This window comes from Glandiceps talaboti, chromosome 1 (genome assembly GCF_964340395.1).
Source record: "Glandiceps talaboti chromosome 1, keGlaTala1.1, whole genome shotgun sequence".
NCBI classification, from domain to species: Eukaryota; Metazoa; Hemichordata; class Enteropneusta; family Spengelidae; genus Glandiceps; species Glandiceps talaboti.
Window position 1 is genome coordinate 25,963,079 of NC_135549.1, and position 72,089 is coordinate 26,035,167.

At 36.8% G+C, this 72,089-nt stretch overlaps 1 long non-coding RNA gene across 1 annotated transcript; it reads right to left on the reverse strand.

Annotated features, from left to right (window-relative positions):
• Positions 1-28,364: 28,364 nt before the first annotated feature.
• Positions 28,365-50,440, reverse strand: LOC144441662 (uncharacterized). Its single transcript, XR_013481388.1, has 4 exons — positions 50,018-50,440; positions 42,158-42,337; positions 30,869-31,057; positions 28,365-28,733 (listed from the first exon to the last, which is right to left on the reverse strand). It is a non-coding gene; the product is annotated as an uncharacterized LOC144441662 (long non-coding RNA).
• Between the last annotated feature and the right edge of the window lie 21,649 nt (positions 50,441-72,089).

Genomic DNA, 72,089 nt, shown 5'->3' on the forward strand with positions numbered 1-72,089 from the left:
TACGTAAGAGCCCTTTGCCTTGAATTGGGTCTACCTCTCCAAGAAATCAGTCGAGTAGAAGTCACTGTCAAAGTGTCCTCTGTCACGGTCTATTTTTTTTTTTTTTTTTTTTTTTTTTAGATCTTAGAGCCCTCCAGGTTCTGTGATTTAACAATAGAAAAAAAATACAATTAGTCGTACCATCACGTACAATAGTTTTCTCAGTGTCCACACCTCTATATGCGTGTGTATATATAGGTCAACTAATAAACACTAGTATAAATCTGTTATTGACGCGTACTGACAGAGCGGGGCACAAAGGTGGTACATTTTCCTTTCACTTCTAATCGCCTTGCTCTTTATAGCAGTCTCTCATCGACACGCCAGACAACACCATGTAATAAAGACGATCTGTCTCCAGAAACACATAATTTGTCATTTTTTCAATAAAAACATAAATAAAATACACCTTATAAAAACGATGGGCACATCACGTTTTGGTGTACAAACCATGACGTGTGATTCAGAAATTTATAAAGTCACCATCGTACCTACCGTGGTCAATGCTCGCTATTGAAAAAAATTGACAAAGAGGCTGAACAACTAAGCTGGACATGTAGTCAATAAAAACTAACACGACACGTACTGCCTACCTTACCTCGAATCAAACCCATAAGGTGCGAGATCAATAGTTCAATGTAGAGTAAAAAACTAAATTCTTTTAGTTAGCCCTCAGCCTCCTCAGCCCCACCCCCACCCCCACCCCCTTTTAACTAAGGGAGCGATCAGTTTTTACGGCCGGGGTGGGCCGGTGACTTTTTGTTCATGTTGTACTTAAAAATAGTGACCCCCTGCAATTCATCCACAAAACAATCCACCTCCCCCCTCTGACAAATAAAAAAACACAATGACCCCCCCCCCCCCATCTGTTGACAAGAAACACTCTTTTTGTTCTTGCAAAAGACACTCTATTCTCAAAGCATAATACCGCACACTGCATAGTTAATTTTACATGTTACATGTTCAGTCATTTAAAGTGTATCTGGTAAATTGCTTACCAAAATCCATTGTTTCACATGTATAAAGCTCTGTAGATAGGAACCCTATGAGAAGTATGGTTGTCTGTTCACGGACATACAAAATATTCATGGTTTAGTGACCAAAAGTTCTAGGATATCTCTTAGATTGAGTGAAGTATTATTATTGATTAATTCAGCTAATTATCAAGTACAATATTATACATGGAGTTAATATACTTGTAAACCCATGTCAATAACTGTCACACATAATGATGTCCTTGCATCATATAATGAATTGTTTACATCATATAAAGATATGTTCACATCATGTAGTCAATGTATTTTTTTCTTTAGACTTAACACAACTGCGGCTTTCCATATATGTACACGTTTGCACTCCCCAAGGCACTTGTTTGTCCTGTTCATAATTGTTCAGTTTAATCATGGCACTGACTCAAAACTCCACCCCACCCCCATTCATTAACCACACTGCTAATTTTAACCAAAATATTTTTTAAAGGTTTTGAATAATGAAATGTGATAAATGTCATTGGTTTCAAACTAGAAATTAAAAAATGTCATAAAAATGTTTTCTGTACTACAGCAGTTTCTAAACTAGATTACTAATTCAATTCACTTACTATTGGCTATGTTGTCCAGTACATTGCTGGCAACATGATAGCCTTGAAAATAAATACATTCTAATACCAAGGAAATGTAATATTATGATCTGCTGACAAAATGTTACTCGCAGTATATAGTCACTCAATGTGGATACTAGATATTCCAGGGGAGATGTAAAATCTAATTTTCCTCATAACTTTGCATCGTGTCAGTACTATAGAAGTCCTGGCTACAGTAAGTAGCCCTTTACTAGATCATCATCAAACAAGTCTGTGTTTATAACTTTGTTTATCAGTCATTCACATAATATATATTCTCCGAGAATCCGATTAACATTGTGTTCACCTTTGAATATATTTCTTTCTTGGTAGTTTATGGTGTCAGGCACTTTCAGTCACAGTGTTTGCCACATATTATTTCAAAGTGTCCTAAATTGGTTATGTTTGTGCACAATTCCACATGTTCAGGTCAATGGAGGAACAGATTTTAGAGCCAGTAAATCTTAAGGTATTTCATTTCTTATGTGTTACATGTACAGCTACACATGCAAGTTTTTCTACCACAAGATGACACAATGCAACTCATGTGTCCTATATACTATGCGATGTTTTTTAGTGGTTTTACCCAAGGATGCATTGCGGTATAATGACTACGCATGCACGTTCTATGTACAATGTGCAATCTCCACGCCGAGAGCGCTATCTATGATATCATCATGAGGCAGCCACTCACAAATGAATCTACCCAGCTGTGCGAGCTTAGGGGCTTTGGCCTAGTTATGATATTAAATGTATGGACATTTAAGTACAGGAGCATGGCTCATGATTTTGTTTAGTTGAAAACAAAATTGAAAATTGCTTCAAACCGCACAATTATTTTCAAATTAGTATGTAGTAGTATGTAATGCTATGAATACAAAGCCAGTATGTAGTAGTATGTAGTGTTATGAATACAAAGACAGTATGTAGTAGTAAGTGCTATGAATACAAAGCCGGTATGTAGTAGTATGTAGTGCTACGAATACAAAGCCAGTATGTAGTAGTATGTAGTGCTATGAATACAAAGCCAGTATGTAGTAAGTGATAAATATTTCTTTTGTTTGACACTTTACATTATTTTAATGCCATGCATTTAGTACAGCAAAAATTCTTCCACTTCTCAATTTGGCATTTTTACAGAAATATTTGTATTTAGGGGTACAAACATCCATTAAAAGTAAAATAAATTTTGTAGGATGAGGACTAAAATGGCTCAACCCCCCTCCCCCCCCCCCAGCAAAATAATTTAGCTTTTTATCCTACATTGAATATTGATCTCGCCCCTAACGGTGTCAATATCTAGTAACCATGGGTAACACTACATGGTTACGCTGAAATGAAAGAGTGTGTACGTGCGTATATGCACACCCGTTAGACTAGCTCTATAATTTTTCTACGCCTATCGCATAGAGAGTACATTTAAGTTTTGTCAGGAATCTGTTTTCTCATTATGCAAAGACATTTCTAGTCACTTTATGACCACTCGAGCCTTACACATACATCGATTTTGATTTTACATATCCTGGAAAGGTGAGGTGAATAAAAGTATTAGAGTGTTAACAAAAGAATAACCAAACTGGGTTAATATGTGATGCATGGCAACTGTCTTCTTCAACTTTTAATTATTTATTTATTTGTGTTCACCAAAAAGTCGAACAAAGTTTACATTCCTCTATGTATGTATGTATGTATGTATGTATGTATGTATGTATGTTTGTGTATGTATGTATGTATGTATGTATGTATGTATGTGTGTTTGTGTGTGCGCGCGCGTGCGTGCGTGCGTGCGTGCGTGTGTGTGTGTGTGTGTGTGTGTGTGTGTGTGAGCATGCAGGTAGGTAGGTAGGAAGATGGGTAGGTAGGAGGGTGTGTGTGTAGATGGGTGGGTAGGTAGGTAGTTGGTTGGGTTATAACTTGGGTATGTATGTACCTGTATGTATGTATGTATGTATGTATGTATGTATGTAAACGTATAACTATCTTCATCGTCACAATTCCCCAATTTGATTTGATTTGTTTGGACCAAGTATTTTGAACATTTGTTTCCATGCCATTGAAAAAAGGTCATTTTGATTTTTGTAATTTATTTTTAACTATTGGAATAAATTTTCTCGTGAAATGTCAAAAGGTCACCAACAGGCACATGGGCCGTCACCTCCGGTACCATCACCAACAAGAAAATCACAACGACAACGACGACAAAAACAACAACGTTACTACAACAACAACAACAACAACAACAACAGCAACAACAACAACAGCAACAACAACAAAAACAACGAGTGCATCAACAAAACGTAAACATGTAGTCGCTACTGTCTGGGGCATCATTTTTGCATATCAGTTTATGTTCCCCGACTGTGTGGCGTCATGTCAGTTCACCAATCCATCACATAACGAGACAGAGCTAATAATGGACAGTGTGTGTGTGTGTGTGTGTGTGTGAAATACGAGTGGGAAGTAGTACGAGGTCACGGGGTCACAGTTGTCAACGTCGTAAATAAACAAGATAAGATTCAAACACGACTCGTTATCGAGTGACACGTGAGATGTTGGGATGTTTTCACCAACGTGAACTACTTGATCTTTGCACATGACGCGACTCTATGCTCGCACGTATTCTTACTTTAAACGAGCGATACAAAGCGATGTGGTGTCATTGAAAACAAAAACTCCGATAAAACAAGCTACAGGGACGTACTACTAGTGACACGCCTGGTCAACTACTTGGCTCGTTTTCAAATATCAATAACAGTATAACTCTCAGATTTGGTATTTGTGGTAAATTCTGTTTGTCGACTTTACTATAACGCAGCTATGATCTAGATTTTACACAATGAAATTGAAATTAAAGGAAAATAAACTGATAGGTAGGTCAATGTTTTTTAGAGAGAATCATACGATGTACTTGCCATACAGTGAAGTATATTGTATAAAGGTCAAATACTGACCTTAAACTAGATTTTCAGACCAAAATTCGAGCGAGACTTATCGCGAATTTGAAACAACACATAACAAGATTACTACCTGTACAATTATAGATGATTCACATCATTATGCAAATTAATTAATAATGCAAATTACCAAACGAATACAATTTGTAATGGTGAAGGTGTTCATCAATAGTGAGTGCAAATCTCAAGCTTAAAGGGTGGTGTGTATGTATTTATATGTAATAAAACACATTAATGTCCCCTTTATATTGGATTGTGTGGTCTGGTCGAATAACTAATAAAATAATATTAACAGTGAAATGAGTTGGGCGATGACCGATAAACGACTCTAGGTCTCCTACTTCTCGTACTTCGCCTGAAGAAAAGAATTATGGCAATCAGACGACCGAGTGGACAGATTGAGAAGGCACAACGTGTTTGTCGTTCTCGCATTTTAATTCTCTCATAATCACTTGCTGTCACAAAGAAGCGTATTGTAGTTCTATATCAGTTTTAATCATTTAATATCACTTTTAATTAATTAATTATGCAAATTACCAAACCAATAGTACAATTTGTAATGGTGAAGATGTTCATCAAGTGTGAGTCCAATGAATGTGTTATGTTATGTTATGAATGAACGCAATATGCGCTTTCATTGTCTGCGTTACGGAACCATTTCGAATAGTACATGTAATAACTACTATGCATAATTACAAATGTACCCCAGTCAGAATCTATATTTAAAATATTCTTTCGCTGTGCCACGTGTTGGGAATTCTCTGCTGCAGTCCTTTTCACTACAAACAAGCATTTATCTTTTACGATTGTTCTTTGTTTAGAATTTGTACGATGATAATGATTCTCTTGCAAAGGTCACCCGACGTTCTAGAGGCTATCCCTAGCCCAAGTTCTAATCTCATGATCTCTGTTTTGAGGAGAAATTCGAAGCCACAGATGATCCTGGAGGAGACAGTAATACATATATAACAGTTTAGACTTCAGGTCACAATTTGGCGTGCTGTTTTATTACATTTTTACCAAAAAAAATCAATTTTCTTTGGCAATTTTAGTTTTCTTTTTATCATCACTTTCTCAATGTATCTATTTTTAGATTTTCGTCCATTGTCGTTTACGAGTTTTTTCATGGGTTTCTTGTTTGTCTAATTATGACCCGATGGTCACGTGTTTATATTGCTTGTTGTCAAATAGATGAATCACTGATGCTATTTTTGATGTCCTTATCACAGTTAATATTATATTAGCCTAGGCTATTTATCTACCATATTCCATTATGAGTTATATGTCGTTGATAAGATGGTGTATTTATAGCATGTTGTTTTCGGCGACTAGGTGTGTCAGGGACGTCCAGGGTACCCGTCATTAATCAATGCGTAGTCTATAGTATGATGTACTAAGTGAAGATACCTGGACAGCAAGGTTGTTAAGAGTTATTTTCCAGCACTAAGGTACCACAAAACGAGCGCCGTGCACCAAATAAGTAAAACTGAACGCGGAGTGATACGCTGATGAATGATTTAACGGGTGTTTTTTTTTGTATGTTAGTTTGTTTTGTATTTTCTTTGAGTATGGGTGTGAAAGGGAGGGGGTGTTTGCGACATGTTCAGTCCCAAAAGTCCATATTTACAACATTCTACGACATAAAAAGTTAGAGTGTGTATAATTTAAACTTGAATGATTCGTTAAAAGAAACTAAGGACTGAGATATAATTTATCTTCAATTTATAATTGCATTCATGCGGTTGTTGGGTCACAAAACTTGAGTTACGTCATATTAGGTCAAAAGTCATTTGTAAGTGTTTGTTTGTTTGGAATTTTGTGTAGTTGTTGTTGTTGTTGTTGTCGTTGTTGTTTCCTGGCGTATTATTCAGATCCTTAATGTTAAGGCGGATAATGCTGACAAAATTCACAACCAGATATCGTAGTGATCAAAAAGTGTCTACGTGTTTGTCGGGGTGACGTCGGACTTAAATCATGGTCGAGAAGTCGTATCGAAGCGTCTGTAAACCCCCTCTTTCACCTTACCGTACCGTGTCCCTTGTTCGACCTTGTCTGGTACAAACCTCAAACAGTTCGAGGACAGACAAAAGTTATGTGGGAACGATTTTGAATAAATAAATAAGTAGATCGGTTGTTTGTTGAAATCCAACTTTCAATAAACACATATAAATGTAAACGTGGTTAATTTAGGGTATACACGTCCTTATTCTTCTAAGGTTTCATCCGTACGGTGATACACATTTCTAAAATATATCACCATAGTTACACTGTGTAGCTTGCCTATATTGTAAAATTATTGTGAAAATATTAACGTTTGCTAAAATATCATTTTGAGATTTACTCAACAATGCAGTGTACTCGTTCAAAGTTTACGTATAATCTCAAAGACCTGACTGTTGACGTACTTATCCATACTTGCAACAAAACATTTATCTCGGTGACCACATGTTGACATGTGTATTTGTTTATCAAAAAAACTATGACACGATGCTATAGTTTGTGTTGAATGGAACTTGGTGCATGGTACCGTCCTTATCTTGGCACCATTAATTCAAATAAACCACTTGTCGAGCTTAAGCTCCCGACTTATCACAGAAAGATAAATGTTATGCATTGCACGACAAACTTGTGAGGTCAGAGGTTTATACTGTACAGAGGGCATGCATGGATGCATGGATGGATGGATGGATGCATTGATCAGATGGTACTGACCACACAGCATCCGAGACACGACTTCTAATAAATTTGTAGCACTTCGCGCATGTCAATCACCCATCACCCGTTCGTAGGGCTGAAAACAAACTATGATCAATGATCAAATGTGATTGCATGGGAATGGTGTGTTAGTCATTTCAAGAACGAATTAGTGCTTTTCAGCATAAACTAGCTGAATTTTATCTGAGAGATATTGGAAAAGTTGATATTTCCTTGCATAGTTTTCATTGATAAATCATTCAAAATTTGCAGTCGTCTATAATTGCATTTTGATCGACGATATAGTATTTCAGAAGACGGGTTTATTTGTAGTTGCAAGATTTTCCAAGATGAGAATGATCGCCTTTCCTATGTAAGCATGAATCAAATATTCCGCATACGAGCTAGCTGTGACTTATTATTTCAGAATATCCCAAAAACTCAGGTCAAATTTAACCCTGTAATATTACTTGTACCAATCACTGTGAACGAAACTATAGTATAGCTGATCGGACAATCCTTTTCTCTTTACTTTAAAAAGCGATCAGAGATCGCATCACAGCGCCAAATGCTCTGCCGAGGACTTGCCCAAGGGCTCCAGGTCTCATCACAAGACTACCCGAGTAGGTATTTTGGGCGTCAGTTGTCGTCCATTGTGCGAACATTATTAGTATTATATTATAAGTGTATAGCTCATCCTTTCCACGAGTAGATTATTTTAATCGGGGTAAAAGTCTCCGAGGATAAATCTAGGGCATATTTTTGAGAATAAATACACCACAATACTTTGTGTGGTTCATTAAGGTTTTGGAAAACAGAATTTGCTATGCAAATATCGTTCGCAAAATTTATCTTACGACAGATTTTAATCTTCGCGCTTACAATTTATTGAGCAAAACAACCTTTATGTTGAATACTATACCTCGGATTATTTAGGTGACTTTGTTCAAGAACACATTCTAAGTTTAAATTCAAACCGCTATAATAAAAAAAATCTATATTGGTCTGAGGTTTAAATAACTTTAAAAATCGGAAGTTCCCGAACAGTTCTTTTAAATAGAGGTCAAGATGTTAGTATCAACATTTAATCATTTTAGAATCCAACATGGCCGCCACCGACGACTGTGAAAAAAGAAAAGATTGACGATGTCCTTGAAAATAAGATGATGAAACCCCAAATTTCTTTTATTATTTCAAAAGGACACAGAACAAACTTTCATATGGCAAAGTCTGGAGAGAACTGAAGAACTTAGATTTTAAGTGAACTATGTCCCGGAAGCACATTCTATATAAAAACCAACATTATATTATTATTAATTTAATTATTGTACGTACCTTAACTCGGAATTCTCAATTTACAGCTTTATAACAGAAAGATAAGGAGTTAAACGTGAAAAATGGTTTGATTTCCGTAATTGTCTCCTATTTAATTTTACGATTTTGGCATGGGCGAATAAAATTTACAGTAGCGACGTACATACTCTGTCCCCACTAACCATTCGTGGGTTCGTTATAGAAATTGTTTATCACGTGATTGTTGATTCACAGTGTTTTAAAGAGGTCTGATTGACGTTCTTTAGAAGAGGTTCATGACATTGGTTAGCGTACTAAGATGACATTAAACGGGAAGACGTGCCAATATGCACTCACTCTCTGACAATATATTATTGTATGGATCCCCGCCCAGTCGGAATTCAATCACGTAGATCTGATATATAATGTTAACAATTTTTGAATGCTTTATATGCGATGATACTTCATGTTGTGGCTATACCTTTTCTCGATTCAGCATGCAAATTGCATTAAAAGACAAAAAGACATTGGATGAATGTATATTTATATAATTATAAAGTGTTTCAATACGTTAAAAAAAGTTGCAGTTTCCAGTAAATTTCACCGAAAAAATCCTTGGATATTTATGTAATTAGCTGCTTAAACTCGACTTCAGTTCGCGCCTTTTCACTCATGACTAATCATCGGGATATGTGCTACGCTTGTCGAATTGGACACTTTACAATACAAATACCACACTTCAGTCCAGTACCTCTGTTGGAATGGGGTGGTTCAATTTTTTTTCATTTTTTTTCAAATCCAAATAAAAGTTTATCATATGATATAACGTTGAGTTGATGGCCTCATAATTTTATCGTAACACTTTTGACTTGCGTTGTGTACAAGTCATAACACTTAGCGGAGGCCATATCGGCTGCGTGATCTCAGACAATGCCGAAAATCGTTAAAAAAACAACAACAACAACAACAACAACAACAACAACAACAACAACAACAACAACAACGAATGGTTGTGTTCCCTATTAGGTGAATATGTATATTTTTTCAGTTAGAACTTTCAATATTATCCTCTATCGGTTAGTAAACATACAACTATACACAGTTGTTTTTGGGCGTAAACCATCATGCAGATAGTGCATACACAGAAAATAGATTGTTTCTGGTCAGCGCGCGCATTATAAATACCCTCGCGTCGGTCTTTTTGTGTGTGTTTGTCCAGCCCATACAGTCTGCAGATCCAGGGGGGAAACACAAAAATAACCCTCCCTACTTCAGTGAAGACAACTGCAGAGTCAATCATGAACAAGCAAATGACATCTGCCCCGTGACATACACACTTGCTCTAAAGTACTTAATAAAAAGAGCAGTAACTGCCATAAATAGTAGATTGAGTGACAGTTTGTTGAGAATAAAAAAAAAAAAAATCGCGGCGTCAAAATTCCAATTCTAAATGTTCTTTTTGGCCTGCTGCTCGGCTTGCCATATCGTCGCACCGCTTTAGACAAAATGTCTGACCAGAAACAATGTTTTTTTTTTTTTTTTTTTTTTTTTTGGGGGGGGGGGTGGGGGGGGGGGCTAATGCAGTCTTCTTGAAGTTGGTCATGTTGTGTTTGAATGATATTGAACTATGAAAAAACTGGAGCAGACACGTCATTACTGTGCCCAAGCTATCGTGTCTCTGAAAAACTAGGTCATAATATGAATGTATGCCGTGACATGACCTTCACCAAAAGTTCGACTCACCAGTGTGGCCTTTAACTCAGTCGGACTACGCGACTTTATTTTTTATCACCTGCGAGCTGCGGCTTTAGAGTGCTTTGACAAATAAACAAAGTTAAGAGTAATATATGTGCATGTAGTATCTTCCCGCCAACAGTACAGGGTTACAGATAAGTTAGTATTTTAACAGCTAACAGTCGATATCGGCCGTCGATTTACATCTATCTATAACTGTATCTATCTGTCTATCTATCTATCTATCTATCTATCTGTCCGTCTATCCGTCTATCTATCTATCTATCTATCTATCTGTATGTCTGTCTGTCTGTCTGTCTGTCTGTCTGTCTGTCTGTCTGTCTGTCTGTCTGTCTGTCTGTCTGTCTCTCTGTCTGTCTCTCTATCTATCTATCTATCTATCTATCTATCTATCTATCTATCTATCTATCTATCTATCTATCTATCTATCTATCTATCTATCTATCTATCTATCTATCTATCTATCACATATACCTGTATTCACCTTTTACCTTAAACTGTCGCGTCATGATATAAAAGTGTGTTGACGTGCCGTGAGAGCTTAGGAGATATGCCTAATCGCTCGAGTTACACAATTCATCATGTGTTTTTGGCTTGTCATTGAGCAGCTTTTCTGACGTCGATGTTATGCACTGTGACCCTAGTACACGCCTCTTTGGAATATAAAGTCGTTAATTATTTCTAGCAATAATACATAACTAGGTTAATTCGGCGTGTAAAAAAACATATACATGTATTGTACATTTTAGAAACAACCCCTATAATCTCAATTATTGCGATCACGTGAAATAGCCTGACCAGCGTGTGACACGACATATTGCACATAATGACGGATTGTTCCATCCCCTGCTCTGGATAACCGTCTACTTGTTAGCCGGTAAGATAGGAACAACTTGAGTTGGAGATTACTAGTAGTTTTCGCATTTAGAAATATTAAAGATTACATACGAGCTCGAGTAGTTTTGTGAGTGCCTATCTCTTATTATACGGAGGCCGAAATACACCATAGTCTGCATAGTCCTGACTTGACGTAATAGTGTTGGTACAAGTATTTGGGTCTTAGAGACATCTGATATATATCCTAATTCATCTCTCTCTCTCTCTCTCTCTCTCTCTCTCTCTCTCTCTCTCTCTCTCTCTCTCTCTCTCTCTCTCTCTCTCTCTCTCTCTCTCTCTCTCTCTCCCTCTCTCTCTCTCTCTCTCTCTCTCTCTCTCCTCTCTCTCTCTCTCTCTCTCTCTCTCTCTCTCTCTCTCTCTCTCTCTCTCTCTCTCTCTCTCTCTCTCTCTCTCTCTCTATACTAAGTCTTGCTATCTCTGGCGTAAACTATCAGATTTGATGTCCACACGTAATCGACATATATCTGGACATACAACTTTAGTTATTAAGTCCCTACATGTTTGATTACCATTACGTATTGTGACATACATACAGCAGATAGGGACAAGTTGTTTTAAGTTATTCAAAAGGTGCGAATTATCATGATAGTACTGTTTTATGGTATACACTGTTAGTTCATAGACAGGGGAGAAAGCCAAAACGTCCAGTCATAATTGAATGCACAATTGACCAATAATCGTACCAAGCCTGGCCATGTTCCTCCAAGAACAAATTCCTTTATGAAAAATGGTCTCTTAAAATTGCCTGACGCTACCCATCTTCTGTACACTGGTAGATAAGGGGATAACAATTGAATAAACTTACACAACAATTTTTGTAATAAGAGTGAGTGCCCTTTTTTCGATACCATGGCAACAAGCTTATTAATTGATGCACGACTGACTGATGATTCAGCACCTAATAAATGGTCTGCTGGCGTAACCTCCTCCTCCTTCCGACCTGCTTCTTTTAAAAAACGCTGATACCCCCTTCACACAATGAAAGGAATTTTGTTATGTTAAGTTGTGTAAGAGTAACAGTACGTGACACGGGTATTCATTCACTCCGTTGGGTGCGACTCGCACATTTTGACGCATGTTTATTGGGCTTTGAAAAGAAATGTCTTTCAAAGCAATGGTAGACCTCAATCTTCAGTCTAACCGCACCCCGACGTTTATAAACGAATTCATTGTAATGGCACTAAGGTAAAAAGAATGTACACGAAGCCACAATACTTTACTTGGTACAAAAGAGTCGAGAGTGTAAGCAGGATAGACAGAAGTGGGAGTGCCTGCCGAAGGCTACAAGTCAAGGACGAACTTTTAACGAACGCTACCAAAATATCACGAATATTCGTTTCACCCCTTGGCACAGATGATTCTTATTTCCGCTGTGTGATAAGTTGAAATTAGGGCACTTATATAGTGGCAGACTCGATAAGGGCTGTAGATATAAATACGCTTAGTCAAATCTGTTTGTTTCTATTAATAGCCAGCAATCGTTGGACTGAATTATGTCTGCAGCTTATAGTACGTCTACGAGTGTTTACTCATTTTGATGGGCGTTGATGGTCAGGCGATTTCGAATTCCAGTCCGTACCAGACAATGCTACCTTTTCAGATTCAGAGTCCATTTGCATTTAAGCATTGAGTCGAAAATATGTACTATATAAGGGCACTCAAAGTGCAGCGATTAATGAGTCGGGTACGATGACACCAGAAAGGTAATGTTGGCAGTTTGCCAATTCCAGACAAAGGGCGCCGTCTTGCCACGTCATTGATGTGGCTATTTTCGAGTACAGTTTGAATGATTGATTATTGTGTAGGCATGCAGGTACAACAGCGTGGATCGAGCTAGCGTAATTTATTGAAGCATTCAATTTGAAAACTATCTACACCATTCTTTATCGATGCATCGTAGATTTATTTATCTGAAGCATAACATGAGCTAACGCTACCTAAGAAATAATTGCCTCCTCGTGTACCCCCTATAATTAGCTTTTTTTGCAATAATTCGCACGGTTATTCATTTACTTATCTTTGTATCCAGGCAACGCAACTAGGGTTCTTCATCATCACAGGCGCTGTCATGGTGACCTTTGACAGGGTACATTTTCCCACCCCTTGACTTTTTTCTTTATATTAATTGATACATCGAAATTTTCCCAGATACATTGTAAAAGAAGGATATGGAACCTTGGGGATGAAACTGACGTGATACAATGCGTGCATATCAAATGTCTAAACACTCACCCCCTCTCCCACCCCCCACCCCCAAAAGTATGAACATTTTTAAGTCTACGGCAACTTTGTACTTCTCTGGTATCCATGACGGCAACCTCCAATAATGGGGTCATCCCAACCTAATCCTCGCTGTTGGCGAGTTACGAAAGATGAACTGTGTCCTTTATGGAGATAGGGTGTCTGCGTGCCTTTCAGAAGAGAATGGGTACATTGACTTGCATGGTATTGTTTACACCGCTACCAACTCGTCACTTCATTGCTAGCATACAAATGTTTGCTTCCGCTGTTCTTTGTCAGACGGCGTTCATTAGATTGTCCTCCTTGCGTTGTTAAGATTGAATAGAACGGTTTAGAATCACTACGGCGGAAAGCTGATCACAAAACGCCAAAGTGTTCCACGCAGCTGCACATCAAAAGAGCACGGGTCGGAGGGGAGATTTTATAGGACACAAAAAACTCTTCTAGCAACAAACCAATTTATACCTTGGGAATTCTTCAAATTTGGCTACTGGCCACTTTCACTCACGCCTAGACGTTCCCAACGATTTCCTACCGTCAAGTTATACTTGTTTCCCAGATTCTCAACAATTGCAACATTAAGGGTGATCTTTTGTGGGGAAATTCTGGAGAGGAAATTTACTCTGAGTGAAAAACCTATTAAAAAGATGCGTTCATTTTCTCTTTTCCCTCGAGAGTTGTACATGCCCTTCGTCTAGCGTTTAAATGCAGTCACTTTCTGGGGTCACGTCTGAAACTGAAGGTAGTAGTACACTGAGTTTCGTCGATTGGTCGCTACCCAAAACAATAACAATAGTAGAAGTAGAAGTCACAGTAGTAGTAGTAGTAGCAGTAGTAGTAGTAGTAGTAGTAGTAGTAGTAGTAGTAGTGGTGGTGGTGGTAGTAATAGTAGTTGTAATAGTAGTAGTAGTAGTAGTATTAGTAGTAGTAGTAGTAGTGGTGGTGGTGGTGGTGGTAGTAGTAGTAGTTGTAATAGTAGTAGTAGTAGTAGTAGTAGTAGTAGTAGTAGTAGTAGTAGTAGTAGTAGTTGTTGTTGTTGTTGTTGTTGTTTCTATTAACAACTGTACAAGCAATGGATGAGTAAACATGGATGACGTGTAAGATTTGACCACTTTTTTGTGAAAGTCCGTGTGCACGTAAGGCCAAATAAAAACAATTGTGGGGTTCCGATTACACTCAATTTTAGAATACTAGGTGGGGTAGGTAGATTATTCATTTTATTTTATTATTACATTTTTTCATCTTTAAGAGTCTAGTTCAGGTAGTTATGTTTTCCGTTGTTTTCCATATGGTCTCTGTGTTGTTATTGGTTTCTTCTCATCAGATGTACAGCCATTACAAGTGGAAAGAACGATTTTATATTGTCCTGTTTAGTTGATGTCATTTTCCGCATCCACTATTTCTGGCGAGACGTCACAATTTTCGCGATTTTATTATTTTTCTCTCGAATATGTAAAAAAAAAGTTTAGGGTTGGCGTGAAAAACCAGGTGGGGTCGGGTAACCGCAACCAAACCATTTTTTTATGTTTAGGCCTAACTACGATTTTGCAAGTCACCAATGGTAACGATGTAAAAGTTACTAGTGATAGACTCTGTATGTCATCCAACCTTAAGAAATAGAATAGTAAATATTTTGAATCCTGGAATCCAGAACACCTTTAGACTAGAAATACTTTATTGTGCAACATATGGTGCAGAAGGGTGCTGTTCTTACTTGAAGCGGCGCACATTGAGATTTTCGCCTATCGCCGCGCCTGCTTTTAAAACTTGAGACTTCGGCGCGACTCTATCGGACTACTGTTTTGTTGGGACATTCCTAGGCATACGATATGGGTTATCAGAGCTCTCATATATATATATATATATATATATATATATATATATATATATATATATATATATATATATATATATATATATATATATATATATATATATATATATATATATATATATGTTGAGGGTAGAAGAAAATCAAGTCGAGTTTTTCGTCTCTACAAGCCTGTTTCGTGAGTAAATCACTCGTCAGGAGATGTTGATGTACATCAACATCTCCTGACGAGTGATTTACTCACGAAACAGGCTTGTAGAGACGAAAAACCCGACTTGATTTTCTTCTACCCTCAACATATACTCCGCTCTGCGTGCAGACGTATCGAGCACTGTACTACGGACAAATCTTACCACTGACTTCCTATATATATATATATATATATATATATATATATATATATATATATATATATATATATATATATATATATATATATATATATATATATATATATACATATACATATATATACATATATATATGCCAACAAGGACTCGTAGGCTACCAATTATATATATATATATATATATATATATATATATATATATATATATATATATATATATATGCCAACAAGGACTCGTAGGCTATCAATTCTCCCAGAAGAGACTACAGTCAAGGCTAGCAAGCTTCGTAAAGAGGGCCTCGGCCCTACCCGAATCGATATAGCTAACACATATATTGGCAGTATTGAATCATTCTACGCCTACGGGACATAACTACATGATATACACTAATAAGTGGATGATGGGGGTGATGTAGACACCAGTAAAATATCAAATATGGCATCACTTGGAATTCAAAGGAATAAACACTCACTGTATATGGTATGATAATCTGTCCGGAACAGGAAAAATGAAAATAATATAAACTGTTATGTCTGAAGACTCCCACACTAAGTAATAATATATTATCGGTGTTTTGTATAATAATAATAACACACCTAAATCTAACCTATTACTGAAAATAAATATTATAGTGATATTTCAGTTTCATCGCATGTATTGATGTTGTTCATGCATGTCGACTGTATATACACATTCTTTCCTTTGTGTGATAAATTGATTCACCAGGACCGGGATTGGGGGCTTGAAGAAGAACTGTTTAGATTTGACATAACCGAACAACACCGTGACAACGGCACATTTGGTCATAAAACAAGGCGTTATATGAATGCAGCTTTGACTATTACAGTATGCCTTCGGGGCCTACTTCAACACTGTAACATTCCAGAACAGACATTTCGTCATCTGGTTTAACTTTCGAAATTCTACTCTTTACTGGATAGCTAACACACACAGTGTGTATACGATTACAAATACATAAACTCACGAGAAATTTCGCAGATCTGAAACCCAGAATACCAAAACTTGAACGCACCGAGTCAATGGTAACATAGATTACAACATGATTCATGTTTGAATTTTTTTTTAATTAATGCTATTGTAATTCGAACTTGTATAATATTTGATCTCAGAAAGTTATCTGTGGGATGTTTTGTTTTTACTGCTGGAGGTTGTTATTTGAATAACCTCGTCTTCCAGTACTAGCTCATTTAATATCACACGTGAGCGAGCTTAGCTCGTTCCGCCCCATTCTCGTGACCTCCACCACCACTGCGTTTCATTGATTCATACCAATGAAAAGAAAGCTGCACAAACGGTGGGCACCGAATATTATTAGAACAGCTATTTTGTTTGTCTCTTTCTTTCGCTAAACAAGAATACGTCTCTCATAGAGCGATAATAGAAGAGGTGAAAGGTTCATGAGACAGGGTGCCACAGAAAACCGACATCAAGCTTTTATTATGGCCTTTTGACCTTTTAAATTTTTTTTCTTCTAAAATACTGTTTATTAGTTTCAAGGAAAATCTACAAAACTACGAATCGGTTCCTCGAGAAAACGTAGTATGGTGGGGGAAATGATGTCATTTATAAATAAAGGATAAACGTTTTATTTATAACTACCAGCCTTCCCCGAGCCTCGTCCGTTGTTCGTTCTCTTTGCATTGGTAGTTCTTTGTTCGGACGACCTAAATAAATAAGTAACCCTTGGTAATCGGGTTGACTGTACAATGACAAATTGTGTACATGTGCTCACTACTCTGACGCGTCATTCCATTCAAGAGGTAGATTTATGGACGGGGTTCGCGGTTCTAGAGTTCGATGCCTCTATTTCATTTCCCCTTCGTGGTATATCGACTGACACCGTCGACAGATGCGCAGTATAAAGAATCCCCACGTAGCACGGTAGTTGACGGTGGTAATCACACCAAACATCTCGTAATATCATACCATGAACTTTCGTAAGTTATTGCATCGCGTAGTCGCCCCATTCTGATGTGAAGCGTTCTTTGTACCAGGTTCACGAAGTTCACCAGTGTTTATAAGAGGAGAGGTCGGGCGATAACGATACACCAATCAGTTAGACATCGTAACCAAGTACTGGTCACCGATACGATTACAAGATCTTATCAAATTAACCGTTGACAGAGTTTCTTCCTAGATCCATACCCATTTATATCGTCAAGACTGTCGGGCCCGGTCGTCATCTCTGCTGATCATCTTTTTGGCTCTAGGCCAAGGTGAACCACTTATTGGACAATCTAATTTGCGAGGGAAAACAGGCCTATGATAGACAGCTATTGTCGATACCGGTATACCAACACACCGATATACAAAAGTATTAAACAATCGATCCGTCTTACGCCAAGAGAACAGATATATCCCAGCTGTTGCAGTTCAGACAGAGAAACTAAATATGGAAATGGCGGGAAGTTATCGTGAAAGTGAAACCAGACCATTGGATTTATCAATTAAGAGAAATGAAACATCGACACCACTGTCTGTGACAAACGATACGGAATACGATGGAAAATATACCAATGGCTCCAGGGCCACTTTTGCCAATCCCTGGAGGAGAGATTGGACTGTCTGGAACGCAAAGAAATCTCAGTCTTCACAGATTGAAGAAAGGGGTATGCCCAGAGACAGACACGATGTGAACGCATTACCGATTGAATATGCAAGCCGTAATTTAGATGTCAAGAACGAGTCTTATTCGCCATATTCTTACAACCCTCAGGAACCCTACTTGCCTGCACAAGTTAGGAAACCCAAGGACGATTTATCTTGCGTGACTGAGGATCGAAGTAGCGTGGTCTTTCATAAACCACTGTCAATTCAATCACCCCCAAGTCCAGCTGCGAAACCACAACTCTCGCAAACTCAGTGTGTGAGTTTGCAGGATACTACATCACCACCGGCCAGCACGGCTACTCTTGTGAGCCCACAACAAACTGGTTCTCAATCACCTGAATCAGTCGGTCAAGAAGAACCAAACGGACAATGGCATCAGTTCAAAGTTTCAGCGAACCCAAATGATGCCCCTTCCAATGTTAGGAAAAGAAAACACAAGGCGAAAACCTGGCAAGTACCAGTCGGACACGATGAACGACCGATTCCCGTTTCAGTGACGATGATAGCACCAGACTCTGAGACAGAATCAGACACAAATTCAAAGATACAACATACAATTAATGCGAATACATATGACGCGAATATCGAAGACGATTACAGGTCTGGTCGACCGCAGAAATCAGACCTTGATATCGCCAATTACGTAATGGATGACGCAACTCGTTCTATTTCTGCTTCAAAAACACCTTTGTTTGCTGCCGACAGAGGACCGGAAAGAAACCAAGGACGTCCGATCACCTGTCCAACAGAACAAAAGAATCAACATCAATCGCAAAACGATGACGTTTTACGGGCTCTTCTTACTGACCAAGACAAACAGCATCATCCAAGTCGACGACCGATCTATTATCATACACAGCCTGACTTGAGACCAAATAATGGGCCACACGATATGATGAAGCAACAACCTAGTCTCCAGTTACCGTCAAAACAACGCGACCCTAGCATAAAACTGGAGCAGTTTAACAGTGTTCTTGTGTCCGAGTCTCGTCATCATCATCCTAACTTTAGACGGACTTATCTCGACCAAGATAAGGAACAGCAGCAACAACAACAGCAACAACAACAACAACAACAGCAGCAGCATCAGCAGCAGCATCAGCAACAACAACAACAACAACGTCATCATTATCCTCATCCTCATCATCATCATCATCAACAACAACAACAACAACAACAACAACAACAGCAACAACAACAACAACAACAACAACAACATCATCATCATCAGCATCATCATCATCAACCACAACATCAGCAGCCATTGAGAAGAACGCCTTTACAAACGACTTCCAAAACACTACGTTTAACACCAACTCCTCGACCACGTGCAAGTTATCAAATAACAACGATATCCCCTGACGAAGTAAACGATTATAAAAATATTCTTCAAAGGGACGATGCTACTTTGATACCAGTTTATTTAGATGAAATGCAAGAAAAGACATCGATGCTTGTTTCGAGAGAGGGTTCATGCACCGAACTCAGAGCAGTCGTAATTGGACGGGCGCCCTCTACGGAAGCAGACATAAAGGAAGTTCCTCGCAGTGCTATAATGAACAGCCTTGGAGCCCCTGTTCCGGTAAAGCAGTCAGGTGGCACGTCCAGTATACAAACAATAGTGAGGCCTACAATGGCTACTTCTATTCAGAGACATAACGAGGACGGCCAGCGTGGTAGGAACGTTACCTCATGTTCTACTGACAGACAAAACATACCACGCATCATGCCATTGCCTGTATCAGATGCAAATCTCCACGCGATAAGAGGTCATCGACCTCATCATATCCAGGGACCCCCAATGCAACGGACAAAAGTAAATCCAAGGAAAAGCATTCCAATCAAGAATGACGTAATAAGAAAGTACAATCACATGCAAAACTTAAGATTTCAATCTCCACATACGGCAGGAAACTACCCTGTAGAATTTGATTCCGTAAAGCGAAACAGTGATATTTTGAATCGCGCTCCTGTTTGCGTCGGCCTTGCTACAAACGAACAAGATCTGAAGCGTGTCGGAATGGCTCGCGATCAAGAATACGTATATATAAACGGAGGAGCTAAAATGGAAAAGTTGAACCATTCTGATAGGTCTGGCTTGACTTCGTATCCTAGCAACGCCAAAGAACAGCAATCCGCACTGCAACCTCATATATCACTACACGATACAGTTCACGGTTCTGACATTTCACGAAATATTCTGGAACAACTGAATAATCTCAGCGTGTCGAAGCTTTTAGAAATCCAACGAAGCTGGACAAACAAACCGGAAAGTCATAGCGATAGTCAGCATAGAAAGCCCGTCACGCGTACACCAATTCACAACGATAAGAAACCGGATTGTTTGCCATTTGCAACACCTGTAACCAGTGCCCCGCCAGACAACAACCCGCGGCCATTTTTCACCAAAATGCCAAACCAATTTCATCTGCTTCGGAATACATGCAACTCAACTTTATTGAGGGCCGACGATGTCTGTGTAAAGACTGAATCATCGAATCAGGAAACACTATACCCCTCAAAACTATTACCAAATTCAATCATCTCAGACCAGAAAGAGGTAAGACCTACTATAAATTTACCTCATCTTTCGACAGGAGATGAAAAGGGGGAGAAAGTTAGCCACAGTATGGACATTCCTGAACAATGTACAAATCACAGATCGCTACCACAAAAACAAAACTCGCATCTTGAAGAGACTATAATTGAAATGCATGATAGTACTGATCGACAAAGAGACACTGGTGCCAAAAAAGCAAAAGTTAATCCTGCGCTGAGAGACGCGTTAGATGCAAGGCTTTCTTCTGTAATATCAGCCAACGATAATTTACTTCAGGCTCATGAAGTACCAAGGAAAAGGCCATGGTCAAAGAAAGACTGGGGAAGTGGCGATGAATTCGACGAACCACCTGCCAAGTGCGCCCCCACAAGTCCACGTGAAGAAACAAAACAACATGCTCCCCTTCCCGTTCTTCGTCCCAGACCCCACGATGATATAATTCTGCCAACAGACAGTACGAAACAGGGAACTGTGTGTGTTGCTATGGACGTTGTTCAAGAGGAATCATGTACGCAACAATGTATAAATCCGCAGACCGCTGACATTAGTGTTATGCCAAAGACTGTATCTCCTATACAAGTACAAGGCAGAAGTGAGACGGCGATATCGACCGCTACGACTAAACCACCGTTGCAAAGTGGTAAGTCATCGAAGGACTACTACTACTTGCCAAAGAAGAATAAATTTTGGCGACAAAGTACATATACCGAGACAGCACCTATAGTAACCGCTTCTACCACTGAGAATGTACGCGAAAGGAAAGAATCACAGCTTAGTGGGACGGCTGAGGCAACAAAAACCGAACTTGATCCCAGTAACTCTCCGTTTCCAGTTGTTGAAAAGAAAACGGACCCCGCCATGTCAACATCCGAGAAAAGCCAAACATTCACGGATTGGCTGAAGGAACAACTCTTAACCAACGATAGTGCAAACAAACATGCCAAGTCAAAAGAAATGCATCAGGAAACTGTCGACCAGCAATTGGAATTATTTAAAGGAGAAAAAGAAGAGTGTTCCCCCGGCCCCATAAGGACCGTGACGAAAGCGTTGAACGAGGAAAATAATAACATGGCAGGTATGATTCAAACAATGATTGAAGTCATTATGGAGACTCAACGCAAAAAAGTCGACACGAACGAGGACGCAGATCGGAACAACAACAACAACAACAATAACAACAACAACAACAAAGACAAAACAAAACAACAAACTTCTCCAAGTTCACCAGGTATGAAAGTAATCCAAGGTCAAAATTATCCCCTCGGGTGGAATGACAATATGGAAAGCAGAAACGCAATCACTTACAAACAGTAACTAACATTCCGCGATATTTTGACTTTTGAGTGAGATGTCACCCGAAAGCCATTTTCAAAACATTTCCAAATATTTTCAAAAAAAAATATTTCAGAATATAGCAAACGTTTTTATTGTATCTCGACAACACTTTAGTAAATGATTATACTGAGAATATCATTTCCAGAAAGACCAATGAAAAATTACTATTAAATAGTGAGTCGATATATTATAATAAGCAGAACTATTTTGTATTGTTCATACTGTGGAAATTCCCAAATATATCCATCTGTTCCCAAATGTGATATGTCAACTGCAGTTGCTTTGAAGTCAAACTCAGAAATGAGATATATGATATGACGATATTTGTATTCTCAAGAACTTTACTTTAAAGGGGCACAAGCTGAGTTTATATATTTTGGGGGAAATACCCCCCCCCCCTCCATATTCAAAAGGTGTCCACAGCACTGAAGCACACTTGTACTTAATCAATTGCAATTGGCTGAACTTAATCCAGTGGTATTAAGATATAACTTATAAACAATCCGATGACGTAATTTATCATACACGGGAAAATGTCGAGGAAATTTGGAATCCCAACTATACGAGCAATTGTTCTGATAATGCCAGAAGGCAATCATATACGGTACGCTTTTAACATCGACATTGTACTAGAAGAGTTTAAAGTGTTTTATGTATTTTACTTCTGTAAAAACATAATTATAATCTCAGCATGTGTCCCTTTAATAACATAAAAGTTCAACACGGGTGTCATTATACCATGTGTACACATGTATCGGTTTGTGACAGCTCGTTTCAAATAGGCCTAATATATAAATGTGACATACTTTATATAGCTTAGATGCCACAAACAATAACTTTTTATCGTCTTTTAAAAGAACAAGGCTCAGTACATGACAGTTTTTTTCTGTTTCCTATATTTTGGTACTATAACCATTCTCACATGATAATAACTGTATATGGGTGACATCAGAATTGGTCCTATACAACCATGGCATTTTTTCTCCTGCGACCGATACGATAAATGATGACTTTGGTTTATTTAGTGAACTGTGTCTTTATGTCGAAAACGTTGTCATAAATTCTACACCATTTCTAGTCAGTTTTTTAATACAATATGTACAATTGGTAACAAAGTACTAGTACTATAACTTGTAAAGTTGAACGACAAATTGTAACACGCCACGATGTGGGAAATTTGACGTGATTGTACGACGAATTCTGATCAATGTTTAATCAAGGAATTTTTTGGGCCGACGAACCATTCATTGAAGTGACTGTAAATGGTGAACATTTGCTATAATTTTTGTCCGAAACGTTACGTTTATAATTATGCTAAATGAAGCTTGACTTAAATCTATTTTCTTGACATTTATATTCGAGAGGTCTGGTCGTGGCTAACTTGTATGACTTGAGTCGTCATCAGACAATACGTTCTTAGATTTGAACACAGGTAATATATAATTTATAAACTCAGCGAATGAACCAACGAACAAGTTACTGAAATACACGTTATATCATGGTGTTGTGTTCAGTGTCAGCAACCCGATGAACCAATCAATTACAACATATACCCGTTCATATGTTGCCATAACGGTTTTGTCGACATTGACTGACATGACACATCCGACAACGTAATTATGTATTGCTGGTAAATTGTTTCGAATCCGGGTAGTTCAGTAAACATATCTCATGTCGACGTTGTCAACGTTCTGAAATTCCAAACTGCTATGACAAATGTATCAACAATGCTTCAGTAAGTAAAATGACGTTAAATTAATAACAACTAAAAATACAAAGTAATCATAGAAATCAGAAAATGTATCAGAAGGGGGGATGAGGAAACATCAGAAATTGAAATTATGTAATTTAACATGTTTTAAGTTTAAACATAAAATACTCAATACCCTACATCTCATCAGCATATCGAGATGTTGTACTAAAAAATAGATCGTCTATTCCGAACAACAACAACAACAACAACAACAACAACAACAACAACAACAACAACAAATTCTTTTCTGCAAGAATACACCAATGGTTTGATAGTACTGTACACCGTTTTTGATAACTTATTTTCGATTATTTGTAGAACATATCAAAAACCACAAAGAATGTTATGGTGTTTACACATATGAGAGAACGTTTGTTTTAGATACAATATTTCTGTGAATGTCTGCTCGCAGATCTTTCCTTGCCCATCTTAATTTTAAGAATATCCATACCAGAATATCCACAGTTCGAAATTTCAATTTACCATTTCCTCTCATGATAAGGGTTAATACTTAAAGATCATTTGAATTAATTTTCAAGTGATGCCAGTGTTTGTATTTTATACTTTTTCTTTCTCATGGCCACTTCGCAGTGAAATCCTTCAGACAGATTGTGCCACAGACTTGTTACTTGTCTGTGATTGTGTCAATCAGATTACAAAGGAATGCCTTATTAAATCAAACTTTTGGACTCGAAAAATATTACCCAGTATCGTAAATTGTGAGTGTTTTTGCATTTTTCAGTGAACAAAAACACAAATGAAAATTTGGACATTCCGTTGACCAGTATGGCCAAGTTTATTTAGTCAATTTCCTTGTATCCTACGATAAAAGTATCTTTCACTCGCCATGTACTTTAACTCGACGATAAGTTATTTTTGTGTAGACTTTAAATTTTAGGATCATGATTTAAGTGTGATTACAAAGTTAACGTTGAAAGATGTGGGGTATCACATGGAGTGCGCCACAGACGATGGAGTTGTGTCGCTGAACTTTAATTTGAACTAGAAGACTTTTTTACGGTCATTTGTCATTTATCTGGATTTCCTAAACTATGCCTTAAGATTGTAAATATACTGTAACTGAAGTCCTGTACAGAGACCTGTTTTATACTGTACTGTACTGTACTTTTAGCGAGGAAGTATATAAAAGGTTTTGAAGCAATAGCGTCACTTTTGTTGAAACTTTTGATTTGGTTCGTCACAATGTAAAGATGAAGCCCACATTTTGCTATCTCCCACTGTTGTGAAGGAGTTATTGATCGAAAGAGCGAGTGATTTACAGATGCGGTGTGGAGCAGGTAAATAAGTGTTTAAATTTGTGCGTGCGTGCGTGCGTGCTTGTACGTGTGTGCATACATGTGTGTGTGTGGGGGGGGGGGCGTATTTGCAGGTAGCCCACAGATGCTGTTCGTCGGAAAAGCCAGGCCCCTAAATTTGGTTACACAATGAGACCAACTTGGAAAACTTCATCGCAAAGGCGACGGAAAGAGTGTCATAATACCTTTCTACTTAGTAGCCCTGAAAGGATACAAGTATGGACGATGAGAAAAATATTGGTTTTAGGTTTTGAGTTAGGACAACGAGACAAATGTTGGTACCGTTGTTTAAGTTTTGAGTTAAAGTTTATTGACTCGTGGGAATACCCATTCATTGATTCATGCGCTTGGAAAAAATGAAAACAGCGTTACCACAGAAGACGTACACATGCAAATATTTATCTCAAAGACGTGCATTATCATTTTACGTGACGTGAAAGTTTGGTAATGTAGTGCATGATGGGTAATTCAAGAGGATACATTGTTACGGATTCGGAATGAGATCACTTCCTGATCAAAATGTGAGATCAATCATGACGTTTGATCTGTCCAGTCGTAGAGGGCACAGTTTACAAAATAACGCACAGGAGACACCTGTTGATTTCAACAGATTTTGATGGCTGGGCGAATTTTGGAACATTTCCCAGGACGAGGGTTAGTGATTAGGAAAGGGGACATATGGGTCTGCTAAACAAGACGATTTGAATTGGTTTACTAAATAGTATCATGATATGGATTGTTGTCTCAGATTTCATCCCCACACTAGGAGTAAATAACACTTTCGTCTAATTTTGTTTGAAACTCAGTTTTGCACATTTTAAGTCCGAATTCGGATTAGGGTCGAATTAGGGTCGAATTTCAGGTGAGTACAACAGTTGTCTCACTAGCAGAGCAATAGAACAAGTTAATTCAGAACCAAAGACTAATTCTATTTAATCTTCGTGGCTTCCCAAAATAAGATATTACAAATGTGAGAGTTGGTATTGAATCGTTGGCCTTTTAAAAGACTCGGGCCGAATGTTTTGTCACGTAGCATTTCAATGAAGTCCTATTACATGACAATGACAATGACAATACACAGAAATACCATATGCGAAGTGAAATAAAATGAATTAAATGTGTTTATAAAGCCCACAACGAGCACTAGGTTGTATACTTTACGAAGAGATTTCATTAAAAGATAACGTAATCACATCAAAGTAGAACCAAGTTTAACAATATTAATGACGTGATGATATCACTAAATCAATACATACGGCAATATTTTGTGATCATGATATTTCTTCAATATATATAGTGATATCTATATATATTGTTTCTGTTCTGATTTCACAAATTAATTGTCTCGGAAAAATAAAACTGGACAATTCTATGTTACAGCGCCGCTGTGTGAGTAGTGATGACGCCCCCAATGGTCAAGATGAGATGTCCGACATGAACACGGAATCCCTAGACATTCTTTTTAAAATCCCAAACACTTGTCAGCGACATTTGTCTAAACTGGCACATTCAATCTTCTCGGTCGCCGTATCCAGGAGACCATTTGCCCTATGACCCCAGTCGGGGAAGTGGTTGATGACGCTCGGGAAAGGGAGAAATCTCCGCTGATCAGAGTTAATGATAAATGTAACATTAGTGCGATAATGTAAAGGGGCAAATTGACAATATTCCTTCCATTAAAGCAATCCTTTATACTGCTGCAGTAGACAGGGGCGATATCAAGGAAAGTAAACGCTCTGTCTGTCTTGTCATTGCTGTACGTAGACTACGAACCATGGCTTGTCGGCTCTGCAGGCCATGTTAGTACTATACGTTGACTCCGATGCATGGCTTGTTGTTTCCAGGCCATGTTGTACATTGACTCCGAACCATGGCTTGTCGCTTATCCAGGCCACGTTGTACACCGATTTCGAATCATGACTTGTCCGGGTTAACAGTGTAGCAGAAGGTATATCATCCTGTGATATTCAGTTAAAATTGTTTATATTTTTGCAAAAAAAATAGTAATTTTCAAAGTATTGCACCCTATATTGTTGTCAGAATTCCTTGCAATTCTAATAGTCCAGATAGCGTATTCAATTCTCGATTTTAAGATGGCGAATCTCACCATGCCATTGTCATCATCGCCAAAGGATACAACATGACCATTGATGGTTCGCGTAGACTGTATATAATTATATTTTTTTATATTATTTATCTCACAGCTTACATACCGTACGTACATAAGTCACGTCAGATCTAGATGTATGAATTTGATAGACGTGCATCCTTTGGCCATAATCAACGTATTTTGAGTTTTGCTATCCCCCGTATACGTGCATGAAAACAAATATCCCGTCAAAACTGCGTCAACTAGTCGACATACTGTTATCATTCCTACAGAAAAGTTCCCTTCAGCTAAGGCCTTGTAGAACTGTACCCAAGAAAACTTCAAGAACGATCATTCGAAACGATAGCCAAAATAAGAACATTTCGAGTGTAAAGAAAATCACGTTGTGTCATCTTATTTCGGTAATCATATCAAAACATTATCGCAAATGCCCGGACGAGGGAGAAATCAAGTGCTCGTCCGTCAGTTGCTTTTGCGTCGAATTTTGATTGCAATAAACGTTAGCTAATGATCGAAACGAAACAGCTTGGAAAAGATCGAGACAAGAAAGTTTAGAACATCTTAGCCATATTTAATTTGTTACGCGTTCATACAGTCCAAAACTCACTTGAATTTCGATGCAATATCTGAATAACCAACTTAAACAAAATCAAAAGCATCCTTTCGGAGGAAAAACAGTGTTTAGGTAATATTTCAAGGTCGTGAAATTGCTAGAAACACTCACCAATTAACTCCCTCCGTTGTTTTATCTCTAATAACTTCTATAATGTATGTAGAAGTATTGTAGTTGCCGAATGGAAACAACGGTGTTCGCTTTTCATTCGAACTCCTTTATGGAGACCCCTTAAACAGTCGATACGAAAAGCAATAAGCGACGTGATTTAATTACTAAACTAATTGACAAACATGGACATGTTACAACCAAACACGACTAGACTCCAAACGTATAGTTAGCATAAAAATGTATTTTTAATGTATTGTTGGTTTTGTGCTACAAATATTCATTACTTGGTAAACAAAGTACATATCATATATTTTATGGTATATATCAAAAATATTTCCTGGCAGTCCTCTATTCAGTTTACGAAGACGTGACAACGAAACTTGTACAGTGCACGCTGATGGTGCTGTGAGAACTACGAAGATGATTGTATACAACACCATCGCGTACTTTCAGTTAACATTACAACAAAAGAAAATCTAAAAGAAAATCGACAAATTTCCTGGACGACCGTATTAGAGCTGATAAATTGACCAAAGCAGTCTTGACCACTGCTAGTCACAAACAGTGTTGAAGTCTGCTCCAGACATTTCGAGAACGATTTACTTGTCCATTCCGACGCAATAGATATCCTGTGAATGGGAAAACAAAATATCATTATTTTTAACAACGCTTTCACGATGATGATTTCCTAAAATATGGTTGTTACAAATCTTTGGAAACTAAACATTTTTTGGAATACATTCAATAATAAGCAGGTGAAAATCTGAATTAAATCTTCGCTATTAAATTTATCAATTAGACATGTTCCATTTCGTCGCTCGTTTCACATTTATTTTTAGATCAGCCGATGTGTGGAAATAACGAGCCGTTGGCTAGACACAGTGCCCTAAAAAATTATACATATACAAGCCTTAATTTCTGTCATAAAGATTTGATAACTAAAATCAAATCGAAATGAGATGAAAGTATACTACAAGTCGATCATACTTATTGATACTATGACCATTTTTACTACAAACGAGTTTCGCACTTTTCAGCAACAAAGATGACTCTCGTAGAGTCTACGAATTAGCGAAACATGTCTTCAAATTCATAGGGACATCGAATACGCCATTAGGCTACACTGGCAGGGTTCACGACAGTCTACACCACGGTGACTACCGGGGATGTTGAGACCACGACGGTTGTTGTTGCGTACGTTGCACGCTATACATGGCAAAAGTAGAACCACTGATGTCTTACTTGATACAGTGTGAATTCTATCTATTGCCAAATACAGAGAACAACCCAAGAATAGACGGGCTCTAGTCTGACAGAGTGAAGCAATCGTTCGTTGCCATTTTCAGTGCACGCTAGCAGAAACATCGAGCTCAATATCAGTCAATTTTTGACACCAAAAATGTACATAGAGAACGGCACACGTAATTTATATCGGACAAATTCAACAACTATTGGTGGAGTTGACAGAAGTGTTCGTTCTCCCATCCACAGAAACTTGTCTCGACATTTCCGATATCAACGACATTTTATGTCAGAAAAAAAATACTCCAAAAAAACCAGACATCCAAAAGAGCGGAAAAAAGTAATCATGCACAGAAATGAGAAACAAAATAAACCAAATTAATGTGAGCGAAGAATAATTATAAGAACGAATACTTGCTCAGACACACGTCGGGTGGATTGCTCGCTCCAAAAGAGAAAATGTCCCACCGTTCTGCAACACTGAGAGAAACGTACATGGACGCCAAGATAGACAATAAGTCTATGATGACAGTGTGATAAGACTAGTGATTTACTAGCGATGACGTCCTGATTTTTTTCTAGCCTATTATGATTTCTCTAAACCAAACTCGGAGAAAAAGTGAAACTACCCGGATGTGAGTATATGATCGCGCCCTCCTTGCCACTAGCATACTTTCGCTGACTGAAAAGAACAGCAAAATGTGCTAGTGCCAAAGAGGGAGGGACCTTGAACTTTAGTAAGAGAAAAAGACACTGGTTTTTGTCTGTGTGTTTGCTATAATGTCGACCATTAAGATGAACACAGATAATAGCCAGCTACACACATATCATAATAGCATGGTCAGAGATTACTATTATAATGAATGGGGATAATACATTGCACTTTAAGAAAAAAACGGACACAAGTTCTTTATTGACTCTTATCCATACAATTATTTCTGGCTTTAGAAAAACAACACCGAGCCATAGGAAAATAGAGTCTTCCAGAATATGTCTGACTCGGATCTTCTTTGATAACAGAATAAGGATAGTCAAGACTTCAGTAATGCACGTGCACAGGCAAGCGAAATTATAGTGGCGGATGCAGGCAAGGGATGCAAGCTCTTAGCTTTGTGCATAGCACCATAAAAGCCACTGAGTAGTTGAACTCTCAGACAGTGAATTCTATAGTGCCATATACAATGCGAAGCAGAAGCAAAAAAGGGGGTAAAAGCAGCGGGTGTTTGCGTAGCTTCTAAATCGGCAGGGTTGGGTGTTATCATTGAGCTGGATTTGAGTATAGGTGTTGAGATGAGGTCTGCATTTATTTCCAAGTGCGGTGGTACAAACACGGGAGCTAATCCCAGATAGGACATGAACAATGCTACTACTGATGCAGGAAAGAATATTTCTTTGGACATTTATGTTTCAGAGAGTTAAAAAAAAACCTTAGAGATGTTACAGAGAGTCTAGCAAAAAAAAAGCTATGGGAAAGCGATAAACTTTACATAGGTGACTTCAGTGTGCATAACAAAAGTCTTACCCTCAGAATGAGAATATCGTTGACAAAACAATCATCACTTTAGAAATAGGCTAGTTGGACGAGACATGACACATCTACGTGATTTCTTCGTCAATCATCGCTTGGCAACCAAGGTTCTTCTCCTGGGTAATATATAAAGAATTCTTCTTACTGTCGATAATGCCATCACGTCTGTACTTGATAGATGGTCTGAAAAAAACACAATAAATAAATACTTGTAAACAGAAAAATCTTGGACTGAAAATTTTCATTACCGATCGATTGATGAATCCGCGTCTGGTAATACTCAATAATCACAATCAATTACCCAGCTGTATTTTATTTTTTCATTTTTTTCCCTTGAAATCTGCTCTTTCGTTTCTTAATTCTTTCATTGCATTTATCTTTTCGCCAACAGCGTGGATATAATCTAAAGGGCACTGAACTTCAATATTGAATATTGCCCATTGGCGTGGTACGACATCCCAAATCAGTGGACGCTAATGAGATTGTTGTGTTCGTAGGTAATTAGCGAACATACAGAAGATGTGCCCTAAATTCGTAAGCAATCTAACGATTCAATTAATAACGTGGTTTAAATCAACGTTAACGTTAACCAAAGCTACAAATGTGCTCTGTGGAGTATGAACAGTACAGGTTTTTTTTTTAAAGTTGAGATGTACTACAAGAGTAGTCGGGAACCCTATTCCCATTTCAAGATACAATAGTGTCGTTTACACAGAGAGGTCGTTGGCATTAAAGTAATTTCAAGAGATGTAAAACACAAAATACGTAAAATGACAATTCTCATGTTTGTTTGTTTGTTGTTGGTTTTTTTGGGGGGGTTTATTTTGATAATCTTATAAATTGGATATACCCCCCCCCCCCGTGAGCAATACTTACTTTTAATTTGATACAATATCGCACTAGAGGGGATTAATGCGAAAAAAATATGGTGCAGACTATCGAAACCATACATTACAAGAAACGAAAGACTTTATAGACTGAATAACGAGTGAAATCCCTTATTGCATCCCCCTCTCTATATCTTTATATGCTCCATTTGTGTTTTGTTCTCTTTGTTTGATATGTCCCACTGTCTCCTTACATCGCTTTTCCTACTTAGATGGGAAGATCTAGCCAAAACTACACACTCTATTGATAAACCGAGTACTTGGCAATGTTAATGTGAGGTGTACCGTTGATACCTTTCATTAGCGGATGATAGCTCGACTTCCGTAGGCATAAACATCTCTCAGCGGACAGGGGGTGTCATCGCAGACACCACTCATCTAGAAACTCAGATTTGGATGTTTGACGGGATGTCATCGATTCCCCTTTGACGCGCAAACAGGTTGGAAATGTACCATTGTTTCGTATACCTACATAGCATAAATACAGCTAAAACCGACAGATTGCTTTGTCATACTTGGTTGTGCAGTTGAAAAATCATCCCAACTGGCATCAATCTCCAGTTAAGTAAATTCAAGACGGATAAACGATGAAAGTCAGCCAGAATCAAGCCTACGAGCTTCTCTTTCAATGAGGCGTCCACCCCTTGGGAGTAATTTACTTTATTTCACTTGGGCCAACACTAAAAAATCGATAAAAAACACGTTTACGTTTAGCCCGTCGACCCAAACCAAGTAATTTCCATTGTAATTTCAACTGTCTGCGATTTTTCAATTCCGTTCTTTTCCTACGATAAGCTTCCGAATGAGAACAATTAATCTTTCCTTTCTGACAGTTTTGTTTTTCTATATTTATTCCTGGCAAATACCCAGGGGAGTATTTCCAAGGCCGGCAGACAAAATGATCACGTTACTAACGTTATGTTTTTTCCCCCCACATTTATGATAATATGTTGTTTCTTGAAAGAATATTTCAGTGAATAGTCCTCTAATGAATTTTTAAACAAAACAAACATATAGGTACATATGGAAATGCGTGTACACAAGTAAATTTAGTTCATACCAGGACCACTTTCATATAAATGAAGTTGGTCATCCATACCATCATATTAAATGACTTTAAAACATTAGGAAATGAATGTAATTAAATCGAATCTAGATTGATTAATTTTATGTTATTATTACTGTTAATTAAATATGAAAATATTTCAAGTACGTGTATTGTAGGTTCATATCGTGTGTGTGTGTGTATATATATATAGAGCACTATGTCCGCCATATTTCTAACTCATAAATATTCATCACCCGTAATCAAAATACAGAGGAAAGTAGATCAAGCGAATGACCGGGTAACAGACGCTTCGAAGTCCTACTATACGTCTTGCCTCGAAATAAGAAGACTCCCACAACGCCTTCCCATAAAAACAATTAAAGTTGTCTTTGGGCACCGTGTAATGTCGATATCAGTTGTCGACTGTATCCGTATACATAGCATCACAGGTGAACATATTGCTTTGTAACGCCATTAATGAGTCTCCAGGGAGAAGAAGATTAGTCAAGTTCAAGATCGCCATTGACATTTTCAGTGAAGTAGTTTCCCTGTGATTAAAATCATCTTCTTCTTGTTTTGTTAGTATTCCATAATCTTGTGATAAACGCAGAATGACGACTTTAATAGTTCTCAAGATCTCTAAACGCGTCGCTTCATTAAAAATTCATAAATTTGAGCCATAGGGTAAATATACGACTTTTGGTCGAGCGTTCCATTTTGTCAATGCTTGGGGCGGGACCAAATCTTTCTCTAAAATCACATAACACATAACATATGACACATTCCAACTCTCACTGTGCTTGTATATCTGTATATACTTCTTGGGATTTCATTCTTGTTATTTCTGGCTTTCTTCAGACAATCCGTGTGATCAATATCTCCTCTAACTCTTAACAACTCCTCTGATTTCATCTCCGCCTGTCACTTTTAAGATAAATGTGACTCCTGGGCTTTGGTCGCCATAGCAATAAAAATATGCACGCAACCTTCGACTGGAAGCAGGCAATATTGTTGAGGTTGAGATAAGACGGGTGGCGCGACGTATGACGTATTACGGGTGACCCGCACGAGATTGACTCTCTTAAAGGGTCATTTACAATTGAAATTGCTCAATGGGTGATGTACAATAATCGTTCTTCAATGAAACTAAATGAATGGTTTTAAAATATTCATTTCCTGGGATTTCACTTGCCGGTCCTTCGTCATTCAGGGACCATCTCTGTGCCTGTTCAGCGAAGCAGTACCCTTTAAGCGTCCGGACAAGCCTGCCTAAAGGTTTTGTGACAGTAAAGCATACACAACTTTTGACATGAGCAGTGCAGATTATTGTCGTAATCCAAGTACAAGTTATACAAAATATCATGAACTAAGTTTCCTAAACAGAAATAAATTAATGTCAAAGTACATGTAATTTCTAGTTTTTAAAAATCATTCATACTCCACCAACGAATTCCATAGTCAAGATAGAATCTCACTAGCGATTGAACGATTTATTTGCTGATAACCTCAACCTGTCCAACTCATACTGAGTAGAACTGTTCAAATAGGTGCATTTGGATGTTGAATATTCCTGAGCAGGATGATTTTCTTAAAACTTTTATGAAAGAATGGCGCCATGTTTCTTTATCGACAGGACAGCAGCTGGGTTACCCGATTTTCGTTGTAGTTTCATGACATTTATTTGGCGCGTGTATCTATCATAGGTATGCATGAATGCACTTTGTCTTACTCTCTCAGAGTATCACGACGTCGACGCTATCATCGTGTACGTGTACCTACGTGTACTTCTGCAGGTGAAGTAATTGGTTGACTTCGCCATCTTTTATTGATGTGAAATTGTTAAAAATTACCACAATCGCAATCCTTGTTTAAGTTGACGTGGTTTTTTTTTGGTAAGAATTATTACCTTTCGAGGCACGACACGAGTCGCAATACTTTTCTTAATAGTTTCGAAAACCGGAAACGGTGATGTAGTAAATTGTTCAGTGGGAAATGGCGTAGAGATTTGTATGAGCAGGTGAAATCGATCATTCTCCCTCTCTATTCATTCGTCATGCTGGGCAATTCTGTTCATTTCATTTTCCCCCCATTTTTCTCACAAATATTGGACTCTAGACTGCAGAGCCTCTTAATGCCATTAAAATAACCAATTACGCATTAGATTATTAGAACGTTTGTCCTAGACTTGATGTCGTCTTAATAGTATAATCTCATTTTTCAAACAAGAAAGTAAATTTTGGCTTAAAGTTGTGACAGGACTGATGGCAAGTTTTCGGTCATATAGGGAAAGCGTACGCGGACACGTCGGAAACGGTCGTCTGCTCTTAGTAGCAGTCTCCCACTGGGGACCAGTTCGATTTATTTCAAGCTGTAAGGTTATTTTAATTTTGCGTACCCTAAAGGTGTTCACTAGACGTCAGCCATTTGAGCGAGCAATTCCGAAAGTCTAGTCTAATATTTTAGATTCAATTTATCAGAGTTCAGTTCATGAAGTCACCGAATTGCCCACAGAAAAATAAAATCGCAAGTAGAAAACTGCCACACAAACACCTTAAAATATTGTGGTGGTGTAGGGGGGGGGGGGGGGTCATTCATTCTGTATATAATGAATTAAAACAAGCATCGTGTATAACCTACATTTTATTAAAAATGAAAATTACTGCGGTACAAGACAGTCAAATACCTTAAAATATTCGGGAAGGGGGAAGGGGGCATTCTCTATACCTTGAATTAAAATAAGCATCCTATTACCTCAAAACGTTGCCATATTATTAATTTCAATGTTTTGTTTATTTTGTCTTGCAGTTGATAGTGGTTATTTATATTTGCAAACAATGTGACAAAAACAAGTTTAAAATAGCCATTTTTAAAACTTAGACTATCAGCATAACGGTGATGGCTTTGACTTATTCTGACTCGCCCCTGTTTTGACGTGACTTGTTCAACTTTATATTGATTGACCTCACTTCTTCTCTATAAATATTTTAAACAGTTACATCTACCCCTTCACTGAACTATTAAAATGTTTTTCGTATAAATATCTCTCCTATTGATTACACCCGCTTGAAGTTTAAATTATTTGATCTTTTGCAAATGTCGAGATTGCATTCTGATTCCATAACCCTTGTAAGTTCCTAGCTACATTCTGTATTCTTGTGCCTCAGTCAGCCAGTCAGTCACTGCTCAGCTCAATATACGAACTTTTGCAAAACACTACAGAAGCGTCTGAAATGATCGAAAACTAGTATTTGAACAAGTACTTGACATTCCTGACTAGGGACATTGAGGAAAGCAATGTGATTGTTAAAACAATACACGTATCGTATACTTGACACAGAACATTGTGAGGAATAGTAAATGGGAGATGGGCAGTGCTCGACTGACCTTGTCGCTAATCGTGTTGCCTTGGTAACACAATAAATCTGGTTTAGTCTCTCATATTGCTATTCTTTTCTAAATATACCTATTTGTGGTGGTAAAGGTCATATTCTTTGATTTCTAGAGTAAAGTTTAAAGGGAAGAGTTTCCATTGACTCAGATAATAGGTTAAGTAGCAATATTACGAAATTTAATTTTCTAATATACCCGACTTTTTTTCCAGTAATATGGAATTAAATAATTATTGGATGTCAAAGAGCCCTGTATAGTAAGTGTTTAATCTCCCTCTAACAAGAGACTTGGCGTTTTCTGTGTCTCCCAAATCGTGATTCGAATTTTTTTTTTCAAGAATGACGTTGTTTCACTAGGCAAACAGACATCACTTCAAATACAGGCTGGGTCCATGCATATGGTTGAGAACAGGTGTTTGTTGCATCTTTCTTGTTCGATAACTAATGCAGTATCACGGGATAATTTAATACGTTCGGACAAGAGCAGATGTGTTAAATGCACGTGGAAACGTAAAAAGGGTAAGATGGTTAAATATATAAAGCAGAGAAAGGGCCATTCATCGTCGTGATGTATGATGAAGAAGCGTTCACTCGACATTTCAAATATACGATGGTGGGTTCTGAAAGCTTAAAAATATTAAGATTTACAGGTAATATAATGTCCTGATGTTGAATTTACATTTCCAAAGTTGTCAGATTTAAACGTTATTTGGAGAAAATATAATAAATCGAAATACTGGAGGAAAGATTTCAAGTTTATACACACATTTAAAGAAATACGATTGTGGGGAAAAAAAGGAAGATACATGGAGTCACAGACGAGTAATTTACTTGAATTGTCTGTGATGGAGTCGTGCACAGATCTTTCCTCATCTGTTTCTGAAGAGTAAATACATAACGAATTATCTCAAGACTGTGAATCACCTGAAATTATTTCAATTACTTGAACTTGAAAATCACAATACAGTACTTGACTAGATAGAGAAATACTGTAATCCTGTACAACAATGTCTGAAGTACTTTTTAAAGTATATATATATACTAGTAATTAACACAATCAAGTGGTACTTAGCAATATTCGTCAGGGTTCCCGCTCTATTTGACATTGACCCATGTCAGCCATCTTCCTGCGTCATCCGTCTCTTTAAAATTATCATGCTGAGTGCGAAGTTACCGGTAATAAGCGGCCAGTCATCCACCGTCCCAAGCATACACAATGAAGCTTGGTCAAATTAGAACAGTCACGTGTTTAGAATCCCGTCAGGTGACTCGACCGATAGGGCGCTGTTTGGGGGATCGTCATGGAAACTGAACAGCTGTATTGGTTATTTTTGATCTGGCTATCAGTACTTCTTGATCATGCATGTCAGAATGTTTTAAGTTAACATGTAAACTTTCAATATACCCTTTTCTGTGTATCCTTATCACGACAAACACTCACGTAGCTGAACGTCAAGGACACGCAATTGAACCACAGTCCCGAGTGAGCTGCAGTAAATCCAGATCTGATGTATGAATTTGTTATTTAGCGTAGCGAGGCGTTATTATCTTGTCATGGCTGTCTATCTAACCTTACCTAGAGACAGTTACAATTACCTGCATATACGTGTTCTTTCCACTAGGTTCCACGCGTCACATCTCAACCATTCATCAATTGCACATCCGTTATATGTTTTTTAGTAATGTAACTGGCGCAATCTAAGCCCAATTGAATCTATCCATTCATCTCTCGTTGAGTCTCTATAAATTGCGGCCCATCTCTGACAAAAGCAAACACAAATATCCCCCAATGGATTGTTTTCCTTCGAGATGAAAACTCGTGAAATACCAATACAAAACTGTCGTAGTATATTTACCTGTGGCGTGGCCGGCGTAGAGTGTTATATAGGAGACATTCATGTAGTGAAACTATGGAACAGAAGCTACAACATCGAATTGATGAATAAAATGCCCAAGTACATGAACACTGATTTCTCTCCTTGTGGAGCAAATTTACGAGGTCAGGGCAAGGTAATGAGCTTACTGCATTCCATATACGTGACTTAAAAGACAATGGTTGCCATACCGACAACCCCTCCCTCCCTTTCACCCTTACTATCTATTCCGTCCGTTATAATACCTTTCTGCAAAGATTCTGCAAAGTATGAAAAACAAACATTAAAGACATTTTAAAATTATGGAATTTGAATCACACTATTCAGACAGACATTGAGTGAGACACAATACCGTCTCCACATTCCTTGAAATGACGAGAGAGAGAAAGACTCGGAAACAGAACCGTTAAAAACGTTGAAAGCTATCATGATGTTAATATGTACTTGATGTAAAAGACAATTTACCTTGACATCGACAAACATTAATAAACACAAAATTATGGGAATAGACGCAGGCATATCCATTTTTATTTTATCGTGAACTAATAAATCACACATAATATAATATATATCCCGAGGCCAAAGAGAAGCTAATTGGCAAACGAATATGCATATCTATAAATAGCTTCACAATTAAAAGCTAGGAAACCTTGGTATGAATTTATCCACTAAGATATTTCTATCTGTTATGTTATTTGTCACTTGGGTATCAGTTTATATATAATTGTGCAAGTCCACAGACTATAGACCGATAACGATACACGTACACTACTCTATCGTAGACATATCTACTTATCTAAGTGTATAGATTTCTGTGACTGCTGGGATTACTTTACAATACCCACATTAAAACACATAGATACCACAAACGTAGGTTCTCCAATCTTGCCGTATTGGCTGAATTTGATGCCCATGATACATTTGTCTGACATCATTTGAACATTCTGAATTGTGTTTCACATATGTCTCTTTCCTGTCTTTACATGAACTGATTTAGAATCCAACAATGCCACGAGGTTATACGACAGTTTTCTTGCCTTTCCATTAAAATATTGAAATGTGTCTCAACTTCATCTCTCTGACAGAACATCCACAGAAACATCCACAGACACAGGCACAGGCACAGACACAGACAGACAGACAGACAGACAGACAGACAGACACAAAGACACCCCAGAAAAACGGTCTTCCTACATAGTATTTGTGCTGTGTCCCGTCTGTTTTTGTCCCCATCTTTACACCTGGCCCCTTCTTTCTCTTTGAAACTCGTATACACACACTATAATACATCGAAACAAGTAAGCTGTATACCATTTCTTCGGGAAGTAGACATACGACTTATTCAAGTATGGGTGGCATACATGTACACCCCCCTTTCGTCTTTTTTTGACGAGAGAAATCAATTATCACATACATATTCTGACTATAGATAATGTTCTGAGAATTGATTTGCCTTATTGAATTCTATATCACAATCTAGAATGACAGTACTCTTCTTAATTTCCTTTTTTTTTAAAAAAATTGCAATTTTAAAGTTATCAGATATGCAGTCATTTTAATGATAGAACTATAATACGTACACGATATCGATTGGAGCTATTGTAGTGGCGAATAAAACCATAATGCTCACATTATTATTATTATTGTTATTAATTGATATATATATATATATATATATATATATATATATATATATATATATATATATATATATATATATATATATATATATATAAATTTTATTATAATACAACACGAAGCTGATGACCGAAATCTTAACCGATGATGACACATAAATGACATACCCAGTGGTTGGATGGCATGGTGCAACCAAATTTCGAACTCCTGTCGAACAAACCGGAAGATGTATCTTTCTCCACTGTGGCAAATTTTCTATTTTTACTATGCTCTTACTGGCTGTGTGTTTATGCAAATATATTGCGCCTCTAAAAATGAAGAAAACAACTTACCAACTCGACGCCGATGACGCAAAATGCCGAAGAAATAAACAAATATAACAAAAGGAACAAGAAGTGGGTCCTTTTTTTCAATAATTGCTCGGGAACTATAATACGAAGATATGCCTCATCTTAGGTACAAGGTGCTGGACATACAACTGACCGCAGCAAATACAGTCAGTTCTGTCCATCGACACACATACACACGTCGGCTACCGATGACACTGTCTTGTTGACTCACATCCGCCCTTGTACGTGTCAGCAAACGTTAACTAACATATGGCAAGCATCCCACTCAACCGAATTGAAAGGGAATGCACAATCGACGAATTCGACTGACGGTTTCTCTTTTTCTTCAAATTTTGTCGACGGATTCCTAATTTTAGCATTTATTTTTGCTAAAACATCGCTTCTTGTGACCAAAATCTAGTGTGTATATATTAAACACATACACAAACTTCCCCGAGCAATATTTCCTATGTAATCCGAACCACGTTCGTAAGACAGCGGCGTTTGTGAGGGAAGTGACTCGGAGGAAGTCACTCATCCGGGTGCATTTCAATATTATCTACAATGAATTATTCGTCGACTGTTTATTAGCACATTTGGTGACCTTAAAAACATCATGAAATATGGTTTTTATCTCTAATGATATTTTACGACCATTTAAATATTCGAAAAACGGCTGTCAAACCAGGCCCTGCTGCTGAAAATAGAATGCCATAATCGTCCTTACAGTGGCATATATCACACCTCGAGCTATCCGCAATCGTCTGTGGTATTCCTTTCAACCACAACTATTAATATCTGCGATTTTATACAGTGATGTTCTAGATACCCCCCCCCCCCCCACTCATCCGCCTTCTTTTATTTTAAACCAGGTGTTAATATGAGATGATCACCAGGGACCAAGCTTAACATAAACAATATTTTGTCAAAAAATTTATCCTCTTTAATATAGTAGAAAGCGTCTGGACCTGTCTTTTCACACCTGTTCAAACGATAACAGATTCATACCCAAAGAAGTCTGTTGCACTCTCCAAATGTATACATAAAGTGCACACTATTAATCTATCGAAATTACGAGCTCATGTCACCTTCCAATATTGTATTCATTTTTCAACCAATTGTGCAAGCAATTATCAACAACAGGTGACCTCAGAAGTACCAAAATCAACAACACATTGTGAGTGTACATACATAGAACTGTATGGTTTACGATATTTTATATATAATGATACATAGTAACATGTTTCTGGCAATCGTGTGTGTATATATATATATATATATATATATATATATATATATATATATATATATATATATATATATATATATATATATTTATATATATATTTATATATATATATATATATATATATATATATATATATATATATATATATATATTTGTGTTTGTGTATTCAAGCAGGTGTAAATTACAACTAAGTCACGCTAGAAACTTAACTTGTATGCATACGAGTCAATTAGAAAGGTCACAGCTGTACAAGATTACTAGTACACCGATTTGCAGTGGACATCAATGGCAAAGCTCAGTGACACTATTATGCGTCAGTTTTCACTTTGTACACATTTTTTTATATAAACAATAATTTGCTAGTTGTAAGTAATTCCGACATTTGTAAAATCGTCCAACTGCTATTAGTAGCTGTGTCAACGTAATACAATTTGGAATGACCTTTTTTAGCTAATTCCGGTGAATGACGCAGACAACGGCACTAATTTTCGTTTAAAGATTTACGTGTTAGACGACTAAATCTTTGGGAACTTTATTACTAATTCACTTTAAAGGTCACCATATGAAGGCAGCAGTTTTTATGTCACCTAATGATAGAATCATATTGTCTGACAACATGATTGTCTTGCATTCGTCCTGGCTGGATGCTCCTCGTATCTCAAGTAAGGGTACGCAATTTGCCACTCGTATTCATTGAAAAATGTTCTATACATCGTGACAATCACGTCAGCAAAATGCCACCATGTTCGTCCATCGAAATCCATCTAGTACCTCATATAAGCTAGGCTAAACTATGACTTCCCTAGTTGTTATCAATTTCATCTCAGTCGTGTAAAATTAAAGCAATACATCACCACAGATATACTTACCGGAGTTCAAGGTTTACAGGCATAAAACAGTACACCGTGTAGCCTCTTCCCGTCGTCGTTCAATTCCGCTCGACGACTCTTCATCAAGACAATGATACACAGTTATATATTGTGCATTTTGGTTCTGCCATCGCTCTTGTCGACATCAACGTCAGCGTTGCAAATTAGTCCCAACTCTCCCTGCGATGGAAATTAAGGGAATGAAAACGGAAATATTAATTTGTGGTATGTAAAGTAACCACTACAATGGATCGTAGCAGGTGCAACAGTTTACTGTAGCAGACAGTTTCCTCCGTTTCTGTGAAGCTAAAGATTCAATGCAAATGTTGTTGTAGATGCCTCCGTTATACTTATTTCCATCAATGGTACAAAACACACAAGACTGACTACAACATGAAGGGTAGATCAGATTTTTTTTTATCAGACATGTTTATTCATGACCAAGAAATCTGTATTGATACTAGTAACTGCACTAACATATCACTTCCTCGTTATTTGGAACAGGCTACTTCAGATTCACGGTGAATAATTCAATTACAACAACCATATTTTTGGGTTAAAATAGACTCAAGTATTAATTCCTGGTTGGTAAATTGACGTAGCAATGCACTTTTATGACGCTATTCAAAGATACGATTTAAAAAAAAACATGTACCTGTCCAGGCTTTAGAAGGACAACAAAATGAAGAACAGTTGCATGTTTGGGTAAAATTATGAAGGAAAACTTTGCATTGTCAAATAATTTGAAAAAGAGTACAAGTAGAAAACCAACAATGGAAAACATGATTATATAACCTACATTCCTAACATGGTAATTCGTCAAAGAGATTAATCTACATGTGTAATACGTGACACTAGGGGGTTTCAAACATTTATCGGGGGCCGTGTTTCGGAGGATCTGGACAGGACGATAGACGTGGTGCAGAACACATACCAAATACACAGGAATTCTTCAGTCTATCGCACACAAAATGTCAAAACATTGAGAACACAATGATTTTAGAATATACAAGCGAGTCAAGCAAAACACAAGTCTTTTTTTTTTTAAAAATTCCCTTCAAATTAATGAGAATATTTGTGGATAATAATGCTGCAAAAACACTTCACGCAACTAACGTCTGTACGAGTGGAAAAAAAATCAAACAGAATGGCAATACATTTGTGCTTTCCATGTGATACGGAATGTCCCTAGTAATAATAATAAAGTGATACACATGATACCGGTAATAGAATGTATATCATTTGGCCCACAGTAATTTCAATACAGTTTAATTAAGAAATCGAATGATCCAGTGACCCGAACAACTGTATATCGTTGCCTCCAATATTGTAATCGACGACAGATACGCCTTAATCAATTGAGGTCAACCTAATGGTTCAACCCTTTCGTTCGGCTGTATTCCCAGTTTCTGATTCATGGATGAGGGTAAGAAAGGGGTAGGCTGTCCTCAGGACTCGGCAGGATTTTTTTCTTAATGAATATTTACAAAAAATTGTAAAATTTGTTTGAATTACATTGGTTAGGTTGAGATACAATATTACAGCGACATTCAATTGATGGCGTGTTAGCGTCGACGACACTACGTGTAGTTGGTTATTAGCTTGGCAAAATAGCAATTGTTCACTCAGCGGGACATCTGCTTCGTTTTACTGTACGTTGAAATTACGAAAACTGGAATTAAAAAAAGCTATTCAAGACAAATACATTGTAGAAAACAGTCTTTCATTGACATTGAGGGTAGCCTTATACAAAATAGAGGAAAAGTATTAGAGTCGTAATTTTCAAACATGGTCAAATAAAACTGGTGGTTTGTGTCCAATTCTACTTTTGCAGAACAAAACCTTCCCCCAGTACCAAATGGCGGTGTCTAACAATCTAATATTGTAATTTACAAACTATAAAATGTTTTAAAGTGATAGTTTTGATTGCTGCTCTCGCGGTATGAGAATTATTACTAAGGCTATATCTTCAACTGCTACATCTTTATATACTACACCTTTTTGAGTGATCAGAACTAAAATCGGGTTCATTTTGCCGTCAAAAACATGAAATGTTGGCCTGGAACGATGACATTATCACTTTACTAACATGGTTCGTTGTCATTTTTTGATAATATTTGACCATACAAACACTTTGAAAAGCAAGCACCTTGAGAATCTTGAAGCTTGTTTCAAAATATGTCAAAAGCACGGAATAGTGATACAAAACATAACACGACTGTATCAGACTTTTGCCAGCTTAATTACTATTCATTTAGGCCTATTGTTCGACATTCACGGCCATGTCCATCCTTGGATGCATGGAATATTACTCTGCATACAAATGTACAAGTTCAAGGATGCCTTTTTAGAGACTGGAATTGAAACTATAAATCAGTTTGGAAGTTAACTGTCACTTTCTCCATCTCGTTTTTCAAAGGGGCATTGTCTTCATAAATGTCTGCATTACCAAATTATGTCAGTGAAAGTTGACGTCTCTAGCATCGATTTTGTGGGTCTAGCAAAGACTCCACTCACTAATTATCACTCAACCGTGTTCACTTGTCTTTATGACAAAAGGTGACGCACACACAGTAGCTAGCTGTAACCGTCGTGACCTTTCTGTTGGTCGTTATGCAACACTTTTCCCACAGTTCTGTCCCTCCACCATTTTGTTTTCGGCTAGCATATAGGCTGAATGACAACTGTTGTCTTTCACAAGTCAATCAATGTAATTCAAACATAAAGACGTCAATATCGTAAGCGATACCCCCCTCCCCCCCAAAAAAAGTAAAATTTAAAAAAAATTGCAACGGGCTGAATAGGGAAGGTAGTAATCTTCAAGCCTCTGGTTACTGAAACTACACCTTTTCCCGCGAACTTGAACTACTATCAGGCCTCGTCTGGGGAACCAAACCGATTGACACACCTTTCACTTTGAATTATTTTAACTTTATAACATGGACATGTCTATGGCATCATTTTGTAAACTAGCTAGACGTTGCAGCCGAAACCGAAGTTTTATTTGAGCTCAGACTACCAAATTTGGTCGTCTGGGCTCAAATGAAACAATGAATCGTTGAAGTATAGAGAATTAAAAGATTAACGTAATAGGGTGACTTTATACGTCATTTCTATAAAAATCGATGAGTATTTTTTCACGCTACCAGAGTGACGACGATTTACATGAAAATTCCAACCACTATAAACTATATGTTATAAGCTACATGCATTATATTACGGCATCAACAACCCTTGATCTACTTCAAAAGAGATGGTTGTGATGTAACCGAGTATTTTTAGACTCTACGTATAACATTACGAACTTGTTAATTCGACTGGTCTAATGCAATCAGTAGTATATTGAGAGGAGAATGGTTACTTCTAAATTTAACAACATATATACTGGCTCCCCGTATTGCTTCATTATTTCAATCCGAAAATATTGTCGATGGTATTTTTCCGTACACCAACAACACTCTGCGAAATTTTGGATTCCTGTTCCATTTAATGCGCTCAACAAAAGACTTATATAATCACTTGCCTAATTCCATCCAACTTTCAATAGTTTTTCGTGCCATTTTAGTCCTATTTCTAGTTCAGCATAATGACCAGAATCGACACAGTCGTCCGTAGTCTATATATGAATCGCCGACATGTTGGATTGTGAACCGATAATTTGAAGGTATCAACGACAAGCTACCCTCGAAGAGAATTTGCTCACACAGCATTACCGACTTGTCTGGTTATCACATCATAATGGGGGAATTACCATCCGTGGTTGATATGTATGATGCAACAGAAGACAAAACGGGAATACCTTTTTTTTGTTAAATTAACTAGTCTTGGCAGATTGAAGGAAAATGGGTTTTATCAGAGTGTAGTGTTTGCCAGAGACAGTAACACAAAATAAAGACAAGATGAAGTCATGTAAGACACAACAAATTTGAGATCACTATTTAAACGCACGTCATTCAGGTTGGCAGTATATATTGTATGTTGGCAATTTGTATAAACCTTATCACTAACATTTCAAAAGCTAAGAAAATTTATGTTGCATTTCTTTAGTAGAAGGTTAACCTTGGAAAATAACGACTTGTGTGGATAAGAACAAGGTCAATAAAAAACATCATATTACGTTTTGATGACGTCTTCAAATTATTTCACTAGCTTTATTGTCTAATTGGAACATAATTTCATGAATTTTCATGAATTTAACAGATTATAACAAATTGCTTGTTTCTACAACATCCAGCTTGAGTATCTTGGGTGCTCCAAAAACACTTGTATGAATAAAATAGACTGTAGGGCCTAACGCTAATGGCAATTTTCACTAGCTACATCTGAGCGGTTTTCATCCATGTCTGTTGACACTTACGGATGAGTTTGTGCAACGATATACTAAATATGGCAATCTGCATTCAAATGTATATTTTCAAAAAAGTGTCACAACAGACAGGACGACGTTTCCGAAAAGCGATCAGCGATCTCTCTTGAAAGTATGACAATTTCAACATTTACCTGCTTAAGATAAATACCATATAGGTAGATTCTTTCTCCTTTATATATATATATATATATATATATATATATATATATATATATATATATATATATATATATATATATATATACATATATATATATATATATATATAATACATACATACATATATATATATATATATATACATATATATATATATCTTTATATTTATACATATGTAGATAGGTTGATAGATAGATAGATAATTTTGTACAGAAGTGTCATATTTTAATCGCAAGACCTAACGCCCAAATGACAACAGGCAAGTTTTAAATATATACCTACGGCATTTTGTTCTGTCATATACTACAGCACGTACACATAGATCTCAAAAGAGTTTGTGCCTTTAAATGTTTAACTACCCAATTGAATCATTGGTCAAAATTCCTTTATTACACGACCGGCTTTTGTAACAATGCTGACAACACATGTTGCCCGACGTTTGCATATTTTCTAACACATTTAGTCACTTTTGTATTCAGCTAGATGCAGTTCTTTTCACCAGCTGCCGGGGTAATTGCTTAACATACGTGTATACGTGGATACAAAATTGTCAAATATAGAAAACTTGTGCACGTTCAATGGTTTTACGGCAATTTCAGTTTTAAAAAAAAACATTAATAGTACTGCCTAGCCAGTATGGGAAGCATGGTTGGTAGTAAAGCAATGGATCTGAAATAACCGACACGTGCTGCTGTGACTTTCGACCCCTCCTTTTTTATTCCTCCTATATTTAGTACATGCAACATATTGTTGTCATTGAAAAGCGCCGACTCAGAGGTCGGTCGATGTGCTTATTCACACCGAAGGCAGTAAACCTCCACACACAATTAAGTGAATGTTACACCCCTTCTCCCCGCTAGTAATATGATTATATTGAATCTAATGTCATTCTTGATATGGTGAGTAACGATAAATTGCCGAGATTTTAATTCCATTGCGTTGTTATATGAGGTGAACACAATGTTGTTCCACTCAGTAATCGCAAGTCGATTGGAAATTGAAAATGAACAAAAGATTTGTTCGATTACATTGTTGCCTTGTTTATTTTCGATAAACACACTACATGCACTTAGTCCTACTGTTATGAAGACTTTGGCAACGGGAAAAAGCTTATTCGATTTGAAATATGAAATGTCTCCCCCCCAAAAAAACAAAACAAAAAAACTTAGTATGTGTCAGCGGACGGTGTGAACCTTTGATAATTTTGTCATCAACTTTGATAAATCAAAATATGCCCCCTAAAAAATACAACTTTCATATTTCTACGTGAATAAATATAGTAATCTGTGGTTCATTCAATTTGATAATTAAGATATTTCCGTCACCTTTTCCTCTCTTTTTGGTTACAATATCCATCCGAATACTCTATCACAATTACAATCCGCGGTACAAACACTGAGAGAGAAAGAGATATAACACGGATTTGTCTAAAATTACATGTTACAAACACGTTGTCCATAAATGTATGATTCCGTGCTATCAAAGAAATTTAGCTTGTCTTATACTGGAAAGTGGGTCCATGAAAAACTAGATAGCATATTCTGTAATATTCTGTGGTCAAATGATTCAGAAAGTGTAGTGAATGAAGGAAAGCTGTATGCATGTGTTCAATACAAGTTTTAAGTCAAGTACCTTGCAAGTACCAGTCAACCCTAGCTATTCAGTTGCCTTGGATTACACGCCTGGTTGTAACGCCTAGGGGATTCAACACCGGATAAACACAACATTTAAGCATTTTTGTGTTACGTTGAAAAATAACGGTACTGAAACTAGCGAACATAGTATCGGACTCAACTCGCGGTTTTTCACTCAACATGAACATTTTCCCGCCTTCATCACCACCCATCTGGGTATGATATGCAAACTACTTTCAATGACCATCTTTGCATGTCGGAGAGCCGTGTCAAGATGGTCTAAGCCCGGATTAGGTGGACGATCAAACGCCAATTTCGAAACGTTATGTTTACACTCCTTTAGGCCCGGTATATGGTAAAGAAGTCATACTGCTACTGGTGTTACGCACTTACCAACAACTCTGGCTATCACCATATCCATGTGACCGTGTCCTGTATAACTCGTGCTCATTTTTTAAGACTAACGTATTTCTGACATTTTTTTTTCTTAGTGAGGCTCTAGGTAATGAGCTCTCTTTTGAATAAAGTGAAAAGAACGAAATGCCCTTCTGTCACGAAAACAATGGTCGTTTGAATAGCGTAGCATGCATTCACTTCGATGTGACCATTTCTTTTGTACCCGTAATTCCCATGTACTGTGATGGTGCTTACCATGTATAAAGCAGTTCGGGTCTAAAATTCCACGCAAGCAAGTTACTTATTCATACGGTTCGTTACGTTATATTGGAAGCCCAAACACAGAATGAAATTTCCTCAGTCGGGAAAAAAATGACTAAATTTGATTAAATTGTATTAACAATTCAAATTAAGACGCACTGTGCACACATTGTAGTGTTCCAGGCTGACCTAGTAGGTGAAGATGAATGAATAAAAACTATGTTACAATTCCAAACGCCCGGAGGCATTTGGAGTCCGAATGAAATATTTTTGGCGCATTTATTTCCAAAAAAAACCGAATCGTCTATTGTAAAGCAAATACGTTGTTTTCTATTTTAGGGTTAATGTGGGCTTTATGTCCGAGGGATTCGACCCAGGGGAGACTAGAGACTAATACTAGTAACAATTAGAATAAACTCGTTAGTTATACAGCGTGAAACACCACTCTTTTTGAATAACAGATCAATGAAATCATTTTTCATTGTTAGGTTCTTTTCGCTTATTTTTGGAAAAAACGCAAGCTAGATAAATTTCGGACTGTTTTGAGATTTTTGGGGGCAAATGCTAATTGTCACTGTTACCTTTAGTAAAGCCTTGCTAGAAAATACCATGGCATATTTCTCGCATTGAAAACGACGATGTTTTGGTTAACTCCGGTTTGAAATAAATATTACACGTTTTAGAAGTTTCTAGACGATTGGATTTGGTGGTTAGTATGCTCGATCACAATCCGGGCAGCACGGCAACAATCACCGTGCAACACTGTTGTATCCTCAACCATTTTTCTAGGTCAGCTGATCAAATGAAATCGACATTGAAATGAACACGTTCACTGAAAAAGAGAGGAGAATGCCAGGGTTTTGACATTATGACCTGGTGTTAAAATCAAACAAAGAACCCAAGGATGTCCCAGTCAGTCATCCCGAGATAGGGTTGATTCTAAACAAGGCTTAAATAAATAGGAGATGACCTCTGCAAAAGACGATAGTGCTATATTTATCGTATGTGTTATCCAGTGGAATGTATCAGCTACACTCTTACCTGCATTGGGCGTAACGTATCTTGTTTCGTGTTACTCGGAAACTTCCTCCGTGATAGTAACACACACTGACTACATCTTCGAACATGGAAGGTAGCAGTATCACGTATACCGCTTAGGTTATAGTTCGTTGGCTGAACGGAAGCCCAACAAAAGCAACCGCCGCCATGTCATGAAGAACAGCATGTACAGGGCTTCCTATCATGTGCGTTGAAACAGCTGTATCGGACAACGTGGCATGTTGTATCAGGCTGCATGTATGCAATTGTATGTCGAACACTCCACGTATAAACTATATACTGGGACCATCACTGAAATGTGGTGCTACCGGAATTACGCGAGGAAACAAGGGCAGAGGGAATACGGTACACTGTTTCATTAGGTGTAGTCACATGCCTTCGTGTTGCTGCGTCTTCTCGGGCGACCTAGGGGACACGCACTGCATCACAAAGAAGCTCGCGAATTTGAAAGATATGACACATGCCATTGCCGTTGGTGTATATTTGTACCACATTCATTTGCATGTACGGATGTCACTTGCTGTCGTGGCCGTGATCATTATATAAAAAAAATAGTTGTGAAAGTTCTCATTGGTCAACACTTTGGCGCCACCCCTGGGTCACTGGTACCTTTCACTCGTTGTACTCACTAAAAAGGAGAAATCCCAATATCAGTCACAGCTTATCACACTACAGCTACAGAATAACTTCATAGATTATACATGCGTCTTTTGCATGTGAACACAATAGGGAAACACAGCCAAATTGACCAATTCAAGTGTGACGCTTGCCCCCTTATCCAATGAAAGAATAGCTAAAGCAACATTTGAAGTTCTTAGTGCCTCTCCATTCATCACGAAGCTTAACATCACACGCACACGACAAGCGAAAATACTAACAGATTGTACACAAATAGTCAAGAGTTTAGTAATGTAAATAGGAACAAGGTGCAAATAACAACTTCGATCGGCTGTCAATCCGTTTGAACTCGGTGTGAGCGTCACATATGCCATCGGTATTGTCTCAACATTTAATTGGGTTTCTCAGCTTTTCTGTTCTAATCGAGGCCGATTGTTTCTGTAGTATTGTCACTATTCGCTTTGCATATAGTTGCCGCCTGTCGATCGAGCCTTAGCAACACGGTCAATTCTACCACAGACCATCGTCCAACTACTAATATATATACATATAATTATAACAGCCCGAGTTTTAACATCTTATCAACAACCCCCTACATTGGAGTTGATTACTTACGTCATTTGACAAAATTTTGTAATTTTTTTTTACAACACTGACACAAAATGGGTGCTGCATTGGAAAGGTTAAAAATTTGCTAAGATGGGGGTCGCCAACGCTGAACTATAATGGACGATAAATGATGAAAACAGAATTGGGAAAAAACTATTTATCAGCCGAAACAAAACGCGTTTCATTTAATATTTATCAGAGTTTTTATACAGTAAAGTCTAATGGATGTAAAATGAAAAGCGTTGATGATTCATACTGCCATGAGAAAGGCAAAGCGGAAGTTTTGGACAGGTGATGGCCGACGAAATTTACCGCAGAAATTCGCGCCAAATTTATGCACGGCAGCTGCATGCTGACAGTCGACCCACAGTCCTTCCACCCACTCGGCATGAATTGACTGTAGGTGGTTGTAATAGTCTAGACGTATATATGTGTGCAATAGTGTATTGGGTTTCTTTCTTTTCATTTTTTGTATTTGCCATTGCTCCATTTCAGCTAAATTCTGACCATCCCGTTTCCAGAATAAAAGAATTACATTAAGTCCACGAAAGAAACTGGAATCACCCACTTGGGTGTAATTCCGGTGAGGTTTTCACGAGAACAGATGTGATCGATTTTGCACCTGATATTCCTAAGGTTGGAAGAAGAAAAGGATGGTTTGAGTTTCAAAAAAGAAGGTACAATAATTTTGTACAGATTTTAAATAAAGCAACGGACAGTCCCTGGAAGAACCTAGATATCAAGTTTAATTACAAGTCAAAATTCAAGAAGAGCGGAATTCCAGACCATTCGGATCTGAACATATAGGCTGCAAAATGTGCGTTCAGAATACACCTAAGGAAACCTAAGAAAATTGTGCACATTTTAAACAAGGCGACGATTTAAAAACACCGAGTTGTTGTCCAGGCTCTCACTCTCTTCAATGGCGCCATCCACACACACGTCGAGAAAAAAAACCCGACTAAGCTCTGCATCTTCAGAGTAAATTGCTATAGCCTGATAACAGATGGTTTCTAACAAAATTATGACGTAAGCGTTACTCAATTTTGACGAATTGGTTAAACCATTAAAAATGAAAATATGAAGAATATTCTTGATTTAATTTAGTGCTTGAGAGATTAAAACCGAATTCCACTTTTTTTGCTTTATTTTGGCGTGTTTAAAAGAATACCCCGTCTTTGTCAACAAAGTGCATAGAATTGTCCCAAATAATTCATTAAAATAATCATAGACTCTTTCATCTTGTTAGACTTGTTTGATTAAAACATTTAACCATTTGTAATATTATAGTAATAGATATCATTATTCCTATTGTGATTATTAAATGTTGTACTGTGTCACAGTTTTTATTTGAAATTATTTTGTTTTGATGATTTGATTCTGATCTTTATTTTAATACTTACAGTTTCAGAAATTTTGTGAACTATGGGTAGTTGCACGTACAATTCCTACAGTGATTTCAATATCGTCTGGTATTTTTTTTAACTTTATGACGTTTTTCATTAATTTGTCATTACGGTTGGACCTCAACCATCGGTAAGTCAAAATTGCACCGATTTAATGAATTCAATTTTTGAAATGAATTAATCGATTTACGTATATGAATAATTCATTTCACAGACAGCCTGCTTCTGCGCAGCTACTAAAACCAGGCACGTCGACATCGGCTGTTCTGACGCGTATGCTGTGTCGGCAGAATCTAAATTGGCGCGGATGTGCAATTTTGACGACCGGACGCGGACTCACTCTCGTACGATAATACAACATTGCCATGGCAACAATATACACAAGTTCTTGATATACCTACACATGTCAAAGGTCGAACCTGCCGACATCAACTGACAACACTAGTTGTTTTTATTTAAAATTTTGCCAAACGTAAATTTATTTTGCTCTTAGAATTTTCTGCATTTTTCTATACGAACATAATGAAACAGAATTTTGTTATTGATTACATACGACTCATTTATCTTATAGATTTATATCACCACTTCATTAATTAGTTTCGACACGTATATTGTCAACATTATATCATTGTTTGCGTCCTCAAAAAGTGTATCACAAGTTGAAGGACTGAGTCTTGTGGCACGTGATCCTTTGAAATATGGAAAACACAATGCATATCCAGTGCAAAGCTAAGGCGATTTATTTTCCTAGTATTAATATCTTTTATATTTGCAATGCAGTCATATGTTTGTGTTTTCACTTTATTTATTTATTTATTTATTTATTTATTTATTTATTTATTTATTTATTTATTTATCTATTTTTTTATTTATTTATTTATCTATTTTTTTATTATTGTTTATTTATTTACTTACTTATTTATTTATTTATTTATTTATTTATGCATTTATTAATTATTGTTTTTTTTTTTTTTTTTTTTTTAAATTATTTTTTTATTTTTTAAAAAAAAATAAATAAAAAAATTATTGTTTATTTATTTATTCATTTATTTGTTTATTTATTTAATTATTTGTTTGTTTGTTTGTTATGTTTGTTTCCAATAACATGACTTCATGAAAACAGGGTAAGTCGGTCGGGATTTTATTTTATTTTACATTTGATAGTTTCTAATTACTTCGACCCAAATACACTATATTCGTTGGTCACGTAACTACAGTTGATGAGTTGTAAAAGTATAAATGAAGACAATCATGTGATTCAGAAGTTGACGAACACAATATATAGACTGTGCTGTTATAGTCTGAAAAGACATCGTTTCTCTTTGGAATGTAATTTTTAAAAAAGTAACCAAAATACGTTGGCGAGATATTTAAAAGGAAATAGAGGTAAATTTTCATAATTTTTACTTTTTTTGCATGTACAAAATGTTTAGGGTCGGCAGCTTAAACTAGGGTCGGTCGGGTTGGCCTTATAAATACACAAAAGTCAAAATGTTTAGCGTGTCGGAAGGTGTCTAAGACACAGTAGTGGACAACACATCGTGGCAAAAGGCACAGCGACGAGGACTCATCAGTTCTTTGAAGAGTTAATCCCGAAACCGTCAGCTCTTTTCCACATTATTGGCCCTAGGATATATTTTATTTTAACAATTTCTTATCAGCATGGGACGTCAGTCTTGGCATAGAAGTATTAGTAGTAACTTGATCGTAATGTTGACAGGACTACAGGACACTTTTGATTTTGTTCTAAAACAGTGAAAAACGAAAACTTCCTGTTGTGAAACTTCAAGTGATGGTAATTTGTTGAACATTTTTTAAAGATATTTTGTTTGGCTTGTTCATTCTCCAATTTGTGAATCTGAAGATTGAAGTCACTCTTAAATTCTCAAATTTCTCAGTTTTTATAACAACCATAATTTCACAACTAAATGTAAACAAAACAAATTCTTATTGTATATGGGTCCAGCCTTGCAATTTGCGAAATATGTACACATGCGCAGAATGAGAACTGTTGAACTTGAACAGCGCATACACGTTCAGAATGTTAATTGGTTCACATAAATGGATTCATTGTGTGTGCATTGAATCTTTCCTGAGAACGCCATACTTGACTAGCACTCATGTGCGCATGATCAGAAACTGTGTGCAAAACTTTGGTCCCACACGTCATGAAATCAAATTGTCTTTGAAATAAGGAATATAGATCTTTGATCACAACTTTCTGTCCCTCTCTGCTTCGCAGATCCTCGCAGTCCACGATATTTGCATCTCTTCTGTCCATATCTCTCTCTCTCTCTCTCTCTCTCTCTCTCTCTCTCTCTCTCTCTCTCTCTGTCTCTGTCTCTCTCTCTCTCTCTCTCTCTCTCTCTCTCTCTCTCTCTCTCTCTCTCTCTCTGTCTCTCTCTCTCTCTCTGTCTCTCTCTCTCTCTCTCTCTCTCTCTCTCTCTCTCTCTCACTCTCACACACACAGTCATTATTCACCCTTAGCAGTCATTATTCACCAAAAGAATTTCCGTATAATTATGTTTCCACTATCGACCTAAACATTCAATCACATAATATCCATGTGGTGTTTATGGTAAAATGCAGTTTGTCTATCATTGTATCTAGACATTTAACGGTGCTTGAAAGAGATATTTCCAAAGTCACATACATGTACCAGGGTGCAGAAAATGAATTAAAATCATTTCAATACTAATAGGATTGCTGGATCTTAAGTAATACATCCATCGCATTGGTTTATAGTTAAAGTTTGATAATGACCAAATGTATTTCAGCAATTGTGCTGACATTATCTTTTGATTATTATCAGTAACTAATTGTAAACATTTTGTACCATTTTATTGTCTTTGTTCATAGCAGAAATGTTCAGATATATTAGTAAAATTGGTATTCGACGATTCCAGCATAACCGAATTAAACTTAATATGCAAGTTTATGTTCACCGTTCACTACTCTTTCTGTATCTCCCTCTCTATCTCCCCCTTATCTCTCCTCTCTCTCACTCCCCTCTCCCTTATGCTGCATCTCTTTCTGTCTGTCTTTGTCTGTCTGTCTGTCTGTCTGTCTGTCTGTCTGTCTGTCTGCCAGCCTGCCCCTCCCCATTTCTGTCTTTCTCTGTGTGTGTCTCTCTCTGTCTCTCTCTGTCTGTCTGTCTTTCTGTGTGCGTGTCTCTCTGCATTCTCACTATTTCTAAATTATCTTACTAATTTATGTACTTCTTAAAAATAATTCATTTGTATAGTCATCAATAATTAACACAATTAATGATTAGTTTATTTAACCTCTCTCCTGAGAATGACATGCACGGTTGTCTTGGTGTGCCGTCATTTTGCAGTGTTTTGTCGGAATTTATTTATGAATTTCCTATGTCCACGTTCAACGTGGGAATATATAATATCCGTAGCAGTAAAATTTCTACATTATTTACAGAAGGTGGCAGGCAACATGACTGTTGTGATACAACGAACGACGTTAAGTCGTCATTATTCACCATCAGCGTAGTGTGATTGATGATTTGAAAGCTTTGGATAGCTCCGAGAATCGCGAGAAAACGCACTAATGGGCCAATATACGCGAAGCATATGGCGGTGATGTCCGTAAATGCGTAGGCGTGCAATAGGTGTAACAAACGGCACCCAGATCTCCGTTACCATGCACGTGGCAATGCAGTGCGAGTGTTGGTTATTAAGTCCCACAAAGACCACAGCAAACCCTCTCAGTAAATTAAACAATAACAAATCGATGCACGTGAAAACTAGAACTACTACACTACAGCAAGCGTTTATTATGCATGTATTTTTAGACTGACCGATAGAACAGCCGCATTACACCTTTACATTGAGGCGCCGATAACGTTAACTAATGGTCTCGAATAATTCAATATGTGGACGTAATCCCGATGCGCATACGTACTCTTCCAAATTTAATTGAAATTGAAACAAACAAAAAATTAAATTAAATTTAGATTTCTGACGAAGATATGGAGGGCTTACAGTTTTCACAACTCTCAAGCAGTGTAATTCAATTTTCCATGCATGTAAGCGCCATTTTATTTCTCAGAGAACGTCTGGATTATATAGACGTCGAATTCTAAAAATCAGTTATTAGAATAAATAACTTGAAACATGAATAAAACAAAGAATGTTTATATTTCCTATATAATTATATTATATTTACAAAAAAATTCTCAACAACCTATCAAGTCTGAAACATAACATTTATAAAATATTTAGTACGAGATGGCAACGTTTTACTGCTGCTGTAACACGATACAACTGTATTGTTATGCACACTCTTGTACCTAACACCTCTTCTCATCCTCTAAACTATTGGCTTTAAAAAAATGTAGTATATGCAAGATTATAATGAATTGGTCTATAATAAAGTGTCTAGATGTCCCTCCGTTATCATGTCACAACGAAGTTCACAGTTACTTTCATCTTGGGCAATTTGCATTTTACCGTTTGGTTCGCCATAACGCTGTACATGGTTACGTATATCTTGGAAAATTTGCATACAGTTTGATTAGCCGGAAAGCGATGATGTCCAGGGTGTATCTTGAAACGTTTTGCATATATACTATTTGCAGGGTGTTGCAGATACAGATGTGAGCTAGACGCAGGGTCGAGAAAAGTGACGCGTATGTGTATTGATATTACGACCAGGTATTGGAACTGATATAGTATTCACAACTGACCACTCTCAAATGACTAATATCTGAATGAGACATGGTCCTCCAGGGGAAAGTGACCAGGTGTTAGTACGACTGACCATCTACGTATTGTAAGGCTCTAGCTCATGATGATAACACTGATTATTATCTATATACCCGCTCGGAATCTTTTCCTTACGCAGCGACGAGCATGACAGGAGGATATACAATAGATGAAATTTACCCTTGATATTCAGTGCAATGATGTGGCATTCAACCAAAAACCAAGTTAGGGTAAATTCACACCTTTCGAAATTAAAATAAAATAGTGTTTTTGGTTTACATTAACGAAACCTTATATATATATTTATAACGGTTGAATAACATTTAAACGAAGAAAGCAGATTTAATAGATTGTTTTCTACTGTACATATTGTGTACAAGTAAAACGACTTATTAATGAAACAGCGTGCAAAAATACAAGAAATGAATTCGTAAGTCGTCACTTGATCTACATTCATTTAAATACTATCTTCGCCATGTGAGCTTCAAGTTTCAGAGTTTGATATATATATATATATATATATATATATATATATATATATATATATATATATATATATATATATATATATATATATATATATATAGACAGACAGACAGACGGACTCATCGATTGAACGATGGAACATTACAGTAAGTACTACTTTAAAGGATGAGTCAGTCTGTGTTGACCATGCAGTCTGTACATGTCTTGGACAAGTTGGTCAACGAAAATAAGTAAATGCATTCATTTTGTCGATACTGATTTGTCACATTTATCGATGCGGTTTGAGTGAAATGTTTCGTGATTTAGTCGATAACTAGGTATGCTTCTAACACTTGAGCTGGAAACGGTTTTTTTTTAAGACGAGTAGTGTAGAAACAACATAAAAGCGCCCAACTTACCCGAACAATGTCAATGAACCCAAGTATGAAAACAAGAGGCAATCGAACGAGTCCTACACAGGAAATCAGTCACTGGGTGTTAATGTAACTGCAGCATTGTTACAATCGACTGAATTCAACGAAACAATGAATGAATGAATGAATGAATGAACGAATGAAAGAACTTTTGGCTAATTTTGAAATTTAGTTTAACTTAATAGATCTGTAAGTAACATCATTGAAAGGTGAGTGATGCGGGTACCTAGAAGACACCCGTTTTGCTTGAATAGTTTTGTATATCTATCAATTACGCCTTGTCTTACGTTAGAATGCTACTGAAATAACAAAAAGACACGCTCTGGTGCATTGTTTTGTACAGGAGGACAAAATCTCTTATTTCTTGTCACTGATGAAACACTCAAAATGTAAAAATTATTCATTTGAAAAGTTTAAAACAAAAATGTTAAAGTTCTTCCTTAAACAGTAGCCTATAGTAGGTCGTTTATTTGATTGGCGGCATTCTTCTTATTCTACAAAAAAAATCAACTAGTGAATAATTCAATTAATGCAACCTTAATCGATTCTTTTTGTTTTTGTTCCCAACGTATATTAAAATACTTGTATATTTATCTGTAACTCAAAAACATAGATTACAACTGGAAAAGATACATATTTGCTTTAGTGGGATTTGTACCTGCCGCTTTATTCTTTCTGTTGTGTAGTCGGCCACGTGTAAGGCGTATTTGATAGAAAAGAAACACCATCTGGATGTTCCGATACGGCTGCCATACTCACCATTTTAGAAGCGAGCGAGACTGAATAAAAAAAACCTCTCAAGTCCTTGTTGCTGATACCTGAAACTTATAAGATTTCTCAAGGAATGTTCAATAGAAATGGAAAATACTCACTGTGATGTAAACATCTTAGATATAGCTTTCACCTAACGAAGTCGTCCCGACGAGGCTTGAGGTACGTCCGTAGAAGTTTGACTGTACTTGTTACCCCTTGAGCTCCGATTTCCCATCCACGCCGCCTTGGAAGTCCTTAGTCACGTGGGACTATTTAATTCTGCCCCATTGCATTAGGATTACTATTCATTTTCCGAGGAGAGGAGAAAAACAAAAGAAAAGTCACAACTGTTTCCATCTCCGCCTTCTGTGCACAAACAAATCTCTAAGAGAAAAAAGTAAAAACAGTTTTGATAAATGATGTCATGCATAGAAAAAAGAGGTATCTTTCACTTCATCTTTCGCCCTCGCACCGCGCTCGCTGTAGGTCTCCGACTAACATTAGATTTTGCCTCCCACACTGTCGTAAATTTTGGGAAACTGTTATACTACTCCCGGACAATTCAACATCTGTCAAACATTCTCTGGAAAATAATACACTTTCAATTCGTTCATTTGAATGCGTTTATTGTGACGATGGGGAGTTATTACCGTAAGAATGAAATTCATAACTCCACTGACAAAAATCTGACTGCGGCCGATTTTAAAACGAATATTCAGCTCAGCATGATATGCTACGCATTAGATCCCAAATTATGGGTTCACTTGCACTGTCTTTGTTCTGGAAAATCAGTACTAATGGGAAGGGTGTGGGAGGGGTGTTTCTTCTCTGACCATTTAAACTGTTTGATAATTAAGACGTCTGCTGAAACCATTAACTAGTCGAAATAGGCCAATTTCACATGTTTAGATTTTATTGTTTGCTGATCAATCAATGATTCACTATGAAAGTTTCTACAAAACGTAAATGACGGGAACTGGTCAGTTTGGGGATTTTATCCAAGTGTCGTTTCTAAATGTAGGAGTCTACGATTAATCAACTTTTTTTGTTTTCAAATGAGACTCTGACTTCAACATATGTAAAGAAACAATCTGGCGGATCTGAGAATGCAAGTCTGGAACACAGTAACCAGAAAAGCAGTTTGGTTGTGTGTTAAATGTGCAAATACACAAACATATGATAGATGGATTTTTTATACAAATTAATGCACATGTACACACAATACACACACAATACACACACATACACCATACATACATACATACATACATACATACATACATACATACATACATACATACATGCATGCATACATACATACATACGCACGCACGCACGCACGCACGCACGCACATACATACATACATACATACATACATACATACATACATACATATAGGAGTTTGTACCTTTCTTGACTTCGCTCACCTTCAAGCTTATTCGTTACATAACGTTTACTCATAGCACTATGATATCAATCATTTATATTTTTAAACACTTTTAGAAAACAGGTGATAGCGGAAAAAGTGTACAGTATGATCCAGTAAATGGTCAAACAATCGATGACAGAGAAATGTACTTATGGTATGGAATGCATCATTCAAAACTGGTAAGGATTAATACAATTTGTTGTCGAATTTATCGATGAATTGATAGCACCACTTGTCAGCATGTAAATTTCATCTCCAAGTATTTCTGAAGAAAAGTTCTCGTGTCTTGAGCTGTAAGTTCTCCTTCAATGTCTATGGTTGTAATATATATATATATATATATATATATATATATATATATATATATATATATATATATATATATATATATATATATATATATATATATATATATATATATAACTTATTATATTATTATATTGTATTAAATAGTGAACACTCTTTATCCCCATATTTTCAACCCTTTGCTTGGAATTAGATTAAGGTCAAAATCTTATCGAAAAAGATGCTTGAATTTGAACATGGGCGTTGCAAGACAAAATCAAAGACCGTTAACCCCACGTTCAGCTAGCTGTGCATTGCATGTGACTCTGATCAGAACACTTCTAGCATAACTAGTTCCCTTTCACGTTCAAATAGTTAAACTGACGAATTGAAGAAGTAATCACATCTGAGAAACTGTAAAGATCCGATCATTTTGATTAAGGTTGGAGAGTCACATGACTGTAATTAATTACGATCAGGTACGTTAAAATGTGTCGGCATACTGTAGACTCAACAGAATTCACACTGTGACATTTGGAAAGCAAATTAGTTGTACTAACCTATTAATTCTTGAGCTATAGTAATGCCCTATCAATAGTTCGAGAGTGAGTTAAACCTCTGAATGTGTACTTTATAGGGGAAAACATTAAGAAAGCCGGTAAGCAAATAATCGTATTGCAGACGTTTTCTATATAAGACCTAAAAAACTGTTTGTTCCGCTTACCCAACCCAACCTAGTTTTTCACGCCGACCCTAAACTTTTTCTTTCTGTATTCGAAAGAAAAAATATTCGATTGGACATCCAGTATTCACTGAAAATTGTTAAAATACCACTGATAAGACATTTGACATGTTGATTAGAGGTTGATTTTTATCTATAAGTGATGTAGAGACAGGTTGAAATCTTGATCGTGTTTTGTGATTTTTACGTTCCCAAACTCAATTTGATCGGATTTATTGTACCATGTTATGTATACTGCTACATGATTACGTTTACCCACAAGTGATTCAATACTCTTCAGGATGTACAATATCACAGGTAAGTCACTATATCTAACACAACAGTCTAATAACTTTAAGTGTTTCATTTGCAGCTAGGGCAGCTTTCACTATTCATTGTTTGTTCTTTATTTCTTAGTTTCTAAACGGAGTCTTGTATTGAACAATCTATTTTTCTTCATATTCTAGCTTCTAACAACTGAGGCCAATATTCGAGAAGTATGTGCCGTCCAGCAACACCAGTTTAAGATACACTATAGCTGTAACACGCTAATTACAAAATTTAGACGAGATACATCAAATATGTTAATACTTGCTTAAAGGTCTAGAAATACTTAAATAATATAATTGATATTAGATCGATATCTTCGCGACAAATTAATGAAATGAAAATAAGCCACCACGAACATAATGTCTTGAAGTCTTCCGTCCAATATACTGCCGCTATATAAACCTTATCCCCCAAACATTGCAACATGTTATAACGACGTATTTAATCATATTCCCATATGTGGACGAGTTAAATGGCAAAATTATTTATCTAGATATGTTAATAAAATGAAAAAAATCATCGGCGTTATCCGTCCGATAATCTTCTCATCCAAAAGTCGCATCATGTTAGTAAGGACGTATACAATCATATTCCTATATCAACAACATCACAAAATTATCTATCTCGAGAACATGTTTGTGAAATGAAGACAATTCCTCGCAGTCGTCCGTCCGGTATATGATATATTTCCCCTCAAAAGTCTCAGCATGCTACAAGAATGTATTAAATCGCATTACCTTATACAGTACCCAACACGAGAAAACACAATAACCTTATTTTGGACCAGAAATCAACTTACAATTTTTCGTTTGTCTATTTTTGTTTCCAAAGTATTTTTTACTCAGAGAGAAGACGATACTATCTTTATAATTTCTATTTTATTTGTCATGTTTTCCAAAGGTTTCTGTAATATTAACCTCTTTTTATCGAATGATGGGCGGTGGCCCTATTCATTATGAAATAGATTAAATTTAATTCAATTTAATCACATTCCTTTATCAGTGGATAGTCGAGTTTCCTGGCAACACGATATATCTGTATCGAACGTAACATGTTAATGTTATTATACACACGGAAACGTTTTCCAACCGTGTAATCAATATTACGATTATTTCTTTATTCCAGGTGATTGAAAATCCCGTAAAAGAGAGAAGAAATGATAAAAAGATAACACATATTTGTGTTACAAACAAGTATCTAACCATGCATTGCTATATATGCTTGGGTTTGTACAGAAACTTGGGTAAAGAAGGCATCAGAGTTAATGCAGCTACGAATTAAAATATCTTTTCTCTACAGAATGCAACTACTAAACGTAAACAGCAACTTTCGGTGAAGCGATGTAAACTCAAAATATTCTTTTTAATACCTTTTTGACAAGACTGAAGAACACTGAAAGCCGGTGTAGTAAGTTGTGTATCATAATACTGAGCTATATATGTAAACTTAAACAGGGTGGTGGAGACGAGGGGTGATGTTACAGATGGAGATGAGAGTACATAAGTTTGTTACAAATGATTGTTAGGGTCTTTTTCAAAAGCGAAGTTGCAAAGAATAGGCTTGGTGTTCTCCAGGCGTGTCTTACCGAGACTGTTGTTATTCAATTTCTTTCACCTATTTTGCTTTACGTCAAATGTTATAATATTGTGTGTGCGTTACACATATGATTGCGCTGTGTTGTTACTGGTCTACGCCATCGACAGGGGTAAGCATTTTGAGAACAGTATAATGGAAAGCAAAATTGGAAAGCGCTATTTGAAAGCTCTCTCTATATAATTTATAAGAAGTCACATTATAATGTTACGGTGCAAAACATGGCATTAACTGAAACTGACACTATGGAAAGTTGACACATACCTAGCAAACATAACAAGGAAATAATGTAAAACTGATTACATTGGGCAAGCGACACACTCTCTCCTTTCTCTTTAAAAATTAGACAAATGTCATTTATGTTGCTTTGTATGCATACGTGTCACACTCGACATGTGGTGCAATAGTGGTCAATTTCAAAGACACCATCAATGGAGGCTGGCTGGCATGATTATCCCAAATACTATGTCTCCATTCAAACATTTAGGTAGCGAGACACCCAAACATTCAGAAGACTAAATTTGGCAAGGATCTCCGGTAGTACATACAAGTCACACTAACTGTAATATTAGAGGCTTGAAAAACTAACGCTAGAACATTTATTGTTGGGAAAAAAAGCCACTATCTCTTTAATTATTGCATATCTGCTGTTTTATGGACATTGGCCCTGGTCTTCTGCGAGAGACATCGTGTGCATCTTTTGAATGTGAGCCACATTCGATCCGACATTATATACCATATGTACAAAAATGTGTTAAATGTACAGGAAGTAAAGATTAAAAACAGGGAGTAAAAATGAATAGGAATGGTACTACCGCCCCAATAAATATACACGTATTTCATTTATCACAAAATGAAAACCCCGAGGACTTCTTGACGGATAAAAGCAGCATCGCCAATGCATTGGACACTTTCTGTTAAGCTTGTTTGTTTAGTCACGGCAAAAGTTGATGAAAAATAGAGTCTTTATAGGGCTATGTTTTTCTCTATTTAAATAAATAAATACAATACAATACTATACATATAACGCGAACACAAATGCGTGAAAAGTACCTGTTTATATAAACATAACCCCTCGGCACATAACATACAAACTGAACCCATGCAATGGGAAGGATCTGGCGTTCCTGAACACACCTATCCTATACTGTACTGTATAAGAAGATTATTAGCTTGTGATTTAAAAATAATGGCCAAATTCTTGATATGGGACTCAACTTTATTTGTTCGGATAATAATGTCGAATTCTGTGTTCTGGATAGTTTACAGAGTGGTGCTTTTTTTAAACATGCTATAACTTTCTTCTACATCATGCTGTAAGATTGAAAATGTACGTAACAACGTTCAGCAACCAAAGCACAATCAAACTTAACAACATCGAAAGTTAATTGTTCATCACCCAGAATAATTTGTCATACATTTTGGAAATTATTGTTGTTTTGCATAATTAAAGAACACACAAAACACACCACCGGCTTTGATGCGAAACAAGTTGTGTTATGAAGTTACGGCTTTAGTCAGAACTTAGTACTGTAACAAACTCGCTGACAGGGTGTTTCATGGAATCCACGCTTTAACGTGTACACTTATATAGAACACTAAACCTAGCCATCCGGTTATTTCCTCTGGTGCCATATTTGACGAGAAAACTGTGTTAACATGTCAGTTTTTTAATACTGAATTAACCTTTGTATATTTCTATAATGACACTAATACCATATATTGCTGGCACAGCTGTGTGGGATAAGCAGTACCATGGACCATTTTAGGTTTAATGGGATCCCCCATCCTGCCTTGACTTCAGTTGTTGTTTTTATGGTTGTCGCCAGGCAAAGCCTATTTCCTCTATCTACCCTGTAAAGTTCTAACTTAACGCAGATCTATACCAACCAGTAGAATTTAACCGCTGGTTGCGTTCTTTTACTTCAGTTCAAAACATTTTGTTCAAAAAATAGCTAAATTATTCTTTTGAAAATATGAAGAATTTGGACATTGACTATAGACTCAGCCACTGAGTCAGATAAATATAACTTTTCATATTCTGTCCTCCCGAGAGTAATTAGTACAGATTGTGTTCCATGTGTACCTGCGATGATCATAATCTAAGGAACACAACTTCTACCCATTAGCTACAGTAACACTTGGTCAATACCATGTATCTAAGTTTTACGCTAGTCTCAACTCTAAGTGGTGTTCCCTCCCACGTCTTTCGGAATGATAGGACCAACCACCTGTTGGTAGAAAATGGCAAGTTGGTGGGCATTTATTTGTCAAATTACATAACCATTACTTGTACTTTTTTTTAATAAGTCATGCCTGCGTACGGCACCTGCAGAATATTACCCTACTTTTTGCATAAATTTAGTGAACTATTTTATCAGCCAATATTTAACTGCCCCTGCATCCAGGCCAAGATGTATGTAAAAGACACAACCCAGAAGTTTTTTCTTGAATACAGTTGCGTCATGCAGTCATCCGTACATATTAAAGTTACTTCCAATGCCAGCTGAGATTTGGGACAGCAGCTAACAATGATTAAGTATACTTTTAATCAGTGGGTAGGACATTTGAAAGAAAATCTTTCTTGTAACTGTAAGCAAACAGACGCTTATAGTGCATGTTCTCGAGTCCCTGCGAATTCTCTGAGCCTGAGGTGAATATCCGCGAATGTACAACTACTCATCATTCCATATAATTTAGATATCTTTTTCACAATTTTAGTAGTGTCAGGGTTAACCCTGAAAATTCAGATATTTTCATCTTGTGTTTTTTTTTTTTTTTTTTTTTTGGGGGGGGGGGTTAAGACATTTTAAATTTTTTTTTTCTTTCGGCATTCTAGAAAAGTTTACAAAACAGACGAATGACAATGTGATTCATTTCGAAAAGTCATCACAATGCCATTCGCCTGTTTTGTAATTGATTATGGAATGCCGAAAGAAAAACTTGGTAAACTTTCTTACAATGTCTTCAATCCCCTAAAAGAAAAGTTGAAAATATCAACAACAAAAATAGATAATTTAGAAGATGTTTAAGTTTGTTGGTAATGATAGACTTAGTCGCGATCTATTCTATGTTATAATTAATATGTAGTTACTTGTGTTGGTTTTAATATACTGTGAGCTTAGAACTATGGATCAGAAATGAAGGAATTAGTTAATGTCAAGTATTTGTTGATTGCTAACGAGAAATAAACCAAACTCATTCGAGTAGTCGGAAATATGGTTTCACTTGCACTTTCGTTTGGAGTATCAGCCCAAAATAAAGACTGAAAGATGAAAATGAATTTGAATCATTTCTAAGAAAGAAAGAAAGGTATAGACAGCTGCAGTTACGCCTTCCAAGTTTTAAGCTTTTGAGATCGGATGGAGTGTTATTAGGAATTCTAATGGTTTAATTCATTAATGTACGGAAGCGAATTTAAATCCCTCAACTCTTCGCCTTGAAATAGAAACCATTTACAGCATTCATTACCCTAGTCATGAATGAATTGGGACTTCCCTACCTGTCCTACCTGATTTGTTAGTCTAGTGGTGTAACCGCGTCGATTCCTATCACGATGTAACGTACGTACCACAGACGCCACACATGCGTGAATTTCAAGCTGTAGGCCGTAAAGTGGTGGCATCGACGAACACGTGCCGTAGCTAATCGCCGGGGATCCCCTTTGATAGCCGTCCTCCTTCCTCTCTGCACGTGCCACAAAGTGGATTTGTTTGAAAGCCTTAATTCACATAGCTTGGGAAGATATATACAAGTATATCATTTTAGATAAAAAAAAATATTTTTCAATTGACTAATGGTTCGTTTACTGTGTAGCTTGTATACTTTACTTTCTACGTTTACTGAAAAGTGCACAATTTTCGCGTCTAAAAAGTTAAGAAGCAAAATAAACAAACACACACACACACACACACACACACATGCATGCACACACACACACACACACGCGCGCGCGCGCGCGCGTAACTATCATAACTATCATTTCTTTTCTTGAAGCTTTCGTTTTCATTTCATTTCCTCATTTAACCATTGTGTGTTTGTTTCGGTAAGAATACACTGTAAATGTCCCTATCCCTTATGCTCTCCCTCGAGGAGCTCATTTTTTCAAGATACCACTGCAGGTCATCGAAGTGTGTCTGAGAATACAGTTACTCTCTATTATCTGGACTGAATTATTTTAGCTAGTGAGTGTTGTAATCAGTAGATGCTTTCCGCTTCCGTCTTCCTCTTTTTATGTAGATATTGGTGAGGAAATGACCGATTCCTGAGGTCAAGGACAATTGAAATAAATCAGGCCACGATTTCCAGATCCCCCCCCCACACACACACACACGTATGTTGTACAGATACACGCCATTTTCAGAATCACGGTTATCGTCAGAGTATTAAATACAAGCACAGCAATGTATCTTTAGTAAACGTATACAGCGTACTAGCACTACTCAGCTCGAGACTTATCGAATGAGGGAAGTTTATAAGGAAATCCAATATATAAGCAGTCTTTTTGCCAATTTACCATTAATTTAAAAAAAATAACTAGAACAGAAGAAGACGAAGAAGAAGACGAAGAAGAAGAAGAAGAAGAAGAAGAAGAAGAAGAAGAAGAAGAAGAAGAAGAAGAAGAAGAAGAAGAAGAAGAAGAAGAAGAAGAAGAAGAAGAAGAAGAAGAAGAAGAAGAAGAAGAAGAAGAAGAAGAAGAAGAAGAAGAAGAAGAAGAAGAAGAAGAAGAGTTTATATAAACGGCGGAATACTGAACGTAATATGTAGTGTGATGTATTTCATGTGTTCATTCATGTAACATCACCATTTAATTCAATTGTAGGATTCTAAATGTTTGTACTGGTTAATTTGTTGAGAAACTTTATATTACAGATATGTGTCACTTATTCTTCACTCTAACAGTCGAAATCGATGAAACAACTACATTAGGAGAAACAGTTTTTACATATTGAATTAAAAATCAATTGAAATCGAAGGAACAAGTCTAAATTCTTCTGATTCGTTTGTAAGGAAATTCAGATCTATATGAAGTATCTGGAGCAGCTGTTTTCGTTAGTAATACGTGTCATAAATGTTTACTTGAATTTCCGTCGTACTCTCTCTTAATTTTAAATGTTTAATTTTTAGATTCTATGTTTTAGGACCGAAATTCCCATCCATCGTGTTGCTGTGACGATGCAAACAATAAGCTAAGATCTATACCGTCTTTCAGTGTATGATTTGAAGCTGTCACAATCCAATTCGACGTTAGAAATTTAGCTTGAAATATGTTCAACAAGAAATTTGAAAAAAAAGGAAATATCAAATATATACCAAATACTGACATAAGCAAGGACATTGATATGTTTATAATATATATAGAATTGTATATTAGCAGTACATGAGTACAAAAACCAACTCGAACTTTCGACTAGAATTGTACCCCATTCCAGTGGGGTTTTTTGAAGACGCTTGAATCGTCTGCGATAGTTTTACGAATACATGAATATCAGAGACTTTGAACCAAATACGTTGTTTCCTAGGTGAATTATTTACACTCTGAATTCGAAACCTACACAAAACAGAGACTCGGTTTAGAATGCTATTGACAGTTGAGTTTTGGACGTGAAGTCGAATTAGTCTAGCGCTGGGCAATCGAAACATTTGGTGATCTCCGAGACTCAAGTGGATATTTTAGTTTATAAGTTGGGTAGAGACTTCAAATAATCAATGCATATGAACGACAGCATTAAGGAGTACATGTAGAAGGCAAAAATTAAAAAAAAATGTTTATTTCCGATAGCATGACTTCAGAAAATAGGGTAGGTATTTCATTTTTTATTTTATTTTTGGGGGAAATTGCTGCAATGCTAAGACAAGGTATTCGTTGGTCACAATAGCTTGACGAGGTTGAAAAGAACTAAATGAAGACAATTACATGATGTGACATATTCAGACTGAATTGTTCAATTTACAGTCTTAAAGGACCTGGTTTCTATGGAATGGGATTACAAAAATAATGACCAGCGATACTTTGGAAAAAATGAGATGGAAATAGACGTACATTCACCGTCCACTTTATACCTTTTTGAATGATAAAAATGTAGGCAGCTAGGGTCGGTCGAGTTATCGGGAACACTCATTTTTTTATTTGGTCTAACTAAAAAGATATACTATACTCCGTTGCTTTCTTTCAAAAGAAATATTTCATACTAAGAATTTCTTGATAGATTTGTTTTCAGATGTAGAGTATAGGTCTCCGATTAATATTTGTTTATATCTATCATTTCAATAAACATTTTTACACTACAAATATGATTTTAATTTCTAAGAAGAATTTCTTGACTGTTTTAGTTTCTGATTGACTTGAAATGTCTTTGCTACCATTTCTTCAATTAACATTTCTTCATAATTAGATTACGAATTTGATTTAATTTAATTTAATTCAATTTATCAATCGGTTGATAAAACATAGATAATGGGAACGTTACTCTTATCGAAGCGACGTATGTAAAGAAACGTTCTGGTTCTTGGAAGAAGAAATTTAAAGAACGTGTTGTTTGCATGCCGAGGGCCATCTACCATACGGTATACTATGCACCTAGCTTACATAAATTTGGTTTGGTTAAATCTCTTCTGTAGTTACATTTAACCCCGAAACAGAGTTCAAGGACGTCGAGATCTGATCTAAGATAATGTGGAATATGCTTACCTTTATACACAAGTGGAAACCACAAGTGCACGGCTCAGAGGATCCTTTCTGTCAGGTTAATGCGGTAGCTAGAATCAAAGCACCTGTACACCCGTAGTCACAATGGAAGTCGTCGTACGAATGACTGGAGCAATTCAACCAACACCGTCAGGGTGGAGCCAGTCTTAATCATATCGTCATATAGTATGTATTCCAGTCTTTTTCAGTAGAAATAGAAGACAAAAATTACAAAAGAAAACATGGATTTATTGTTTATGTTGTACACAAGTTCAAAATAGATTTTCATAGAAAGTGGACATGTTGAACATTCGTTCGTGGTCATTCTTGTCGAGAAATATGCATCAACAGAGTTAAAATATTGGAGCTCTCCAACCTCTATGGTTGGCTGCTGTCGATAATTCTCACCTAAATAATACTTAAAGGATGGCGAGGAAAAAAAAGGAAATTAAAAATATGATTTTGATGTAAATAATGATGATTGTGGTCACGGAACCTTTTTTTCTGAGTATATGCCATCTGGCTGAAAAAGAACACTTTACGACAGTTGACGAAAATAAATGTTTTGATATTACTTAAATAAAATGACGGATACTAGTATACAGTGCCGCAAAACTTTGCGTTACATGCAAATTTCGACCCCACGTCTTAAGACTGAATGAGATGTTACTACCAGTTGCAAAAAAAGTGGGAGGAATGTATACAGCAATACATTTGTTTCTGGTATAAGTTTACACTCACGTGATCACATGATCTTATTTCAGTGGTCTGTTTTGCTATTTCTGCATATTCCTTTATGACATGAAAAATATGTTTTGACAGGTTTCTTAAAGTCGAAGTATCATTAGATCGTAAATGTAGAACACACTCATCCAAAAAGGATTGAACATGAAAATATTTTAGAGTTGGTTTCTAAATTTTAAATGAAAAATTTCAAAACTGAAATTCATCTTTGATATTTTGATTTTTTGTGAAAACCCACAGAAACAAACTCGTCAGATTCTTGCCCACAGTTGTTTTACAGACGGCTGTCAACTATAGTAGCGGATCGGAGTGGGTTAAACTTCTAAATCGACCGTTAAACTTCTCAGTATAGCCGGATTTGTTAAACATTTTCAGACAGTTTTCTTACTCGGAGTTCAGTTTGATATGTAATAAACAGGCCATGTTTTTAAAATAGACTGGACCATATTACTATGCCAAGTGTGGAAATCTGATCTGTCCTCACCGAAATTTTTTAAAAGATTAACAAATTTGTCTGCATTCCCTACACCTTGATTGATTGAAGTGTCTTCCAGCCCTGAGGGACAGACAAATAATACTAAAAGAAACCCACAGCAAAAACAATCCACACTGAAAAAATAGTCAAATTTAAGTTAGTGTGACAGATGAATTCTAAATGCCCAAGAATAGGAAGGACCCGTTTTTACACACCTCTTTGTTAGCATCGCTTTTAATACTTGAACGTTTTAGAAGACGTTATGGAAACTCAGCGCGTTCGTAATATTTGCTGTAGAATTTACAAAAGTGTAGGTAAAATAATCACCATTCATAGTTTTAATTGTCTTTACCTTGAAAGTGTGGCGAGGGAAATGAACTTAAAAGCTAAAAAACGCGTTTGATAATTTCGACGGTTTTGTCAAATGACATCATAATAACGGGTACATAGTTTTCGAAATCGTCAAAGAAGTGTGTTCACAAATTTAATTTTTGATGTGTTTGGAAAATATAATCGATGCTGTCGACTTTACATGTCAAATAGGTCCTTACATACCCTGAATTCCACTCACGGGGACGGCGTAAGACGAGTTTCCGGTATGCACTACGTATGACTGCGGGTCATGAATGATGAGGCGAATTTGAGACTATGTCTAAGGAAATATTAAAGGTGTTCCCTCAACGCCTTCACGGTTTTTGAGGTTTAGTGGTTACTAGCTCTATAGAGAGTGAGTGGGGGCAGAATGTATGCGTATCAACAGTTGAACGGTTTAAGTCTTACTCGAT